Here is a 72,089-nt window from a genome sequence, read left to right on the forward strand (position 1 = left end):
GGGACAGTCGGGATTTCGGAAACTCGGTAGAAACGGCGCCTGGATGGAGGATTTTTCCCTACTGCTGTACATTTACTAAACGACTATTTGACTGAAGATTGATCTAAAATTTGAATAAAACTTTAGTGAACATAAAAACTGTCTTTGCAATGACTTTTGCAGTGACATATTGTGTTTTTGCTATTAATAAATAGGTTTGTCATTGTTTATGTCATTAACGGAAACCCGAGAACAGAAAAATGCAGAGAAGTGAGTGATTATTTTATAGGCTACATAAATTATCATGTAGGCATCATCAATCAGCAGACTGTACAACAATCAAAGAAAGCATATCATTTTCCTATCTTCCAATGATGTAGGTCTGCATCAGTCTAAAAAAAATACCTTGGAAAACTTTTTTTAACCACTTCTCACCTATACAGCGTCATGTCCTGTATTGATGTGTCATAGCCTTTGTTACTGTATGTGCCCGTTTGTGTGGAGTGTATTTTGGGACTTGTCCAGGTAATCAAGGGCAGTGGTTCTCAGTTGACTGGTTAAGTAAGTAAAAAAGTGCAACCCTTTTCATGGAATATCATAATGATAGATGATTGAAAAAAGCCAGTGATAGCAAATAATGCAAATAATTACCAAAAGAAATGTTTCTATTATTTCGCAACAATGAACAGACACTTCAGATCAAACTATGAAATCTGTTAGCAGTAGGTCAGGCAAAAAAAGTAAAAAATAAAACCTATTATTTCAGTCACAGTCACAATTCTGGCTTTGGAGGTGATAAGTTGCGGTTTTCCAAGTTGTGGCAGGCCTGTGCATTCTGTGCAGTTGTTCTCATTTGGGATCAAGTGTTTTGGAAAGTCACTTTTTGACTTTAGAAGATCGGGAGGCAGATCAGCAGGGATTTTCTTCCGGAAAATGTACCTGACCATTTTGGTCAACACTGGATCCTCAGGTGGATACTGCGCTTGTTCCTGTGCCAGTTGTTCCACATCCTTGGTAGAATTTTCTCTTGATTCATTGGCTTCAACATCAATATCAGGGATATTTTTAAAAAGGTCTGGGGTTATTTGAAACAAATGCCACTTGGCAATGCATTTATGGGTGCATGTCTGCCTTGACTTTGCACATGGGCAGCACCATTCAACTTTGTTGCTGTCATATGACACCATCACACGTCCTAATCTACTATAGTAAGAAATGCGTGGCTCATATACAGAAATGAAAATTTTGCTGCGTGGTCCTCCAATATCAACCAGACACGACAGAGGCACGCCCTTATTGTTTGCTTCCGTTTGTAATTGCTGGCATGTTTGTTTTTTGGCCTCACCAAACCACTTTTCCTGCACCATTTGGTTTAAAATGTTTTACTCAAGTGCAATGGTGTCACTACCAGGTGGGCAATATGTGAGTGACCGCAGGTGATCACATTCAAATGCCAAACGATTGCTTCTTTCAGCAAACTCAGCATTGGCCTTGCACAAGTCCATTTCACACCTAACTTGTAGGTTTGTGCCAGATGTTTTTTTGATGACATGAATTGGATTGCTTGGACCAGTGAATGTTTTTTTAACAGCAAAAATACCATTTTGGGGGTCAATACACTGACAGCTTAAATGGCGTTCAGCGGTGATGTCTTTTTTCCCAGAGTGTTTCCGCTTAATATGCACCCTCAAATTGCGTCTGTTGAGTTTAAGGCCACAGTGTACACACTTGATCTTAACCTGCTGGCATCTACGCACATGCATTTGTGGCTGAGCAACGGGGGCTGGGGCTGCTACGGGGCTCTGAGTAACAGTGGCTGCTAAGGGGCTCTCAGTAACAGTGGCTGCTAAGGGGCTCTCAGTAACAGTGGCTGCTACGGGGCTCTCAGTAACGGTGGCTGCTTCATCGGTGATGTCTTTTTTCCCAGAGTGTTTCCGCTTAATATGCACCCTCAAATTGCATCTGTTGAGTGTAAGGCCACAGTGTACACACTTAGGGCCCTAGTTTCGTAGACCAGGCGCAGTCAGCTTTCAGCGCACCTGCGCCGCGCCGACGGGGTGTGTCCGCCTGGACTTTGCAAGTTTCGTGCACCGCGCAGGCTCGTGCAGGCACACCTCCCGTCTCGCCCACCGGCGCAAGTGGGAAAGAGGGAGGAGAAGAAGGCGTGAGTGGGAGAGGAGGAGGAGACGAGGCGTGGACTGGGATTAATACAGCCGATTCAGATCTTCACCAATCAAATGAGCTCCTCTCCTCTCCTTTAATGCGTTAGGGGAGGTTCAGTGCAAGTTCCGTCACTTGACAACCCGATGACAGAAGCAGCGCCGGCGCTCCCACAACGCGCATCACGCGCTGTGCGTGCGTATCATAATAATAACAATGCCGATATTATAAAAAACAGGAGAGAGATGTTTTGGTCCGAAAGGCTGAGTTTCCGTTACGCATGCCATCCACCTTTGATCTGACGTCAGATGTGACGGGACAATCTATATAGATATAAATTCACGTGTTGATTCAATTAGTTGCATTAAATAGTGTTTGTTGTGATTATTTATTGCATTTAAATGTGCCTGGAACTGTGGAAACCTGCCTGTGAGGTCTCGGTGACGTGTGCGCACTGCGCGCCGTCAGCTAAACTTCCACTCCGCCAGCTGTGATTCGCATTGAATGAATGGACTTTATTTACGCCTTGCGCCGAGAGTAGACCAGGTCGGAGCTGGCGAGCTTTCAGCGCAGTCTCGGCAAGGCTTTTTGCCACGAAACTTCCACTACGCCAAGCTGAATCTGTGACGCCTCCCCCTGCTGCGCCGCCACACCCATCTTGGCGCAGGCAATCCACCAAACTGCCAAACTGACGGTGCGCAAGGCTGCGCGGGTCGAAACTTGCATTGCGCCGGCTCCGCCACCCTGCGCTGCCCTGCGCTGCGCCACGAAACTAGGGCCCTTAATCTTAACCTGCTGTTGTCTATGCACATGCATTTGTGGCTGAGCAGCGGGGGCTGGGGCTGCTACGGGGATCTGAGTAACAGTGGCTGAGCTCTGAGTAACACTGGCTGAGCTCTGAGTAACACTGGCTGAGCTCTGAGTGACAGTGGCTGCTACAGGGCTCCGGGTGACAGATCTTATAGTACAGACTTTTAAGTGAGAAATGAAATGATTTCTCCTTATGATGGTACTGTCACAGGTGAGGCAGTGGAAATGGTGAGCATCTCTGCACTTGAAGCTGCATTTGCAGATACGGTATTCTGCAAGACAAAATATTTATTACATTAGAGTTATTGACAGCCTCACACAAGTACAGTATGTGCTTCTGTAGACCACATAAATAGTGACCATACCTTCATGGCGGACTGCCGCATCTAAATGGTTTCTCAGATGGTATACAATAGTGTGACGTTGTCTTGTCCGAAAGGGACAACAAGGACAGTCATATGCCTCTGCTGAGGGAAAAACTGGCTCCTCGCTGGCCGGGAAATAGGTGAGATGCTGAACAAAAACAGAAGAACAATTGACCATTAGATTCAAGATACACAAGGCCTATTAGCATTAATATTATTTTACATTCATGTTAATTCATTCAACATTTCAATGTTAGATAATTTTCTATTGTTTTTGCTATCTCATAAGACTTTGCCACGTTTGTCACTTTCGATATATAACCTTACATACACACACACACGCACGCACACACACACACACACACACACACAAACAGCTAAATTATCACACATGCTGAACTAAACTGCCAAAATACCCAAAATACCCAAACGTTACAACAATATAACTTTTCCTATTATTTTTGCTACCTCATAAGACTATGTGACGTTCGATATAACGTTATACAGCGCGCACACACACACACACACCTCAACTCGGCGTGAAACGTGATGTTTTAAACAGCTAGAGGTCATATTTATTTTTTTTCTCATGGCACAATTCAATCGGATCACGAAATAAAACTTTGACTCCTGTTCACTTACATGGAGACTTTTTCCGAACGCTACGGTCGCCAAAGATATACCAGTAAACCGTCTTTGCCGTCGCGTAGGATATCACACACACACACACACACACACACACACACACAGGGAAGAGTATATACATGCATGCACAACGCTAATGCTAACGCTACCGTTGCGTAGGACATCACAATGAATGAATGACCATTAAAATGCCAAAATACCCAAACGTTAAACAACAATATACACCAACAAAAGCGCCGTGAGATGTGAATAAAGTTTTTCATTTATTGCATTTATTGTAGCAACGTAATTTCACTCACCGACAACATTTTCCAACAGGATTTCTCCTTTCTCCAGTTTCGCCGAAAGGGAAGGAGCAGGAAGGGGTGGACTACTTGGGGGGTGGTTCCGTGAGGGCGGGGCTTGACCGTCCAGCCGGTCTAGCCCCGCCTCCCGCCGCAGACGTTGGCATTAAGGCCGGCCGCAGCCGTTACCCACTCCAGTTATGGGCAATGCGGTATAATGAAATATGTATATGATTAAAAACTATTTATATGTGACGTAAGTGTGTTTGTGTACATGTGTGGGAACTGTGTGTGTCTCCCTAACATGCTGTATAAATATTGCTGTACCTTCAGTATACAGTGTGTGTGTGTGTGTGTGTGTATGGTTGATAACACCGTTGCACCACACCACAATGCCACACATGTCTCAGGCAGCCAATCAAGTCAAGCAAGGTTTTCCAACTAAGGCAACTCAAGGCACTTTAGACTACATTCGGTATAAATTCACACACATTCATATATGGCAGAGGAGTCGCCTGCCCATCAGGAGCTAATTTAATCAAACTAATTTGCACACATTCATACAGATTCACACGCCGATGGCACAGCCTCCTTGAAATCAGAGATGCCAATGATTTCTCTATTTATTTGTGGAGCTTTTGTATCATACACATACATGCATGTTCAATGTATGTGCACCTAAAGAAAGGTTTATTTTATAATTCTAACTCATGATTCATCCATGCAGATTCACCAGTCTGCTTGGAGTGTCTGTGTAAAGCCCAATATGAATGACACATATCTGGCACTTAACCTGTCTTTAGGGGGACTCATCCTCATCTATTTTCTAGTCCTGGATATGTGAAAATGCACTACATGCATGAGCAGTCCGTCTGAGCATAACTGTTGCAGCTTGCAGCAGTATTTGCTCACAGGAGTGTGAAATATTGCCAGACAGATGAACACCAAGGGCATAGTTTCCTAAAAAAGGTTGACTTGCACACACACACACACACACACACACACACACATAATGACATGGTGAATGACACACTGACACTGACACAGCCTGACATAGCTTTAGAAAATAAGAGACTAGGATGAGGACAGCAGCAAGCCAAACCTGTCTTAGAGCAGAGGATGTCATACAAGACTAGAAACTGATACTGTGGGACTCACACTGGTCACAGTTTCACAATTTTGCAGAATCGTCGAAGCAATGTGACACAACTCATGATATTTTTGGTGCATGCTCGGTGTACCTGAAAAGGCCTGCGTCAGACCCATTCAGAGCATTTGGGCCTAATGTCCGAGGGTGCTGCAGTCACAGGATGTCAAACCTTGCCTTGTATACAAACACTCACATATCTAATCATAATATAGTAAAGAACTCCACAGTTTAATATGTTGTCTGTAGAAAGTTCCCAGCCACCTCAAAGTAATTTCCATCCTGTATTCATTGCAGAGGCTGCCCTCATGAGAACGTGTTAGTTCTCTACACACTGTTAGGTTTTGGAAAGTCACAGACAGTAAACATACATTGAATGAAATGTAAAACATATGTTATGTGTAGAAATAACAAAAACCCAGCTTCTGCTGCCATTTGCATCTATCATCTATCTTGTTTTTAACCTTCATTCATCAAGGTGAAGGTCTTCTGGAAGCATGTTTGCTCTTTTTCAGGAGCACTCTACTTCATGATCTTACTGATCCTCTGCTTAAAGGGATAGTTCAGAATTTTGGACATAAGACCTATTTTCCAAGTGAGCCGGTGTGTTCGAGACGTCTGGAGACGTTTTCAAGAAATTTAATTCAGTTCTTCTAGTTGCCGAGTTCGCTTATGCTATGGCTAGCGCAAGTCAATCGTTCTTAGCTAGCATGGCATTAAAAACAGTTTTGCCCACTCCACAGTGCACCCGAGGCAAATCCATTGTAACGGCAGACTATCGATGTACATATGTGTTGATATAATGTTTGAAATAAAACCAACCTTGCATTTTTAAGGATTTATGTCTCAGCAGCAGCAGCAGCATGTCATACTTCCTAGTAGGCTATGGCAGCGGCGGAGTGATATCACCTAGCACTTATAAGTTACCGGTTCTATAATAGTTTGTTTACCTGCTGTGATTGCTACAGACGCAGAGTAGCCTGCAGTGCTAGTTTCTTCAATCTCACAGAAATGGACACTTTTGGAGAATATACTGAAACTTTTGAAGACTCTGATGAGGAGTTTTTTTCCACCCAAACCCAACCGTACCTGTACGAGCCTGAATTTACAGAGGAAGAATTGCGCAAGAGGGATGCTCAAAGGGCAGAATGTGAACGAGCATCTGTGGAGACCGAGATAGCCCCCGCTGGAGCTGAGAACCGGGACCGAACAAACGGAGACTGGTGGTGCCAGGAGGGAATCCCCCGCAACGCGTCCGAGGGTTTACGGTTCTCCGGACGGAGCAGTGGTCCGGGTTCGCGTTGCGTAATTGTGGCTTTGTGTGGCCGTGGGCTGCCCGGTGTTTGAGTGAGCTCCGAGGGCTGTTCAGACAGCCTTGGGGGTATAAATGCCGACAGTTTGGCCCGGTTCGATTGCCTTCGCGGCGCGTCTTAGAGTTTTGAGTCAGACGGAGCAAAGTAAAGTTCCGCTGCTGCTGAGAAACTATGCAAGGTTTTGTTTCAAATATTCTATCAACACAGATATGTACATCGACAGTCTAGTGTTTTAATTGATTTGCCTCGGGTGCACTGTGGAGTGGGCAAGACTGTTTTAATGCCTGTCTAGCTAAGAATCGTTGACTTGCGCTAGCCATAGCATAAGCGAACTCGGCAACTAGAAGAACTGAATTAAATTTCTTGAAAACATCTCCAAACGTCTCGAACACACCGGCTGACTTGGAAGATAGGTCTTATGTCCAAAATTCCGAACTATCCCTTTAATATATGCAGGCATAGTGATGAGTCTCCATTCAACTGACAGCACTCAAACGAAGATGATAACGGAGAAAGTATTCTTTAAAAAATCTTGATAACTAATAGCATTAATCATCCGGAGAGGATGGATCCTTATGTTTTGGTTGGCCCTGCTTTCCTCAAGAACAACCTTCAGGAGAACAATACTTCAGTGAAAGCAAAGCTCGTGGCAATTTTGTCAGAAAAACGTCCATTATTATTCCAAATATCTCAAACTCTATGAATATTTTATGAGTGCATTGCTGCTGCAAAAAATCTCCAGTGTTATCAGTCCTCAGAATCTATATGATTGGGTGACATTACTCAGCTAAGACGGCAGACAGATTATTAAGATGTAATGTCACATCTACTGTCTTATATGGGTTCAGTGCTCTCAGAGGATCTTACAATAGTCCATTTGGAGGTCCTAGGGTTCTTTTAGGTTTTGTCGCTGTCATCATTATGATTCAGAAGGTCTTTTAACACATTGACACCTAACAAACATCTCCATGTTTTTTACTCAGATGGTCTGCAGTTTATGAAAGATGGCGACTGTTTTTGTTACATCTCCCACAACCGCTACAGAATCAATCACTGCCCTTCTAACCTGCTACCCCTCCTGAGTGGCTCTCTCCTCTGCTTAATTCCCTTCAGATGTGCCGAGTCAGGGTAGAGCCATACCAGCTGCACCTCATCCACAATCAAGCTCCCCCAAATACTCAGCCCCCCCACCCCCATGCACTCTGCCATATCATAGACTCTCAGACCAGTTAGTGATCACAATGCTTCCAGCCTTTTCTGCATGAGCCCAGTTTTTTGATTTTTTAAATTTGTTCCTGTTGTCTTTTTCACCCGAGTTTCAGCCTGCCCTCCATTTCCTCACAGTCCTGCTCTGACTCCGGTCCCTGCCAATCAAGCAGCAGGGGTTGTAGCCGATTACGTGGTCTGTCCAGGGACCATGGTCTCTGGCACGGCCAGTGGTCACAACCACTAGGGGCGCTAAAGACACTGGTCCCGACCAGCTCCTCAGTGGTCGCGACCAGTAGCTCTGTGGCACGGACCAGCGGGTCTCTGGCACGGCCAGTGGTCACAACCACTAGGGGCGCTAAAGACACTGGTCCCGACCAGCTCATCAGTGGTCGCAACCAGTAGCTCTGTGGCACGGACCAGCTGGTCTCTGGCACGGACCAGTGGTCACAACCACTAGGGGCGCTAAAGATACTGGTCCCGACCAGCTCCTCAGTGATCTGCCCTGTGGTACCTGTGGTCTGTGAAGCAGCTTTAGTATTTTCTCCCCTTTACACTCGTTTTGGCAGCACTGTCAGCTGGATAAATGTCAGATATCATAATCTTTTGTCTATAAAATACACTTTATCAGAATTATTATGATTAATATTGTTATTATTATTGATTATGAAGATCCATGTGGTCGGGACCAGCTGGTTTCTGGCACGGCCGGTGGTCACAACGACTAGGGGCGCTAAAGACACTGGTCCCGACCAGCTCCTCAGTGGTCGGGACCAGTAGCTCTGTGGCACGGACCAGCTGGTCTCTGGCACGGCCAGTGGTCACAACCACTAGGGGCGCTAAAGATACTGGTCCCGACCAGCTCCTCAGTGATCTGCCCTGTGGTCCCTGTGGTCTGTGAAGCAGCTTTAGTATTTTCTCCCCTTTACACTCGTTTTGGCAGCACTGTTAGCTGGATAAATGTCAGAGATCATAATCTTTTGTCTATAAAATAGAATTATTATGATTAATATTGTTATTATTATTGATTATGAAGATCGGTGTGGTCGGGACCAGCTGGTCTCTGGCACGGCCAGTGGTCACAACCACTAGGGGCGCTAAAGACACTGGTCTGTCTTGTGGTCCTTGTCATCTGCCTGTTGTCTTACCGAGTGGTCTTTGGAGTAGTTGTACATTTAATACACCTTCTCCCTATAATAAGGGAATTATTTTGTCTGACAAATATTTTTACTATCAATAGAAATCATAAGCCCTGTGATAGACTGGCGACCTGTCCAGGGTGTACCCTGCCTTCGCCCAATGACAGCTGGGATCGGCTCCAGCCCCCCCGCGACCCTGAATACAGGATAAGCGGTAGACAATGGATGGATGGATGGATGGATAGAAATCATACTGACTGAAGTTATCATTTTTCCTGACTTCAACCAAGCTGTTGAACAACTAAACTGTTCAAATGTATTGTGTTCCATATTTTGAGATGTTTTTATAATTGTTTTTTGTGTTGTTTCTGTGAAGCAACAAATATAGCACTGTGCCGAAGGCAAATTTCCCCTCGGGGACAAAGTTATTTCTATTCCGTTATGATTTCTATTGATAGTAAAAAATATTTGTCAGACAAAATAATTATTTTTACATTGATTCAGCACAGTGTTGCCAACACAATGAGAAAAGGGAGAAGGTGTATTAAATGTACAACTACTCCAAAGACCACTCGGTAAGACAACAGGCAGATGACAAGGACCACAAGACAGACCAGTGTCTTTAGCGCCCCTAGTGGTTGTGACCACTGGCCGTGCCAGAGACCAGCTGGTCCCGACCACACCGATCTTCATTATCAATAATAATAACAATATTAATCATAATAATTCTATTTTATAGACAAAAGATTATGATCTCTGACATTTATCCAGCTAACAGTGCTACCAAAACGAGTGTAAAAGGGAGAAAATACTAAAGCTGCTTCACAGACCACAGGGACCACAGGGCAGATCACTGAGGAGCTGGTCGGGACCAGTGTCTTTAGCGCCCCTAGTGGTTGTGACCACCGGCCGTGCCAGAGACCAGCTGGTCCCGACCACATGGATCTTCATAATCAATAATAATAACAATATTAATCATAATAATTCTGATAAAGTGTATTTTATAGACAAAAGATTATGATATCTGACATTTATCCAGCTGACAGTGCTGCCAAAACGAGTGTAAAGGGGAGAAAATACTAAAGCTGCTTCACAGACCACAGGGACCACAGGGCAGATCACTGAGGAGCTGGTCGGGACCAGTATCTTTAGCGCCCCTAGTGGTTGTGACCACTGGCCGTGCCAGAGACCAGCTGGTCCGTGCCAGAGAGCTACTGGTCGCGACCACTGAGGAGCTGGTCGGGACCAGTGTCTTTAGCGCCCCTAGTGGTTGTGACCACCGGCCGTGCCAGAGACCAGCTGGTCCCGACCACATGGATCTTCATAATCAATAATAATAACAATATTAATCATTATAATTCTGATAAAGTGTATTTTATAGACAAAAGATTATGATATCTGACATTTATCCAGCTGACAGTGCTGCCAAAATGAGTGTAAAGGGGAGAAAATACTAAAGCTGCTTCACAGACCACAGGGACCACAGGGCAGATCACTGAGGAGCTGGTCGGGACCAGTGTCTTTAGCGCCCCTAGTGGTTGTGACCACTGGTCCGTGCCAGAGACCAGCTGGTCCGTGCCACAGAGCTACTGGTCGCGACCACTGAGGAGCTGGTCGGGACCAGTGTCTTTAGCGCCCCTAGTGGTTGTGACCACTGGTCCGTGCCAGAGACCATGGTCCCTGGACAGACCACGGAATCGGCTACAACCCCTTCTCCAATCAAGTCTGCTGCCTTGCCTCACCCTGAGCCCCCCCTCTGCCCTGGCTCCAACCTCAGTCCTTGGCTCTGCAGCTCAATCCATCCATATTTACTATTAAAACCCATTAAACCCTATCCCTGTCTTCACCTCTGTGTCTGGGCATCTGGGTTCACCTGTCTTATAGCCCTGAAACAGTTTTGTTTGCCTTAAAAAAAGGAGAAATGGGTTTAAATCCAAAACTCCTCTGTTACCGAATCTGCTTCTGAAACGGATTTCCCAGAACATTATGTGAGAGCTAGACCAGCTATTAATCAATTCAGAGAATAATGACTCCATAATCCAAACTATTTTCATGTCCCAACTGGCTAATATTTAAATAATAAGGTAAGTAATTGGGAACATAAAACAAAACCATTTTTCCTACAACCAGAACTGAACCACCATCTTTCAGGGGAAAACCAGGTATTGTGACTGCTAGTGCATCAATGACTCAAAAGTGCAAAAAATCCATAATACAGTATGAACAACAATTTAGCTATCTCCATGACAACTGATGAAACGTTGCTGTCTGTTAGATGCATCTGATGCTGAAGAAAAACCTACACCTCATGTTAAAGGTTTCTCTAACTGTATCCAAGAGCAACATTAACGCTCGCCTCTAGCACACTGTGTGAAGACCTGAAAAGACATTCACTGACAAAGATGTGTTCCTACCACACAAGGTACTAATGGTGAGTATATATGTATATTGATTATATTTTCCATTTTCCCCCCTCAACAATATACACTCCTGGCAAAGGAAGTGGGATTTAAAGATGACCCAAAGTATCAGACAAGACACGTCTCCAAATTCCATGCCGTTATTTTTCTCTGCATTATATGAGCATCACACTAATTTTAGTGGAACTTAATGTTGCCAACATTCCAAATGATTTTTTTATAGGAGATTGGGCTGTACTGTCAGGTCCTTTGAATTCATGTGCATGTGTGGATAATAGAAAATAATTTAGTTTGGCTACTGCAGTTTGCAATTTAGTTTCTCATCCTTCTTTGCTTGGGATAAAGGGACATTTTTGCTGAGTGGAGATAGCAGCACCAACGCTGCCTCTGTCTCTTTTCTACTCTATTATTACTTTACCATTTCATGATTTTTCCATCACTACATTCTGCTTTCTATTTACTGATATACATATATACATACATACACTGAACAAAAATATAAACGCAACACTTTTGTTTTTGCTCCCATTTTTCATGAGATGGACTTAAAGATCTAAAATTCATTCCAGATACACAATATTACCATTTCTCTCAAACATTGTTCACAAATCTGTCTAAATGTGTGATAGTGAGCACTTCTGCTTTGCTGAGATAATCCATCCCACCTCACAGGTGTGCCACATCAAGATGCTGATCTGACATCATGATTAGTGCACAGGTGTGCCTTAGACTGTCCACAATAAAAGGCCACCCTGAAATGTGCATTTTTTTGCTTTATTGGGGGTCTGGGGACTCAGAACCAGTCAGTATCTGACCACCATTTGCCTCATGCAGTGCAACACATCTTCGCATAGAGTTTATCAGATTGTCAATTGTGGCCTGTGGAATGTTGGTCCACTCCTCTTCAATGGCTGTGCGAAGTTGCTGGATATTAGTGGGAACTGGTACACGCTGTCGTATACGCCGGTCAAGCACATCCCAAACATGCTCAATGGGTGACATGTCCGGTGAGTATGCTGGCCATGCAAGAACTGGGACATTTTCAGCTTCCAAGAATTGTGTACAGATCCTTGCAACATGGGGCCGTGCATTATCTTGCTGAAACATGAGGTGATGTTCATGGATGTATGGCACAACAATGGGCCTCAGGATCTCATCACGGTATCTCTGTGCATTCAAAATGCCATCAATAAAATGCACCTGTGTTCTTCGTCCATAACAGATGCCTGCCCATACCATAACCCCACCACCACCATGGGCCACTCGATCCACAACATTGACATCAGCAAAGCGGCTGAGTGGCTGGTCTCAGACGATCTTGGAGGTGAACCTGCTGGATGTGGAGGTCCTGGGCTGGTGTGGTTACACGTGGTCTGCGGTTGTGAGGCCGGTTGGATGTACTGCCATATTCTCTGAAACGCCTTTGGAGACGGCTTATGGTGGAGAAATGAACATTCAATGCACGAGCAACAGATCTGGTTGACATTCCTGCTGTCAGCATGCCAATTGCACGCTCCCTCAATGCTTGTGGCATCTGTGGCATTTTGCTGTGAGACAAAACTGCACATTTCAGAGTGGCCTTTTATTGTGGGCAGTATAAGGCACACCTGTGCACTAATCATGATGTCAGATCAGCATCTTGATGTGGCACGCCTGTGAGGTGGGATGGATTATCTCAGCAAAGCAGAAGTGCTCACTATCACACATTTAGACAGATTTGTGAACAATGTTTGAGAGAAATGGTAATATTGTGTATCTGGAATGAATTTTAGATCTTTAAGTCCATCTCATGAAAAATGGGAGCAAAAACAAAAGTGTTGCGTTTATATTTTTGTTGAGTGTATTTTCCACCACAGTTCTGTCTGAGTTTCTCTCCTCTTCAGTGGCATCGGGGTAAAGGTCCATTCAGTCCCTTGTCTTGACTTGGAGGAGCAGATGTGCCACTGCACTGAGCTAACTTGGCGATGCAGAGAGAGTATATGTGTTGTCAAGTTGGCCAGAAAAAGTGTACGAGTCGGCCTCTGACTGAGCAATAATGGACAATGACGTCGCATTTTACACATGCATGTTAATTGTTTATTGCAGTAACAACCACTAGAAAACAGCTGTTTTGGGGCGGCCGGTGGCCGGTGGTCCCGGGTTTGACTCCCGGCCCGGGATCAGTTTCCTACATATCTTCTCCCTCTCTCTCTCCCTGTTTCCACACTGTCTGAATAAAAAAATAAAAAGCCTTAAACAGCGCTCTAGCTAATCTTAAAAAAGAAAAGAAAAGAAAACAGCTATTTCAAGAAAGTACTATGCAGAATTATGGTCCCCAGAGGATGAATGCACTTTTTTTGATAACTCAGCAATACATTTTTGGTAATGGAATCAGATTTAATAATATTTCATAGTTAAAAATGTGTTTCTGTGAAATCCTGTTTCAACATAGGGCTATATACTACGATATACAATATAACCAATATCACCATGGCAACTAACAGTAAGATCAGTTTTATGAGAGAGATTTATTATTTTCTTGTGTGCCTTAATCTTTGATATGTAATAGGTATATATACAGTTTTAAAAATAGTAGATCATGATGTCATCATCGCAAAGCACATTTTCTATCGACACACCTGAGGGGTATTCCATCAAACTAGCTAAGCGCAAAGCCGGGCTAATTTCGATAAGCCTCGCTACCTTTAGCGAGAGTTGCGTTCCATCAACGTGACTTGAGGCACTCTCCGCTAAGTAACCATGGGAATTTATCCGACCAAACTAGCCTGCTCCGGGGCAGGCTAACCATCAGGCTTACTTTAGCGGGGGTTTCAGAGAAGTCCGTCTGTCGGAAACAACTGTACCAGCAGAAGGTTCCGCCAAGCCTAGTCCTCGTGATTTCGTCATGTGAAAGTTACATATATGAAGTACAAACAGACTATATTTTCATCAAGCGTCTAAAAATACATGCTTGCAATTAAAAAATATGAATAAATCGTTTATCGTTTGTTTATAACACCGACTGGCCATAACATTACTTAAAGCCCCCAGTTGGGTGAGTGGTCATGCACCTGCCCTCGGATGTGGGCATCGCAGGTTCATATCCCGGCGAGGACATCTCATGTGTGTTTTCTTTTTTTTTTTGCCTGTATAATTGATTTTAGATCAGAGAATTAGACCAACATTTGACCTTAACCCTCCTGTTATGTTACGGGTCAGATTGACCCGTTTTAAAGTTTGAGGATCTAGGAAAAATAGTTAAAAGTATTTTTTCAGTATGAAACTTCTTCTGCTTGCCTTAATTAGTGTAATCAACATATAATATGAAAATGGTTCATCTCACATATTTGCAACCACCCCCTGTATGTTTATATCACATAGATATAAAGACAAACTTAAGTTTTTTTGTGTGAATTTTTTTATTATTGTTAAAGTTGTTTGTGAGTATATATACAACCTATATAGAATACAATAGAATAGAGTGAACTAGATATAAATAAAATATGATGGGTAACAGCCATTCGTGTTGCGGCTGGAACACGGAAGCTGAGTAGACGGGAGATAGAAAGTCGAACAGGAAAAGCAAGAGGAGGTAGATAGAAAGAAAAAATTAGAACAGGAGAGGCAGGAGGAGGAAGATAGGATTAAGAAAGTCGAACAGGAAAAGCAAGAGGAAGAAGATAGAAAGAAAAAATTATAACAGGAAAAGCAGGAAAAGGAAGACAGGAATAAAAAACTAGAGCAGGAGAGAAAAGAAAAAGAAGCACACAAACAGACAAGTTCTAATCTTTGTCTTAGACGCCTTGTTAAGCCTAGAACAGAAACCGTTTGTTACATTAAAAGTAAACAATTGCAAAATAAAATTCCTGTGCGATACCGGTGCATGCAAATCAGTTGTGCGGGAGGAAGATGCTGGGGGTCTAATTAAATCAAGGTCAGATGGACTCAGAGTTAAATCAGCCACAGGGCATGTGATGATCCAACCAATGTGCGACCCAGTGTGGATCGAGGATCCTAACACCAAAAGAAAAGTACACACATCGATGGCCATCTCAAAACTATGCCCAGTTAACTTATTGGGGAGTTAGCTTTTTACCCAAATTGGAGATTTATATCATGCAGCTAAATTGGGTAACAAAACGGTACAAAGGCTGTTCCTCTAAAAGGGGGGAACAAACAAAACGTGGCAGAATGATACCAGTTAACTGAAGAAGAAGAACATCAGTTAACAGGTGTTCCACTAATATTATGGGCGGGAGGGATTTGGGAGCTGTTGTGTACACTTTAAGTGTATGTTTTGTGTTGTGTATATGTGACTGTATTGTATTGTATTGTATTGTATTGTCTGATTGTTTTGATGTATAGGACCCCCTGGAAGACGAGATGATGCATCTCAAGGGGTTATCCCTTAATAAATTTGAAATTTATGGTCAACTGGGTCTGGAGATGTGGGTAAAATAAAAGATATAGAACCGATAAAAATTACACCAAAAGGATCATTCAGACCCTATCAACGTCAGTATCCACTAAAACCAGAGGCCGAAGCAAGCAGAGAACCAATCATAAAAGATCTGGCTAAAGCAGGGATCATCATAGAATGTCCTGATTCACCCTGTAACACACCTCTGTTTCCAGTCAAAAAGGCAGCACCATCTACAGGATGGCGCATGGTTCAAGACTTGCAGGCTGTCAACAGAGCTGTGATACCAAGGGCGCTCCTAGTGCCAGATCCACATACTGCTAAATGAGTTAAGTCCACAGGCCAAATTCTTCTCAGTTATTGATCTAGCGAATGCTTTCTTCTCTATTCCAGTGCACCCAGACTCACAGTTTTGGTTTGCATTTCAATACAGAGGAAAAAAAGTACACTTACACAAGGATCCCTCAGGGATATTGTGAAAGTCCTACCATTTTCTCGCAGGCAATGTCATCCGATCTAGCCAAATTTAACCCACCAAAACAAAGTCAAATTCTGTTGTATGTTGATGATATTTTGATAGCTTCAAAAACTCAAGCTGACTGTAAAACAGACACTCTGGCGCTGCTTTAGTTTTTAGTTGAACAAGGTCACAAAGCAAGTAGAAACAAACTCCAGTTGTGGAAACAAACTCCAGTTGTGGAAACAAACGGTGAAGTATTTGGGTTTCAAAATATCTCAGGAAGGAAAACATCTCGATGACAAACGTAAAGAAGCTATTCTGCAAGCTCCAAAAACAAAAAAAGCAAATGATGTCATTCTTAGGCATGACAGGCTTTTGCAGGCAATGGATTGCTAATTACGCTGAATTGGCACAACCACTGCAGGGTGTAATCTATGATCAACCTATGGCAGCCGGGGATAATATTATTTGGACACAGGAGGCAGAACAATCCTTCAAACAACTAAAACAGGTTTTAGTGAGCACATCAGTATTAGCACTCCCAGACTACAAAAAAACCTTTCATCCAAACATGTGACGCTGTGACGGTTTTTTTCAGTGTGACTGGTTTGGTTAATGCTGGGGTGCCAGTCAGGTGTCTATGTCCTGACAAAAGTCTGTGTCACACAATATTTTAACCCCCACAAAGGATATGTACCTAATAATACATTTGTGATAAGTACATACCCCTTATTTAAAACACATTTATCAAACTGAACCCAGCACAAAGAACAAAGAAACAGAATACAACCAAGGCTTTTTCGTTTTCTTTTCAAAAGTGTATTTAAATGATCCATAAATAATAAACAATATTCTTTAATGAGTCCATATCTCAGTTCTTTTAAACAAAAATCCGATCTTGAGGCCAACAAAAATAAGTAACAAGAAAAATCCCAAAATAGGCAGGAACAAAAAAAGGAAAAACAATAGTAATCCAACAAAACACAATCGGTCGGTACTCACACACGCCAGGGGGGGGGGGCCTTCAACCGGTCAAACGTATCCGTCAGTCAGTAGGCAGTCAAAAGTCGGAACTCGTTGAAGGCCGACGATCACAGGCGGCCAAATGTGGCGGACGAGCTGGGTCCACTGATGATCGCGAAACCCCGGCGGCCAAACGTGGCGGACGAGCTGGGTTCACTGATGATCGCGGAATCCCCGGCGGCCAAACGTGGCGGACGAGCTGGGTCCACTGATGATCGCGGAATCCCCGGCGGCCAAACGTGGTGCTGAAATCCTCACCTTTGCCATCGCATTTCTCAGCACAGGCAGCAGAGATAGTAGCTTTGACGGAGGTACAGTATGTAGATTGGGGGAAGGGAAAGCTATCACAGTCTACACAGATAGCTGGTATGCGTTCTCCACACTGCCTTTTTTCGCACAACAGTGGAAAAACAGAGGCATGGTAACATCTACAGGCAAAGCTATTCAACACAAATATTTGATACTAACTTTATTGGATGCTATTCTCCTACCAAAAGCAATTGCAGTCTGTAAATGTGCAGCACACACTACCGGGACTGATCCAGTTTCACGAGGAAATCGCAAAGCAGACGAAGAAGCTAAACGCGCAGCAACAAAGGGACAGGGTTCAGATTACATTTTTGTAGCTGATAGCCCATCAATCCTAAAAAAACTCTATAGATTTGCGGCTATTTTGAGCCATGGAATTACCCATGTCTCAACAGGAGGGATGGTGGCAATGATAGGTAAATGTTTTACAACATATGGATTGCAAAATTACTCTAAAAATGTTTTGTGCATCCTGTTTGATTTGCTCCAAGCACAACTTGCAAGGGAGGATGATACCTAAAAGAGGAGCATTCCCGAAAGCTGAATATCCATTCCAAACAATATGCATGGACTTCATCGAACTAAACAAATCAGAGGGGAAGAAATACTGTCTGGTAATAGTAGATATGTTTTCAAAATGGGTTGAAATCACACCAACAGCAACAAACGACGCTATAGTGGTAGCAAAAATCTTTGCTACTATTATTGCACCAAGATTCGGATTCCCAGAAACAATTTACTGTGAAAACGGTCCACATTTCAGAAACCAAGTCATGGCTAAATTATCAGAAATGTTTAACATCCAACTAAAAGTTTCATTGCAGTTATCATTGGTATCACTGGTCATCTCCTCGCTGGGAAGGTCCATATCAGGTTCTGCTATCTACACCGACAGCAGTCCACATCGCTGAGGACGGGGGTGGGTTCATCTGACACACTGTAAGAGAGCATACAGCACTCCGGAGGGGACAGATAAGTAAAAACACCACACCATGGCAGATAGACCGTGGCAGCCATACCGAAGGACGGGATGCGGTATGAGAGGAACATTGTGTCTAATCAGTCTGGTAGCAGTGATAGTGGTAGTTTCGATACTCTGGGTACACGAACTTCATTCTCAACAATCGAATGGCAACAACAATCGCACCGCAGCTGAATCACTGATTGTAAATTCGACACTAGCCAATACAACGCTAGCTAATTCAACACCAGCCAAATTAAGAGCTAAAAGAGAAATTGGACCGCAAATTGTATAACTTTGTGTCTCTACCCGCTGACAGGAACTGCACCACTGTACACCACGTGTTTCCCCCTGTGCCAACTCACACGCGGCCACCCTGGTTTGAGCCATATGACGGCAACTACACCTGTCTGTCTAGAGAAGAAGGTACGGTTGGTGTAGGAACTTTGGCTCCCTGTAATCTAACCCTGAAGTTATCAGCAGGAGACTGGGGTGTGCAAGATGTGTGGGTGAAAAGACAACTTGTTACCAGGGCGGACATCTGGTGGTTCTGCAGTGGTAAGACACTTAGACCAACATTAACAATTGATTGGATTAACTATTTGTATTATAACCAAAAGAGGTTCATCAATTACACCAGAGACGGCATCAGGGGTTATCTATACAATTAGATAGGACTAGTCTCATGGCATGGCAGAAACAGCTGGCACTGGACATGCTGCTGGCCGAGAAGGGAGGCGTGTATAAGATGTTTGGGGATATGTGTTGCACTTTCATTCCCAATAACACCGCCCCTGACAGCAGTGTGACCAGGGCGCTGGCAGGTTTGACATCATTATCCGAGGAGTTCGCGGAAAACTCAGGTATTGATGAACACCCTTACTTTTCATGGATGGAGAGCATGTTCGGGAGGTGGTCAGGGCTCATACAATCAGTTCTGATAACCATAAATATAATGACCATAATTATGACTACGTTGTGTTGTTGTGTTCCATTCCCGAGAGACTTAGTTCAGAGGCTGATTGACGTTACACCAGAGTGCCGGATGAGGGAGATAAAGGTGATGCAACATCATATCTATCAGATTACAGTGACGATGAAATAACCCCTGTGAAGTGTGCTTCCCGATTCCTAGGTGAGCAGAAATTTCCAGGTGATCTGGAAGCTGAGGACATGTGCGGGGACTTGGAGGATTTCTATGGTGACACTGGAGTTTAAATAAAAACATCAATTCCACAGCACAATGATGTATTTACAGAAAAACCCAAGAAGAAGATGTAAAAACTGATAAGCATTACGAGTGTAGCCTAAGAGAAGGATGTTATCTCCACTATATATATATATATATATATATATATATATGTTAATCACATGATGGAAGGAAGTGTTTAATGTTTTATTGTTTTCCACGAGTTTAGGGTGAGATTTCCTAGGCAGGGTCAGGTTCAACTAACGGGATCGATGGGTTGACCAGCTTTGTTTGATTTCTATTCTTCCTTCCTATTAAACTTTAAAGGTATTAGAGGTTAGTTTTACTGGATGTGCTATGTATAACTCTGTTTTGAATCACTGTATTTTCCCAATTGTACTGGAGTACCATAGGGCGGTCGCCTGTAGGCAGAGGGGCAGTGAGAGAGTTTCCCTGCCCGAATGTAAAGATGGATACTGAAGTTGCTAAGAAGCTGCCTGACAGGGTTTTCGCTCTCACACTCCACAAAATTTAACTAATGATTATGCTTGAGATAAGCATAAACAGGAGGGAATGTTATAAGAATTTTGTATAACCTCATGTCTTAAAGTTTTCTTTGTTCAGGTCACAGCTTTATGTGTTGAACTGTTTATTACTTTAGTATCCCCATGGCTGACCTAAATGTTATCAGAGGCCTGGTAGTCATGATGTCTTGTTCTACATGAAGGTTAACTGTCAGTGACGCGTTATCTCCTGTGCCTTTAAAAGACTCAAGTCACAACACTGATTTGAGCACTTCCTCCGTAGCATCCTCACACGTTGTTGCATTGTAACTGCTCCTCTTGTACAAGATTAAAGTCAGACGTCGACTTTACTTATGTCTCCGATCTCCTCCTTGGGTGAATTTATTCGTTTACGGGAAAATTCAACAGCTGCTCTGGATTTCCTAAACAAATATCTTTGCTTTGTTCTTTAAAAAAATTGTGTTTTTACATTTTTATATATCCAATTTGCACACTTTCACCTTCCCTGGATTCATCCACTCTTCCCTGTTCCAATTTCTCATTTGCTCTGTCTCTTTCTTTTTCATCCTACTGTTCTCTCCTGCTGCCTCTCTTCCACCCCACTTCCTCATTCTGGGAAAAACGGTGATTCGCATTGATCTTATAGACAAAGAGGGAGACATGTTCGTGTGTTAACATCTCCTACTTTGTGCACTATATGTGCATGAAATGTAGCGTGTGCACGTGCGTGTCTGTACATGGGCTTATTACGTTGGCACATCTGTGTATTTAATTGCAGCCACTTTTGACTGGTGTTTTGTCTCAAGGGAGTCATGCTGCTTCATCCTGGAAACCATCAACACAACAACACGCGCTCCAGCCTGCACTCTGCAGCTTTAACGATCATTTCTACACAACAGACCGGTTCTCTGATGAAGCTATGTGTGAGTTCAGTCAAATTAGATGTTTTTCGGTGCTGCTGCTGCTGCGTACTGTATGTTGTGTACTTGTTCTGAAAGCATTGTGCTCACATGGCATGGTACTCGTGCTTTGAGGCAGTTGAAGAAACTAGATTTCGAGATATTTCAGGATATAGAATAGAATATAGAATATATCTTTATTGTCATTGTTTGGACATTGAAATACCATTTAGCAGCACTCAGTTTTGGCAATATATACAACCAACCACCGCCTTCAGCATGTTGCGGTGAACCTGCTTGACCTTGGTCGGGTCATCTACTGGTACAATGGTACAAACAGAGCCAGCTTCTCTAGGTGGTCTCGCCACTTGATACGTTACAGAGCTCCACTGATCCCGGGGCTTATGGGGGCCCCTTGCACTGAACAGTTCCACTAACAGGACTCTCAACTCTACCCAACAGGAAGTCCACTGGCAGCCTAGATTCCTGGCCAAACGTTAGGAAAAAGGGGGACTCTCCAGTAGCCTGATGGGGAGTGGTGTTAAAACAATACAGTACCTGGGGCAAACATGCGTTCCAGTCCTGCTTTCGAGACACAGGCAGTGTACGCAGCAGATTGTGGAGGGTTCTGTTGAACCGCTCACACTGACCATTCCCAGCTGGATGGTAGGGGGTAGTGCAGGTTTTTACAACACCGTACAAGCTGCAAAGGTGTTGGATAAGAGAGCTTTCAAAATTACGGCCCTGTTCGGAATGTAACCAAGCTGGGACGAACTTGTAAAACCATTCTGTCACCAGGACCCTAGCCACAGTGGGGGCACGTTGATCTCGGGTGGGGACAGCTATGGTGTACTTACTAAAAACATCTGACATCACCAAGATGTTTTCCACACCATTCTGAGTAGGCTCTAGAGTGGTGTAATCAATAGCAAGGACTTCGTTGGGGCGCAACACCAACAGGTGCCCCATGTAGCTACGAGCTGCTGGGTGAACATCTTTAGCAACTTGACACCTCTCACATGTCTGACACCATTGGGCCACATCAGAAGACATGCCAGGCCAGTAGCACAGAGACCGAAGGAGCGCCAATGTCCACTCTACTCCCTGATGCCCATGCTCTTAGTGGACTTGGGTCAAAACCTTGCTAATCAGTGCACCAGGCAGCAACAGCTGAAGCACAGCCTTGAACAGGGTCAACCTGTTGAAAGGCACAAATCTCTGGGGAGGTGTGTTGTGGCAAAGCTGCAATGGCAGCTTGGGTTACCTCAACCTTCCTCAACCCCAAAACTTGCTGCAAAGACTTGGGAATTGCAGTACTAGGGAGCATCACTTCCACATCCTGAGGACCAGGTGGGTGCTGACGAGAGAGGGCATCAGCATTTTTGTTACTCCTCCCTGACCGATACTTACTTTCAAAGTCAAACGAGGCAAGCTGGGCGGCCCGACCACAGTAAAGAAGTGTGTTGTCTTTATTGTCAGTAAAGACAACTCACTTATTACCCAACAAGTACTCTCCGAATTTCTCAGTCATGGCCCACTTAAGGGCCAAAAACTCAAGCTTCATGGAACTGTAATTCACCATGTTTCTTTCTGTGGGCCTCAAGCCTTGACTAGCGTAAGCTATCGGTCTCACCGTTCCTGCTTGCTCTTGAGAGAGCACTGCTCCCAAACCACCATGGCTCCAGAATGAAAGGGAGGGAAAAATCTGCATATGCTAGCACGGTGTAGTGTTGAGCCTAGTTTTCAGTGCATGAAAGCTCTGTTGGCACTCATCAGTCCAACACTTGATAACCCCATGCTCAGACTTCTTACCAGTCTGAGCACGACCAAACTCAGCCACAACCTTGTGCAGAGGTGCTGCCAGCTTAGCAAAGCCTTCCACAAAACGCCGTGCTGTGTCAGTGAAAGCATGCACGAAGGAGGGCCATACTTAAATACTGCTGCCCTAGTGGCCAGAGGACGCAATTAAATGCAGCAAGGACCCTATTTCTATGCTGCTACAGTTGGAAAAAGTAACATGTAACAATGTGCAGAGTTCCTCTTTTAACAAAGTTTTATTATTCCAGCAGTGTCTTACTATCTGGTGTCATGATCTTGGTTTTTGGTACAATGATTCCCATTATTTTGTCATTTCTGTGTTTTGTCTTTTCCTCTCTTATTGTGTAGTCTTTTTGACATGTTGTTATGCTTTACTTTTGTTGCTTCAGTTTCCCTCCTTTTTTATGTGTATCAGCACATCAATGCACACTGTGACAAGAAGGTTTGCTGTGTCCCCCTGCAAAGTGTCAAGAGCATGTAGGAGATTTCAGGAGACAGGCCAGTACACCAGGAGACATGGAGGGGGCAGAAGAAGTACAATAATCCAACAGCAGGACCGATAACTGATCCTTTGTGTACGGAGGAACAGGAGGAGCACTGCCAGAGCCCTACAGAATGACCTCCAGTAGGCCACTGATGTTCAAGTTTCAACTCAAACGGTCCAAAATCAACTCCATGAGGGTGGTTTTGAGGGACCGACATCCACTGTGCTTACAACCCAACACCGTGCAATGTGATTAGCATTGGCTAGAGATCACAGAGATCGGCAGATTCGCCATTGGCGCCCTGTGCTCTTCACGGATGAGAGCAGGATCGCCCTGAGCACATGTGACCGACGTGACAGGGTCTGGCGATGCCGCGGAGAACATTCTGCTGCCTGCAACATCCTCCAGCATGACCGGTTTGGCGGTGGGTCAGTTATGGTCTGGGGAGGCATTTCTTTGGAAGGTCGCACAGCCCTCCATGTGCTTGCCGGAGGTACCCTGACTGCCATTAGGTACCGGGATGAGATCCTCAGACCCATTGTGAGACCATATGCTGGTGCGGTTGGCCCTAGGTACCTTCATGACAATGCTAGGCCTCATGTGGCTGGAGTGTGTCAGCAGTTCCTGCATGATGAAGGCATTGATGTCATGGACTGGCCTGCCCGTTCCCCAGACCTGAATCCTATTGAGCACATCTGGGACATCATGTCTTGTTCCATCCATCAACGCCATATCGCACCACAGACTGTCCAGGAGTTGACTGCTGCTCTTGTCCAGGTCTGGGAGGAGATCCCTCAGGAGACCATCCGTCGTCTCATCAGGAGCATGCCCAGGCGTTGTAGGGAGTGCATACAGGCACGTGGAGGCCACACGCACTACTGAGGATCATTTTGACATGTCTTGAAAAATCTCCACAAAAGTTGGATCAGCCTGCGATCTGATTTTCCACTTTGATTTTCGGTATGATTCTGAATCGAGACCTCCATAAAATGAGGATTTTAATGACTAATAATCCTTATTTCGTTTTGTTGTCAACACATTGCACTTTGTAATGAATAAAGATTTCCAACTGGAATATGTTATTCATTGAGAACAAACATGTGGTGTTTAGATCCCTTTATTTATTTTTTTGAGCAGTTTATATTCAAACATCCAAAAAGCAATTTGTTAATAAAAGTATTTTAACCGGCGGAGCTATCAGCACAGCCTGAGCACATCAGCACCCACACAGAGAATAATTAGATCTGGGACAGTATTGACAAAGTATCCTATCTTACCACTTGGAGTTCTCCTTAATGACACTAAGTTATTAGCTACATGTCCTCGTAAGACCTCTTCAAAAAACTTCTGAGAGCAACTTTACTGAGGGATGACTGACATTGTGTTTCAGTGAAGGTGTGACTCACTGGTGATGTTCTAAAAAAATAAAAAGAAGTATATTGCTCGTCAAACACCATCTGAACGTTGATCATGTGAAATGTCTTCTTCTGTTATAACAAACAAAACACATATTTGGTGGCTTCATTATACGGTTGGCACCAAATTGATCAGCTACTTCAGCAATGGCAGTGATATTTGCTTTATATGTTGTAGTTGATAATTAGATGGGCTGGAAGCATGGATATTTATATAAAGTCCAAGTTGCGGCGAGTTCCTCAAAACATCATCTCTTAAGTTGTTATTTTTTTGTATTTTTTTGTATTTTAAGTGATGCAATACAGGACAAGGTGACCAAGACCGACATGTGAGAGACAAGACATTGAGAATACACAAGTGAGACTATAATTATAGAAATACCACTACTAATAACAATGATAATAAACTGAGAAGGGGGAAAAAGCAGTAACAATAACGATAAACTCCTAAAAAGTTCATTAAACTATTGGTGTAAATAAAAATAATAGACTATAATAATAGTAATTATAATAATAATGTAAATTCAGAAGGGCAGCTTTGCTTTTAACTTTATTTATCCTATTTATTTCAACCACAATGTCCCTTGAGATGGAAATCTCTTTTTATTTGTTACTCTGGACTACCATTATCTTTTCTCTGTCCTAAGAGATGGATTTCTGTCTTAAAATGCTTTTTGATCTACTCTTAACCAAAATCTGACAGCATTTATTTTTTAGACATCTCTCCAAATTCAGCTTGGAGCATCTTCTAGTTTAAGAATGTTTTGTGAATCATCTCAACCCCCCATGGACTTCAGATAATAACATCAGCTGCATCAGAACGTTAATACAAATCATGATATCAACAATGCCATCTGAATCTCTTCATTATCACACTGGAAATATTAAAATGTACAAAGTAGAAATTTGCACATCTGTGCACATCTGTGCCGGGTAAGTATCTGTCACTGAATTAAATGAGCAGCCTTGAATGGGCATTCAGTGTTTATTAGTCTATACACTTGGGAACACAAAGTGATTGAAGCCATAAAATAAGCAAAGCTTCTTTCAGCCACAAAAAGGCTCAGAGCAGCCCAGAATACAAATGATGTATCAGCAAGGGAATACTCACCTTCATTGGAAACAGTACATTCAATTCCACAAAGGCACTGAAGTTGTTAATGATCATATTAGGCTGTTTACAAACACTGGTGGCAAAGAAGTGAGGGCCAACCATATGCCTGCCAGAAGCTGTGTTGGGTTAACTGTTAGCAGAGGCAACGTTTTAAGTCAAACTACAAACTTCTCTGTAATTACCCCCAATGACTTTGCTATCTGTCTTCAAAGTGTTTGAAATGGAGGAGGAATCTAGTTCTCGTGGGTGTACTAGAAGGATCGATGCAATATCCTTCGAAGGCGGGTTCCGGAACTCAAGGCTGCCTATTTTATGATTAAAATTGGTTATGGAATTTATGAAGTACAGCTCCCTCACCACCCACTAGATCCAAATCTGCCCAGGCTTACAGAGGGTCAAATCCTGCCTGATTTTTCTCCCCATACACTCAATATATAAATATATAAATAGGTGAAATAAAGAAGAATAAAGGAGTTCAGTAATACTGTTTGACCTTTCTCAAGGCTGTCTGTTTGGTGGAGTGCTTATGGGTCATATGTCGAGTAAACAAACCAGATTAAAGTGGGGTGGTTGCGTTCTAGAGGTTTGAGTAACATGCATTTTTGCCTGGGAATCATTGGCAGGAGTTGACAGAAACTCATGAAATCTGATTCAATGCTATATAAGTTTTTTTCGTTGTTGCAGACATGGAATATATTGTTCATAGTGTCACAACATGCATCAAACAATCTCAACAAACATTATGTTCTACATTTTGTTTGATTAATAATTACTCAATTAGTAATTTTGTGTAGTTAGGAACAGAAATGTAGCCTAATTGGTGTCAATATCTATATTTCTGAATGCAAATGACCCCAAATGTGCACGAGCAAATGGTGGAGCATGGCATTTGTACTTAGGCATATTCCACATTTGTTTTTATCATTTCACTTTAAACAAAGTAAATTTATCAGTGGCTTTTTCAACTTGTAGTAGCTTTGACCCCCAACAGAATGCTGCTTCCAACTTCTCCGGCACCCACCTCCATTTTGAATTGTTGAGAGAAATCTGGAGCAGCAAGCACAGGCGATCTGGACAGGAGAGCTTTGGCATAATTAAAGGTATGTTGACATTCATCTGTCCAGATGACGACTACACAGACTAGTTAGGGAAGAGATCACTTTTTCTACAGAAACACCTGTACTAACTAACCATCCCCAAGAACCGGCACAATTCGCTCCTCATAGTAGGTAGGATAACCGACAATTGCAGTAATCTTTGTATCAATAGGGCACACTTGTCCTCGTCCTACCTCCTTGCCAAGGTAAGTGACAGTAGAGAGATTACAGTCTGCAGATTGTCAACGTACTGAGAACCAGCTTTTTGGCTCTCGTGTTAGAGGAGATTCAAGGCAGCCATCTTAGGGCGTTTTCACACCTGTGGTTCGTTTGCTCTGGTCCGAATCAGGGACCAACTTGTTACAATGTTGCAAATTGCCTCGAGTTCGGTTCGCGTTCACACGGCAGCATTCACAAGCGGACCAAAATGTTTGATGCGCGGGGAAACTGCTCTCTAATTGGTCGGAATTTCCTCGCGGGGAAACTCCCAGAAGTAAACAAAGAAGAACAGCCTCCAGAGCGCTACTTTTCAATTTAACAATGGAGGGAAAGCTACGCGGGTTGCTTTTGGCCCTGGTCGTCGTGTATTACGTCTTTTGCACTTATCAGTATAGGCAAACGTTACTGTTTGAAAATGAGGCAAGGCTGAGGCTGGAAAACAATGTCATGATGCACTGGAGTCGCCGACGATGCATATCAAGACGCTTCAGGCGGAGGCGCGCATTAATCCTCCTGAACGGTGACATGCTCATCAGCGGAAAAATATTTCCGCAGATCCATCAGGTATGCCAGTGGTCTTCAACCCAGCCTTCACCTGATAAGCACTGATTTGAATAGAGACAGAAAGTGTGTGCTCTTTTGTTGAGTCTGCTTTTAAAGGCTGAGTTTCTCCAACGCATTAGCATGAAATTACAAATGTGTAAAATTACAAAAAGGCAATTAATTGTTAGGTATTATCTCTTTTTGTGGGTAGCAAGAAGAGAAGAGACATGCTGTTTTATATCTGCCCAGATTACATTTATGTTTATATTAGGGTATTTAGTACTTTTATCCAAAGTGACAAGCCTTATTAAAAATGTAGATTCTCAAAAACAGCAAAAATGACATTGGCCTAATTCATTCAACAATATTAATAATAGCAGTTTGCCTATGATAATAATCAATATTTTACCAAATATATCTTTATGTTACTCAGGAGCATATGGACATATCCACGTAGCGATAGTTGGTGGCTCTGCATTAACAATACCTGGACGGACCAGGAATGGCTGAACATTTTCAGAATGCAAAGAGGCAGCTTCAACCTACTGTGCGACACTCTCCGGCCCTGGCTGACACGCCAGAACACTAAATACAGGCAGGCAGTGCCTGTAGATGTTCGTGTGGCAATTTGTATTTGGAGGTTAGCCACGAACCTAGAGTACAGGTCTATCTCACACCTGTTTGGTGTTGGCTTATCAACATGTTGCTCTATAACTCAAGAGGTTGTGACTGCTATAAATGCTGTGATGAAGCCTCAGTACATTAAGCATCCCTCTGCAGCAGAGTTCAGTCTGATTGTACAAGGTTTTCGAGACAGATGGAGATTCCCTCAAGTGGCAGGAGCAATAGATGGAACCCATCTTAAGATTAGAGCTCCACCTGACAACTCATCTTGTTACTACAATCGAAAGGGAGACTATTCAATTATTTTGCAGGGTGTGGTGGACCATAGGATGAGATTTTGGGACATTAATATTGGGCGACCAGGCAAGATACATGATGCTCGTGTGTTCACCCTCTCGTCACTGTATGAACTTGGCAGTGCAGGCACTCTTTTACCACACTGGACTGAAACATTTGAGGGGGTCAACGTGCCTCTTTGTCTGTTGGGTGATTCGGCCTACCCTCTACTAACTTGGCTCATGAAACCTTACCCAGAGGGAGGAGGAGTAACACTACAGCAGCTCAACTTCAACCACAGATTAAGTCAAGCCCGTATGACAGTTGAATGTGCCTTTGGGCGCTGGCGTTGCCTCATAAAAGAATGTGATGCCCACGTAACTTTTGTAAGCCGCATTGCGTCTGCTTGTTGTGTGCTGCATAATTACTGTGAGGTACATAATGAAGACTATCTTGAGAGGGATTACGGAAGAGTTACAGAGGAGGAAGAGGGTGAGGGACATCATGAGCAGGGGTATGCACAACAGCAACACAATAACATCAGAAATGCACTGTGTAGCTACTTTTCTACAATGTGAATGTTGAAAAAATTCTCAATACAGGTCAGTGTGAGCTTCCCAAAGGGTGAATGTTAAAAGAATGTTAAAAATGTAGTTATGGGATGTTATTGGAGTTATGAGCTGTTATCTTCCTTGATTAATTAATTTGTACTTATTCATGTGTGCTAGTGTAAGTGCTACCATATTCTGAAGGCTGGGAACCTGTTTTGTGTGATTCAAAGTGGATGAAGTGGAAACACTTTTGCTTTTAAATACTGTTTATTGCCTGTTTAACTTGTGACAAATGTAACGTTGCCACATCAGTACAAACATTTTGTTTCCATTTAGAAAATAAACTCCTGTTTTCAACAGTGTTTTTTGGTAGATTGCTTGAAATTACAGTAAAAAAAAATTCTGCTTTAAGCTTGAAATAACAATAAAAATGTCTTGTGCAAATCCAAACCTAAACCCTCTTTTAATTTCAATCACAAATACTCAAGAGTGCTTCTCTTTATAGGATATTCACCTCATGTGAAGCCCAGGAGCTTGAAAACAACAAACCTTGAAAATTAGGTAGCATGTTGCTTAGAAATGTAAACACACACAGAAGCCATACTTCTTCATAACAAATCTGTCTATTCTTTATAACACTAAACCAAAAACAGAACCTTCTGCATAGCAAGAAGAAACTCAAACTCTGAATTGTGATATTAACAATATCAATGAGGTAATAATACAAATATATATTTTCTCCATAACTGAATAAACAAGCTGTCAGAGGAAAAACTTTTTCAAAAATCTTTTTCAAAAACGTGAAACAAACAAAGCCAAAAAAAAAAGTCACGTGACTTCTCAGAACTCCAAAAAAGAGAAAATGAAAGTAAAAACTACTGCTGGCGTCCCTGACAACAATCTACATGTTGTAGTAGTCCTGCTTACTATTTATCTCATGTAGAATGGACGCGGTATTGGGATGCTCATTTTGGGAGGATGGAGACTGTGCCTGGTGGTGATGTGGAGTGAGTATAGGCAGCAGAACAGTAGGCTGTGTTGGCTGATACAGCTGTGGCATGGACCAGGCACTAGGTGTTGGTGTTGATGGGGGTGCCCAGGGTGGTATTGTTGAGGATTGAGGTTGACCGGGATGCAAAGCACTTGCGAGAGTGCCCATTATTTGCATAAACATCTGGTTGGTAGCCTGTTGCTGTGCCTGCATAGACCGGAATCTTATCTCCTCAGCCTCCTGTTGTGCCTGAAGTATCTTCTCAAAAGCAGCAGCCTCTTGAGCCATCTGGCTCTGTTCAGCTCTGTGTAAATCCTCCATCATCCTTCTACTGTCAGCCATGTGTGAACGAAAATCATCATCAGATCGGCATGATTTAGCCTTTCTTTTTCGAGCCTGAGCTCCAGGAATGGCCAGTCTCCTTCCTCTGGTGCACTCCTCACTGTCCCTGCTCTCCGTGCTCTGGGCATCTGACACGTCTGCATCAGCAGGGGTGTTTATGGCAGAATCAGTATCACAGGATACATTGCTTGAATCTCCCCCTGTTTATTGAAAGAAACAATTTCTCTGTTACTCATGTCATAATACTGCAGGAAGAATAAAAATAATGCATTGTGCCTTGTACACAATACAGTGTGGATGTGTTGTAATGTCCTAATGCCAACATTAAGGTAAATATATATTATCGAATAATTGCAAAGTATACTACTGTCTATACTTTCAACATAACTTCTGTAACTTGGATGGTATTGGCACTCTATATAACTATGTATACCTGAAGCACATTCAGTCTGCCTTGTGCATGAAATGCGCTTTATAAATAAAGTTGAATTGAATTGAATTGAATTGAATAAAGTTTAATAAACTCACCATCAACATCTGTGTCAGATGCGGGAGCCAGGCTAGCTGTGCTAGCATCATTAGCATCAGTGGAAGCGGGCGATGTTGTTGAACTCTCATGGGACTCCACAACATCCACCGGATCAACGACCGGTTTTGTCCCAAGTATGTTGTCCAGGCTGTCGAACCAAGGCAATTTGTCTTTCTCTTTACCAGAACTTCCTGTTTTTTTTAGTGCATCACGCACTTTGATGTACTCCTGACGAAGTTTTTTTGCTTTGATGTGGCACTGAGCAGCAGACCTCCGGAACCCCCTTTCCCCGAGCCGTTTGCTGAAGAGTGAGTAGATTTCTGTGTTTTTATGTGTTGTCGAATGTTGTGAGTTTATATAGTCATCCGACCAAATCTCTATGAGGCACTGCACCTCCTCGCGAGTCCACGTCTGTCCACGATTACTCGGATTCATCTCGACCATCTTCTACCCATAATGCACAGCGCAGCTGGCTACGGGAGGTGGTTTAGCCCAAAACAGGCTCAATGCGCCCGCAGTTGGGTCGGATCGAGGTTGGATCATGTTCTCACCACAATCGAACCGCACCAGAGTTCGTTTAGAACTGGACAGAGACCAGCCCTTCCAGGAGGTCTCGGTGCGGTTGTTTTGGTCCGCACCCGAGTGCAATTGATGTGTTCACACCTTCCCAAACGAACCGCACCAAGGGGGGAAACGCTCCAGGATTCGATTCAACCGAACTAAACAAGGCAGGTGTGAAAATGCCCTTAGATGCTTACTCATCACGAGTTGAATTTGGCACAGCACAGCCAGGGCCATTCAACCATGTCCTCCTCATCACCAGCCAGAACCGATCCCAACATTGTGTCACTCAGGTCCAGTTCCTACTGCATCGGACGAGACAGCTCTGGTAAGCACACTTGAAGAGAAAACAGCTGAACAGATCTCAACCAGTTCATCCACTTGAGACTCGGGCACATCTATCATCTCAGGCACAGGTGTCACTTTTCCCCCAGCAATGTCATTTATCATAATGAAATCTATCTCTTTTATGGGGAAAGAAGGGTGCGCAGCCACAGCAAAAACATCTCTAAGCAACTTTGACATTACATGCACCTGAGGCAAAGGAGCTGGCACATTGCAACACCCTGAACCAGGATGCTGGCATGACAGGACTCTCCATTCAGGGGGCAGAACGCCTGACAAGATCAATAACCGAGACCCCCCAGTGTCTCTTGTGCTCACCGGCCGCTCACCCTCGGTTTTCCTGTAAAAGAGACGGTACCATTAAATATGAAGGGGTCAGGTTTTTCTTTCCCAATACTTAGAGGCTGGACTGTGTTGATCAATCCCATCCCTTTGGTTTTATTCCTTCAGCTGACTTGCGTTTCAGTGCTCTGCATTCAGCAACAGCATATCCAGGCTTATGACAATAAAAACATTCCCACTCAGCCTTTGGAACAGATGACCGTGGTTTTGACTGTGCAGTTCAAGAATAATTTTTTTTAAAGGACCATTGAGAAAAGTGACCTAGAAATGGTCCTCTTGCAGCAGCAAATTGAATTGTCATTTGGAGGTGGGTGCATGGTCAAAATTGAATGATGTAAATAGTTATAAAATATAATATAAAATATACAAATATAAATTGTTACATTTGTATTTTTAGGAAATGAAGAACGAATGATATGTGAATTATTTGTTTTTGTTTGCTGGGGGTGGTGGTAGCTTAGTGAGTGAAATGATTGTGGCAAATGATGTCTCAGATAGCTCTTCCATCTGGGACATCAGCAGGGTGGATGGTATGGTCTTCAGGATTATACATCTGTACAGCAGGGTGTTGCTCTCCTTTACTTGTGGTACCATGTGGAGAACACATGCCACATTAATGTTGCATGCCCTCGCTGGGGTTACCCTGAGTCTAGGTAGACATTGGAACCGGGATTTGAGCATGCCTAATGTCATCTCCACCCAGGCTCTAGTCCTGCAGTGGGCCACACTGAATCCTTGGGGGCCCAGCTCAGGATCAGGGTAAGGGGTCATCAGGGAGGACTGGCATGGGTACACTAGGTCACCCAGCAGGTGGCCATCAAGCTCTCCTATAATTGTATGGTACCTGCACAACAATGCTGTGGAACGATTTCTAATAACAGTCTCCATTAACAGAAGGGCCATTGATGGGATGTGCATTCCATCAATGAAGGTAATGATCCCAGTCTGTGATCGCATCACCGAATATAATGCGAATGAAATATAATTTCAAATCTCATCATTAAATGAATGATTGCTACATCAGTCACCTACAATCCAGTGGAATTCCTCCTTGATGGTTCTTGGAGGTTTGTGGCCAAGGAAGACAACACACATGGGCAAGGCTCACCTTCCTGACAGCCATGCACACTGTAGCTTTGCCGGTGTTCTGCATCACCTACGATGTAGAGAAAACTCTTTGCAAAAAACATCTAAGGTCTATGCAAAGAATTTTGTCTGGTCCGAGAGCATGACCGCAATATGAAATGTTGGAAATGCAAGGCCGGAGAATATATTAATAGGGCGACTGTGGCTCAGTTGGTAGAGTGGGTTGGCCAATGTTCGGAGGGTCGGCTGTTCAATCCCTGCCCTTGTCACTGTGTCATGGTCGTTGTGTCCTTGGGTGACTTGTATGACTGCTGTATGTTTGAGGTTGTGGTTGGAGGGGCTGTAGGCACAGAATGGCAGCCATGCTTCTGTCAGTCTGCCCCAGGGCAGCTGTGGCTACTATCGTAGTTTACCACCACCGGTGTGAATGAATGGAACCTGGAACCCTGTCAGAGCGCTTTGAGTGTCCTGGAAAAAAGCCCAATACAAATCCAATCCATTATTATTATTATTATTAATAATGGGAAAACGGGAACATTCTCCTAAGCACATGGGGCTCAAAATCCTCTCCTGACACAAGGCTACTCGAATCAATGTGATTCCATATCGACAGGGTTGACAAGGAAAGAACACCCTATTTTTCGAAAGTTGACCATGAAAATATCAGATGACTTGCAACTGCAACAATCAGCTGACGCTACTCACGTGAGCTGCCTCTGCACACCTCCCTGTCCAGCAGCCAGATGCTGCACCACTCCCACCCCCACGTGTCAAGCACATTGAAGGTCCGGTCCCCTCGGTGGATTATAATGAGTCCTGCTGTGTGCACAGAAGTACTGAGACCGAGCTGATAGCAGTACACAACAACTGCCAGGGAGAAAAATCAAGAGCAAAATGCAGCTCAATTGGACGAATGAAAAAATCTAGAAGTAAAATGCAGGTAATAACCTTGCTTGCTTATGAATAGACTTCATGGAGGTGTCATAATGTAAGGTTGACTATTCATGGAGGTGCTAAGATTGAGTACAGTGCTGGAAAATGAAAGATGAAATTGCTTTACACGATTCAGTCACCTATTATTTCATTATTTGTTCATTGAAACCAAGGTGTGTGGACCTGAAGTACATTTTAGAGAGCTTTAGCAGTCAGTTACATTAAGTCTGCTTGTATTCCACTATATAAAGGGGCTGGCCAAGGCTATGGATGGCTGATTGTTTCTATTGCAAAAGTCCTCCCATGACTTCAGTTACACTGAAAGTGATTGAATTGTTTCTGTGATGGTTTTACACTTGGATTTGAATGTATTGTATCTGGCAACTTTAACAAACTTTTATTTAGGGCCAATTGCCCTCAACAATTGTCCCTAAATATAATATGAAGACCTCCTGGTGTCCACAATATTCCTGTTTAATGCTTTTTCAGATATTTAAAAACTTGACATTTCTAATTGCAAGCCCTTTTTATAATTAGGTTATACTGATGCTATCAACTGTTATTTGTTGACCACAGAGTTATTCAATATAATCCCAAAAGAAGACTAAATACTTTGACCATACTCTGCTTCTCAGATAGCCACTAAGGCTGTTGCAGTATAAGAGGGTGTATATGTGAATTTTGAGGATTTATTATTCTTTCTTTCTTTGATGTTTTTTTACTCCTCCAGTTTGAGTTCAGCAGAATTTCAATACAATACATATTTATTGCTCCAGACTCAGAATCAACAAGGTTGGCATTAACAGACAGAAAATGCAGGTCTCATTGAGTAATTTGCCATGTTGAGTTTTCTATCTGCCATAGCTGATATTAGAAATTGGTGCAGAGATTAATGCAGGTTCAACTCCTGGCATTCATTTTGGCTGCATTCTGTTTGGGTCTTCAAAGTCTGCTATCAGAAACGTCTGATAGCAAAACGTTTGCCCTTACTGCCTCTACATGTCAGCCCTGTGATAGACTGGTTACCTTTCTGTCTCTACATGTCAGCCCTGTGACAGACTGGTTACCTGTCTGTCTCTACATGTCACCCCTTTGACAGACTGGTTACCTGTCTGTCTCTACATGTCAGCCCTGTGATAGACTGGCGTCCTGCCCAGGGTGAACCCTGCCTTCGCCCAATGTCAGCTAGGATCGGCTCCAGCCCCCCCGCGACCCTGAATACAGGATAAGTGGTAGACGATGGATGGATGGATGGATGGATATATTAGGTGAAAATTAAGATAACAAAAGGCAAAAATAAATAAATACTTACAAGTATACTCAAATATAATTGCCATGGAAAATGATCCAGAGGAGTGAAAAAAAAAACAATGTTCACTCAGGAGGACAGGGGGAAAACAACTCCCGGTTAAAATAATAACCAGTAACCCAGCAGGAAACAGAAAACAGAGCGGTATCAAAGTAGCAAATAAGCCGGAACAAATAGCGAGCACTCGCCATAGGGGCCCATTGGTGGTGAACACAGTAGGCGATGGCTCCAATGCGTGTCCAGAAGAGCAACAGTGTGTGTGGGTATCAGCGGTAGACGATAGCTAGCAGCGAGCTGTTGTCCTGCTAGCCGATGGCGCCAGGGGAAACTGCTCCCCTTGTAGTTACTTTTATCCTTTGTTACTTTTTTATCCATTTTTAAGCTCATATTTAAACACGCTTTTTTTTACTGGTCTATTTTAAGCACATTTGTTATCCGGCTTGCATATTTTGATGATCAGACGTCAGGATCTCTACCGAGAACCGTACTCTCGTGCTGCTGCTGGGGAAGCCGAGGCCCTGGCAACCATGCCTGCCATGCCATGTGAAGACAGTGAGCTTCTAAAAAAGGCAAATAAAACGATATCAGACCTTAAGGAGGACATCCGTCAACTCTCTGACGAACTGCAGAAAAAGGGCTCACTGCTGACTAGTTTCTCCTCCCATCTCCCCGTACTGACCAGTTATTTAGCAGCCGACCAGTCCAAAAAACAACGAAGCACAACCCTGCAGGATACAGTAGTGTGGGATCCATCCCCCGGTTGGCGGCCCTCCTGCTCAACCCCAAATCATGGGTCAACCTGGGCTGAGGTGGCAGTCCAGGGATGTAAGAGAGGCTTGGCTGGGTCTGTCTCTCCACCTCCCATTAACCTCTCCAACCACTACACTGCTCTGGCCGATGACGGCCCGCAAGATTCTGAAAGAGGCTGTGCTCCGCTGCTCCGGACCCGGCGGGGAATCATTCTCCCACCACTGATGCCGCTGGCTGCCAGGGGAGCCAGAAACCATCACCCCCCTGTCCCCTTTGCTCCCCAACCACACTAATAATTGGTGACTCAATCACAAAAAACATATGCTCCCTTAATGCCGCAACGCATTGTTTTCCTGGGGCCACTGTCCCCGGCATCATGGATAAACTTCCAGCGCTACTGAACTCTCTCGGGCTCTCCATCCAACGTTTCATAGTGCATGTTGGATCAAATGATACAAGTAGAAAGCAGTCCGAGCTGACCAAAAATTATTTTAAAGATCTTTTTAGGTTTTTAACAATCTGTGGAAAGTCCGTCTTCATTTCCGGTCCTATTCCAACTCGAGCCCGCGGGGCAGAACGTTTTAGCAGAATCCTCTGCCTCAGTACCTGGCTTCAGTCCTCCTGCTCTGCCCACAATTTAGGTTTTATCGACAATCTGTTCTGGAATTGTTCCTCCCTTTTTAGAGCTGACGGGGTTCATCCGAGCTGGCTAGGTAGCAGCATGCTTACAGACAATATCCTCCACACTGTCCAATCTGCCACACATGCCAGACTGTTGACCTGCCATGCCCCCCTGGTCCCTGACAAGTCTTCTTCGTCGCTCAATACTCCGCGATCACTCACTACAGAATCTCCCTCTTCTTCTCCAGTAGCTCCTCAGGCCATTGTTCACAGTGTTAACCCCCCCTACTGTCCCTCCATAGCAGTGTCAATTTTTGGCTGCTATTTTAGATTTAAGGGGTGTCCACACCGGAAGAACTGCCCGACTCACGTCAGTAAATGAAGTTGGGCTACTTAATATTCCCGACTCGAACAACGACATGGGCGGTTCACACCTACGGAATTACAGCCGACGCCATACGTTCCGCGCTTGCGCGAGATGTAATGTCTCCACAACAACAGGCGGCGCTAATCTGTATTGTGGGCCAAAAAACACGAAAACCGGAAGTAGCCGGTCCTCTCTAGACCATAAACACAGAGCACGCTGTCCTCACCAGTCACTGTTGTCAGCAGAGTGAGGTTGTAGACTGTACTCGCCTTAAGACTAAAGGCGAGTCCAAAATCGGCGTCTTTGAGAGAGTCGGCGTCCGTGACATGAGTCTACTTGGTGTGGTCGCTCGAATCGGCCCACGTCGGCGTTCATTTCAGCCGATTCAAATGTATAATCCGCCATTCGAGTCGGTCATTCTTTTACCATTCTGATTGGTGGAGGCTAGCAGCTTGACTAGCGAATCAGTGAAGCCCGGAAGTGATGATGGTAAACATACCAGATAAACAGTGGAATCGAATAAGAATTCCACTTCCATAAGAATAAGTGCGAGAGCTGACAAGGCCGGTGTCTCCGTATCGACATCATCCAACATTTTAGATTTTTCCGTTCAGAGAGTAATCACAACTACAGTCTACAACCTCACTCTGCTGACAACAGTGACTGGTGAGGACAGCGTGCTCTGTGTTATGGTCTAGAGAGGACCGGCTACTTCCGGTTTTCGTGTTTTTTGGCCCACAATACAGATTAGCGCCGCCTGTTGTTTTGGAGACATTACATCTCGCGCTAGCGCGGAACGTATGGCGTCGGCTGTAATTCCGTAGGTGTGAACCGCCCATGTCGTTGTTCGAGTCGGCCATATTAAGTAGCCCGACTTCATTTACCGATGCGAGTCAGGCAGTTCTTCCGGTGTGGACTCGCCTTTAGTCTTTAGACGAAAATGCTTATTAGTTTTAGTCACATTTTAGTCATTGTTTACCTTCATAGTTTTAGTCTAGTTTTAGTCTATGAAAAGTAAAAACATTTAAGTCAACTTTTAGTCAACTTTTAGTCATTACTTTTAGTCACATTTTAGCACTGCTGCCCCCATGCGTCTGCTTTAAGCTGCCGGTCCATAACTTGGCCTATGTTGAATCTGTTGTCTCATTCTTTTCCTATGGGCTGCATGTGGCGAGCTATTACAACAGGACAATTCTATTCCATCAAGCTTCTAGCTGCTTCTGTCTATGAAATATGGATATTATTTTGGGTAGTGTCCATGGGCGGTTTTGTTGCCAGGAATGGTCCTTTCCACTCCCTGCCCTAAATATGTGTGTATATAGTGTACTTCTTCTGTGCCATTTATGTATTTAACTACAATAACTCTTTGACCGTCATTTGCTCTGCTGTGAACTCCTCCGTGTCTCCCGTTTGGGCAAACACAACGACCCACGGCCAAGCGTAAATCAGGCTTTCCGATTGGCTGTAAAAGCCGCTACGGGAGCCAATAAGAGCGTCCGATGCATAAACGTAACTCTATACGTTACTAGCAAGATGGCGGATGAAAATAATGATCGATATACATAAACAAAATAAGGAAATGCGCCACGGAGACGAGGAGACATCTAGTCACATCTTTACAACTTTACGCATTCGTTTTGTTGTCAGAAATAAATCACTCACATGGGCAAGCAGGGTACCGTTGTTTAGCCCCATTTCTCTAGTTTAAGAGGGAAAAAAAGGTCCCGTCCCGTCTTGTTAACGAAAACGAAGCAGACATCTCGTCATAGTTTTTATCATCAAGGATCTATTTTTAGCTCGTCATCGTCTTGTCTTAGTCATAGAAAAAATGCTTTTGACGAACATATTTCGTCATAGTTTTCGTTAACGAAATTAACACTGCTCCAAAGCAACAACACCACCATTTTCCCATACAGACCGTTTTAACTGTAAGGCCTCCCCCGTGGAAACGCTCCACTGTATGCAGTGTCAATGCAGCTCATCTCCTTCTGACAACCCATCTCCACCGGGGTCGTGGCGGCCCGCGTTTAAATGAACTATGTCCTGTGGACTCCTCCGTCATTGGATGTCCTTGGTTGTCAGGCTGCAGTGGAGGTGGCATGGACAAATCTATTTCATCTCCCTGCCTACAGATGGCACTCTTTAATGTTAGATCACTCCCCAAGAAGACATTTATTGTTAATGACAATATCACATCCCACAAATTGAACTGTATGTTTCGCACTGAAACATGGCTGGATGCCTCAGGCAATTCCGAACTTCTTGAAGCATCACCACCTGACTTTTCCTTTTCACACTGCTTTCGCTCCAATCAGAAAGGTGGCGGCATGGCAGCTCTTTTTTCCAATTTGTTAGCCTTTTAAGGATGCTTCTCTTGGTACTTACTCCACCTTTGAATACCTAGCCATTGCTATGAAGCCACCAAACTCTTGTCTAATGGTCACAATTTACCACCCACCGCCGAACAGAGTAGGTTTCATCTCTGAGTTTGGTGAGTTTCTATCTGATATTGTGACAAACTACGACTGTATACTCATTTGTGGTGGTTTTAATATTCACATTGATAACACTGCAGACTGTTATGCTATGCAATTTACTGATCTGTTGTCTGTGTTTAAGCTTACACAACACATTTATGTACCCACTCACACTCATGGTCACACTTTAGACCTTGTTATTTCTAAAGGCCTAGACATCTCCTGAACAAATACCTTTGATGTTGGGATCTCTGATCATCTTTGTATCCTCTTCAATGTTGCTTGGTCAACTAAACGTTCATCTGGCATAAAGACAATTTTTAGGCGCAACATTGGGGAAGACACTCCAGAGGCTTTTATTACTGCTTATTTCTCTACTGATTTTATTTGTGATAGTTTAGGCCTATCCTCAGACTGATTAATTAGTCAAGTGTTTTAATGCTTCTGTTCCACAAATTATGGATAGCATTGCACCAATGCAACTTAAGTCTGTCTCAAAAAAACAAAAGCCACCTTGAAGGGCATCTAAGAGAATAAGCACTTTTAAAAGAACCTGACGCAAATATGAACGTAAATGGCGCAAGACTAAATCACAGGTTGACTTCATGAACTATAAGAGTCACATTCTTATGTACAACTGTGAAATGAAAAAAGCTTGACAACAGTACTTCTCTCAGATTATATCAGATAGTTCAAATAATTCTAAAGTGCTGTTAAATACCATTGACAGACTAATCAACCCTCCGCGTTTGATACGCTATGAGCTCCACACTAAAGAGAAGTACAATCTGCTTGCTACATTGTTCAGTGAAAAAACTTCAACTATCAGGAGCAGTATCACATCATCCTCCACTAATGGCTTCAATTCTCAATCTCTTAGCCCACCTCTGCCCGATAGTACGGTTACTCTCCACAATTTCGCTCAAATCCATCTGAATGAGCTGGTAGAAGTCATCCAAAAATTAGGCTCAGCTACTTGCTCCCTCCCTGTATGTCAGCTGCTTGGCTGCTGACATACTTCATATTGTCATTACCTCCCTGTTTGTCATGGTTCGGCCGTGACAGCCTGAGGGCTATTGCACGAAATCTAGATAAGGGATTAAGCCAGGATATTCCGGTTATCCTGGCTTACTTTATCCATGATCCGGTTGCACGAAAGCACAGGCACCTAAGTTACCATGGAGATTTATTCTGTGCTGTTAGCCTGGTCTAACAGCCAGGCTTGATTAATCCTGCTGCTTTATCTGTTCAGTCAGCTGTCACTCCAATCGGAATATAAACATGTTTCATAATTATTCTCAGATTATTATTATTTATGATTGTTTTAAACCTAGTTCATTTTTTATTCGCCTGCATGAAAGTTCCAGGAATAAATTGTCCGTTAAATAGACTTTTAATACATTTAATTTAACAGAACCATTTAGGCAGCCTCATTAGAATCATTCATGTGATAGTTTGCTCATATTGCTGTCAGAAGTTTGATAAAAAGCTAGGTCTAGACTTTGATTTATTTCATTGTCTAGGCAGAATACAGAATATAACAGAACATATGAAGTTGTAAAAATGACCGATTAAGTTGCAAATGTGTTTTCAATTAAGTCAAAGATGAGAGCAATCGGCATATAAGGGTCCCATTGACATGTGATCCGTCTTTCACAATGGCCTGTCCATTTCTGAATGACGTGATCGACGATGAGGCGCTTATCCTCAGGAGGGCTTTCCGGCGTGAGAGAGTGTTCCGGGACAGGTTTGATCCACTGGCCTTACCTGACGAAGTCCTATATGAGCGTTATCGCTTTTCAGGCGATGGGATCCATTACATTTGCCGACTGCTGGGTCCTAAAGTCCAACACAGCACAGCTCGGAGCCAAGCCCTCACCATACCCCAAATGATATGTGTAACACTGCCTTTCCTCGCAAGTGGCACATTTTTATACACCATAGGGGATGCTGAAAATTTGAATAAAGGGACTATTTGCCGCACTATCAGAACAGTGTACCTGGCATTGAAGTCCATTTCAAACATATTCATCACCTTCCCTGGCCACAGAAGAATTTGTTACATCAAAGAGGAAGATTGCTGGTATGTATTAAATATTACAAAAAGTGTCCTATCATAACAGAGACGGATAACACATTATTTTGTGCTACAGCGTTCCCTAATGTCATCGGTGCGCTGGACTGCACACATGTGCGCATCAAACGGCCCTCAGGGGAACATGAGGGGGATTTTGTGAACAGAAAATCCTTCCATAGCATCAATGTTCAGGTGAGAAAGACTTATGGATAGCCTACTGTCAACTAAATAAATTAATTCTGATTATATGTATATATATTATATGATTAACAGGCATTATAATGTATGGTTTCAGGTTATCTGTGATGCCTACAACATCATTTCTAATATAGAGGCAAAGTGGCCCTGCTCGGTCCACGACTCTCAAATCTTTCGGGCCAGTAATGTCTACCAGAGATTATCACAAGGTAAGAGACAAATTATTTGTTCTTTGGGTTTTATTGAAAACGACCTTAAAAACATCAGTGTCAAAAGGTATACAATGCTATAGTTTTAACGATAACATTTTATATTCACAGGTGAAATATCAGGTGTGTTGCTGGGAGACAAGGGCTATGCATGCCAGACGTTCTTACTTACTCCCCTTGCGGACCCACAGACAGCAGAACAGCAGGCCTATATCCGGGCACATGCTAGAACACGGGCCCGAATTGAAATGACATTCGGCCTCCTGAAGTCCCGTTTTCAGTGCCTGCACCACCTCAGGGTCACACCAGACAGGGCATGTGACATAATGGTTGCCTGCACTGTTCTGCACAACATTGCCTGTCTCAGGAAGGAAAGGGCCCCCACAGTGCAAGCAGAAGTGGACTGGGACAACGCTGGACTGCATGATGATGACATCAATGAGAGGCTGGTCAGGGAACAGTACATTCAAAATTATTTTAGTTGATTTTGTTTGTGGATGAAGCCCATTCTTTTGGCCATTTGATTTTCCCTTTGAACACTGAAATAAATACACAGGACAACTTACAATTGTGTTTGCATTCTGTAGTCAATCACCCAGCTTGGGAGAGAGAGATAAGAGAGAGAAAAAAAGTGATTAGTACATTGTGATACAGTCATGCTTAAAGTGTGATCTGAAATAGCTTACGTCTCTTTCTAGTTTAAGGATTTCAAGATCCAGTTTCTGTAGTGTCCTCCTTTTTATTTCAATGTCCAGATCGACTTCCTGTAGCTTTTGTCTTTGTACATTGATTTTGAGATCTGCCAGCTCTATCTGCCTTTTCAGGTGAGTAGCATAAAGCTGCCTGACAGTGTGTGAATTCTGTAAAACATCCATCAATTTTCAAAGCAGGAATTAGCATAGCACAAATTGTGCATAATTTGGTTTTTCCCTTAGTCAATACTCACAATGTTGGCAGACTGGCTCTCACGATGTACATCTTCTGGGTCCTGTTGGAAATAACCCCCAGCACTACATCACTGACACCTTGGTTCTTATGGACTAAATTAGTATTCCCACAAGATTGACATGATACCTCAAGCCTTCTGGAGTCCACCGACAGGGTCTCCTCATCATCTGCTGCAGCAGAAGTGCCTTCCCCCTGCCACACACACATAAATTAGAACTTGTAGGCTATTTAGAGAATATGCCAAGCCTATGCTTCTGGTGAATAATACTCACTGGATTATCATCTGGTGGCTCCAGCAGGGTGACAGTGTTGCCAGACACTGCAAGGTAAGCCAGTTTGTAGAGTTCACAAACCCTATTAAATGGTCGATTGTGTTCCATATACACACACAGTGTAATAACGTACCTTGTATGAAGGAGGCAATTGCTGAAGGACAGAGTCTGTGGCTGTCCCCCCTATGATCCCTTCCATCACAGGCCTCCCTTGGTTAAGGTCTAGGGCGAGCTCCTCAGCTGGCGTTAGGTCCGTGGTTGGTGGGCCACCCCCCGTACCTGATAAATGAGCCTTTTTCTTGAACGCTAAAAATCAATACACAGTAAAATATGTAAGCAGACAGCTTCTAACTAATTTCTGTAACTCATGTGTACATTGGTATAAAAATCATTGCACTTACCACCCTGCAAAATGTTCTTGTATTTGACCTTCACTTGGTGCCAAGTCCTCTTTGGTCCAGTCATGTTTGTTCTGAATATGTGCAGAGAGCGAGATATTTGAACATATGGATGTCGTGTACATTGTGGATAAGTGTTTACAATTAGCCTGGCAAATTTACAGAGTAACATTAACTTCGAGTGATCATTTTCAACATGTTAATTTGTAAAAATGAGTGCCACTTACGCATTCAGTCGGTCCGCTATTGCCTGCCAGCCCTTTTCTCGTTCTTTAATAATAGCCGCCGTGTTTCCTTTTCTGCATATCATACTCTTCACTTCCTCATAAGTTTCCATTATAAGCCTCTGCTCCGCGGCAGAGAAGAAAGCCGCACGCGTCTTTTCCATGTCTGCATCAGTGAATCTGTGCTCGACCTTGCGGTCCTCCTTTGAAATCCGTGAACGCTCACTCAACAGAATTACTTGCACCTGGCTTGACTTAGACGCCGCTTCTCATCCTGGCTTGGTGTACGTGCAACTAATTAAGCCAGGATGATCAGAGGGGTATTCCACCAAACTCGCTAATTAAAGCGGCGCTTACCTGGTCAAGCCTGGTTAGAACTAACGCCAACTTCCACTTGCAGCTAAACCCATTCCATTAACGCATTTCAGCTGCGCCTTGTTGAGGCTAATTCAAGCCAGGTTAACGTTGTCGTGTGTTACGCCGTTCACGGGATATGAAGCCAGACCAGAACCGTGAATGTCGAATCATCGAGAAAATGGCAGAAAAGACCAGAGCAAAAATTATTGATGGAACTGTACGAGGAGTACAAACCCATCATAACCAAAAAAGGGAATACTGTAGTGATAAATAAAAATTGTGAGGCTGCTTGGGCAAGAATTGCCGAGCGATTAAATATGGAAGTACCGTTAAGAGTAACATGTTCTAATATAACACTGACTACAAATTCTCAAACGTGAGGATAGCGTAGAGGTAATGCGCCGGCTTTGCATGCGGTAGACCACGGTTCAATTCATGACTATGGAACATTGTGAAACATCTTTCTTTGGCCGGAACTCTCTCTCTCTTTCTCTCTTTTTTTTTAGATAGGCCTAGTAAATGCATCTACATTGACCAACTCATTTATCTCAACAATTTAATGAATACATTCAATGAACCTATTAATGAACTCACCTGAAAATTGCATGCAGCAATGCCTTTGTCATTGGGATCTATAACATGCTATTAATAATTCAATTCAAATTCAGCTGTTCCCCTGGAAAATGTCCCTTCCATCAGAACTGTCCGGGGTGAAACTCTAGATTTGGTCACCAGTTATAAGTATCTGGGATTCATTATTGATGATGCACTTTCATTCAAATTGCACATTCAAAATTTGATCTCTAAATTAAGGGTAAAGCTCGGTTTCTTCTACAGAAACAAATCATGTTTTTCACTCAGAGCTCGGACGTTTCTGATGTCAGCAACCTTCATGTCTGTCCTTGATTATGGTGATGTGGTGTATATGGCAGCTTCATCCAGCTGCCTCAAATCCTTAACTCCGGTCTATCACTGTGCGCTGAGGTTTATTACTGGCTGTAGTCGCCTCACCCACCACTGTGAATTATACGCAAAAGCTGGCATGCCTTCCCTCAATGTAAGACGCCATACACATTGGCTGACCGTAGTTTTTAAGGCACTTCTTGGCCTGGCTCCGATATATTTATGCATGTTCCTTCAGAGAACTGGAAGCCGCTATGCCTTAAGGTCAAATGACATTCTGCACTTCACTGTTCCTCGAGCTCGGACTGAATCGGGAAAAAAAGCATTCAGTTTCGCTGCCCCTTCTGCTTGGAATGCTCTCCAATCTGAACTGAGATTATCAGAACTTGTTTCATTGGAAGCATTCCACTCTATTTTAAGAAAACGTCAAAGGAAAACTTTTGAACAGTGCCTATGTTCTTAATTTGTTACTGTATCTATATCTTCTGCACTTTATTTGCCTATCGACTTGCACTTTAGTATTTGCTTATTCACTCGCACTTTAGTACTTAATATTTTAATGTTTTCATGTTTGTGATTTGCTGCTTGTTTGTTGTTGTCTGTCTGTCCTGATTGTCATGACGTGTGCTGCTGCCTTTCTTGGCCAGGGGTCCGTTTCACAAAGCAGGTTTAGTGAAAACCTTGAGTTAGTTAACCCTGAGATGAGGGAAACTCTGGTTTTTCGGTTTCACAAAGCCAGTTCAGCATAAATCTGAGTCAGTTACCCGGGTAACATACTCTGTGAACATAACCTGCTCGCTAGCAGGTTTGCTTCAACAAACCCTGAGTTTCTCCCTACATGTCTCCGCCTTTTTCCGGAATCTGAACCAACTCTGAAAAAATGTGCCGTCCTTTCATCGTCAACCTAATCGATATGGAAATAAAAGTGATTCTAGCAGCTTTGCGTCGGGAGAGGATTTTGATTACCTTTCCTTCCAATCACATTAGTAATTGTCTGCCACGCCAACTATCGCTACTTTGCTGCAGTTACGTTGCTCCGCTTTCTCAGGATGAGCTCGTTTTCTACATAAACACTCTAAATATCTAATGACGCTCTCCCCGTTGCCATGGTGAATCGTAGTATCGGAGCTCCATTGATGATGGCTTTATAGAGTCGGCAGGCACGCGCGTAACTCAGAGTTTACATACTCAGAGTTGACTGAACTAATTCAAAACCGCTGTTCTGAAACTGAAAACTCAGAGTTGCCCATCTCAGAGTTGGTCAACTCAGAGTTCAGTGTTAGGTTCAGAGTTTGTTGAACCTGCTTTGTGAAACGGGCCCCAGGTCACCCTTGTGAAAGAGGTCTTGATCTCAATGGGTTTTTTATCTGGTTAAATAAAGGTTAAGAATAATAACATCTTTATATCTATCATGTTTTTGAAAGTTATATTTGGGTTCGGGGGAAATTGTATGACATATTTATCATAGTTAAGGTAAAATGTTGGTCTAATTCTCTGATCTAAAGACAATTGTACAGGCAAAAAAAAAAAGAAAACACACATGAGATGTTCTCGCCGGGGTGTGAACCTGCAATGCCCACATCCGAGGGCAGGTGCATCACCACTCACCCAACTGGGGGCTTTAAGTTATGATATGGCCAGTCAGTGTTAAACAAAATAAATTATTTATTCATATTTTTTAATTGCAAGCATGTATTTTCGACGCTTGATGAAAATATAGTCTGTTTGTACTTCATATATGTAATTTTGGTCATTTTTGGTCTTTCACGTGACGAAATCACGAGGACTAGGCTTGGCGGAACCTTCTGCCGGTACAGTTGTTTCCGACAGACGGACTTCTCTGAAACCCCCGCTAAAGTAAGCCTGATGGTTAGCCTGCCCCGGGGCAGGCTAGTTTGGTCGGATAAATTCCCATAGTTACTTAGCGGAGACTGCCTCAAGTCACGTTGATGGAACGCAACTATCGCTAAAGGTAGCGGGGCTTATCGAAATTAGCCCGGCTTTGCGCTTAGCGAGTTTGATGGAATACCCCTCAGACCAGACTAGTTCAAGGCTGGCTTTTTCATTTAGATGTCTTAATTCTGCCTTTGTGCAATAGCCCTCTGGTTGTTTTGTTGTGTGTTGTGTTTTCCCTGTCTGTTTTTCCCCCTCCTTCCTCTCCCTCGCCGGCTCCTCCTCAGGGTGTGTCCGGTGGGCGTGTTGGCGGCTGCAGCAGAGTGGCGCACCTGCCCCCCATCAGCTCATCAACTCCCAGCCTACATAAACCAGGGGTGCAGTCGAATAGTCTATTTTGCTTAGGAAGGTTCCTAACTGAAGAAGTGACCCGGAAGTAAACAAGTGGCCGCCATGATAAGAGCCGTTCGAATTCTCTAAATGCAAAGGAAAGGAGCTCCAATGCTTCCTTTCAGAGCTCCTTTAGCATAGGATGCAACAGACCTTCCTATACGAAAGGAAAGGAGATTACACCGACCCACAATTCTTTGCGAGAGCAACATTTAAAGTGCCGCACACCTCGGCCGTTCATGAAAACAAACAATATGCCTATTTGCATATTTAACAATTACTTTCAAGCAGACATAGTAATTGGAATAGTGATGATAAATGTGTGTGGACAGTGATAATAATTGAATGGTATTTTTTTTATTTATTATTTCAATCATGTTACAAACTTGACAAAAACGAAACTAAAACCACAAATGAAACGTAAATAAAGCAACCGGTCAATCAGGAAGGAGGAGCTGCTGGACCTGAAGCCGGTCAGTGAACCAGCTGTTTATAAAACCAACATGTGGAGAAGTGGACGATGCGCTTTTTGTAGTCCATTATTGTAGTTTATCCAGCGCAGACGCACGTCAATCGCCGGTGCCGATCATCAGCTGTCAATCATCAGCGGCCGCGTTTTAATGACGTAGCTTAGTGAAAGTTCGGTCGGATTCTCTGAGCACCGCGGTCGACATTTCCTAAATCCTTTTGAGTTCTCCTATCGCCTTTCCTTAACCCTGTGACATTTTCCCCAGAGGTCAAGGAATAGGAGTTAGGAATAGGAGGACCTTATTTTTTGACTATTCGACTGCACCCCTGGTCTCTCCACCACTTTGGGGCCAGATTCTTCCATCCCTAAGGTGATGTTGTTACGCTCCGTATCATTTGCCTTCGCAAGACCTGACGTGCTTCTTGGTACCTTTGTCCCTTCGCTAACGCCTGTCCTTTGGCTTCACCCTCCAGAAAACCTCTGGCACCCCTCCGTTTGGATTTCCGCCTGCCTGCCTGCTCGTCACCTCGCCTGCCTACTGCCGACCTGCCCGTCTGGCCACGTCATCCGCACCAGCTCTCAGCATAATTACCTGTTCAAATAAACTCTTTTGTCTGCCTTCCAGTCTCTGGTCTCTAAATCCGGGTCCACTGTTATCTGGAACATTCCCTGGTTCCCTGAAACATGCCATTGCTACACCACTTCTAAAGAAACCTACGCTTGACCCCTTGGCTTGTGAGAGTTATAGGCCCATCTCCAACTTGCCTTTCTTAAGCAAAATTTTAGAGAAGGTTGTTTATAAGCAATTTTTCTCAAAATTCCATCTTTGATGCCTATCAATCAGGGTTTAGAGTAAATCACAGCACAGAGACTTCTCTAGTCAGAGTTGTAAATGACCTTCGAATTGCAACTGACAACCAAAAAATATCGATTCTCGTTCTTCTCGATTTAAGTGCTGCATTTGATACAGTCGATCATGCTATTCTTCTTCAATGTCTTTAGCACTCAGTTGGCCTCCAGGGTACAGCTCTTGATTGGATCTCATCCTATTTAAGGGAGATCACTTTCTGTTTCTATCTACAGCCTCTCTTTTGATGTAAAGCCCATTTTATATGGGGGTCCCCAGAGGTCAAGTCTTGGTCCTTTGCTTTTTAATTTGTACATGTTACCACTTGGGTCTATCATTCGACAACACAACATTTCCAATTCAATTCTGACCTCCCCCTTGGCAAAACCATGTGAGAATGTTAAAAACGTAGGAGTGACTCTTGTTGCAGATCTAAATTTTCAAATACACATCTAACATTACTTAGACAGCCTTTTACCACCTCAGAAATATTTGTAATGTCCGTGGCTTCCTGTCTTTACAGGATTCTGAAAAGTTAGTACATGCTTTTATCTCCAGTCGGTTAGATTACTGCAACGCACTCTATGCTGGTCTAACAAAACAATTCTTAAACAAACTTCAACTTCAGCAGCCGCTAGAATAGTCACTAGAATCTCAAATTTTAATCATATCACCACCGCATTTCCATACTGAACTATGTTCTGCCCTGATCTTAGACGAGGTGATACATACCTCCCTCTTCTCTGTGCGTGCACTCAATGGCTCTTGCGCGCACTCCACGCAGCGCTAATTTGCTAGCATGTAGCTTGGCCCAGTATATTCCTTAGGATCCAAAGGGGGGTGAAGTTAGAAGCGACCAAGCACTTCCACATTGTCCCTATTTAAATACGGTTACGTGAGTAGTTACATGACCCAAGTTTGGTTACACAAAATGAAACATGCCAATTTTTCTAAGCGGATAACAAGGATAACTAAATAATGTATGGCGGAATAACAACTGGAAGCACTTCGACGTCGGCGCAGTAATATCATCACTCCCCTCCCCCTCTTACTTCCGTCAATAGAACCTACGTGACCTGCACGCCGTTGCCTGCACTACCTGTAGTAGTTTGTGCACAGTTGAGGAAGCATCAGGTTGTAGTAAGATAGTTTGTGAACAATCAAACATCATGGTTATAACGTGCATCGTACAGGGTTGTGAAAACAAGCAGAAGGTATATAGTCCCGTCATGTTTTGAGTGATGATATTACTGCGCCGATGTCGAAGTGTTTCCAGTTGTTATTCCGCCATACATTATATAGTTATCCTTGTTATCCGCTTAGAAAAATTGGCATGTTTCATTTTGTGTAACCAAACTTGGGTCGTGTAACTACTCACGTAACCGTATTTAAATAGGGACAACGTGGAAGTGCTTGGTCGCTTCTAACTTCACCCCCCTTTGGATCCTAAGGAATATACTGGGCCAAGCTACATGCTAGCAAATTAGCGCTGCGTGGAGTGCGCGCAAGAGCCATTGAGTGCACGCACAGAGGAGAGGGAGGTATGTATCACCTCGTCTAAGATCAGGGCAGAACATACTTCAGTATGGAAACGCGGTGGTGTTTTCCTTTAAATCACTCCACTGGCTCACAGTAAAACAGAGAATTGAGTTCAAAATACTCCTTCTTGTTTTTAAATCATTTAACGGCCTTGCCCCACCCTATATTTCCGATTTGATTTATTTTTATGATCCAGCGCGTTACCTAAAGTCCTCCAGTAAAAAAATTATCTCGACCCCACGAATCAACACCAATGCCACACATGGTGCCTTTAGCTACTGTGCCCCAAAACTCTGGAATAGCCTACCCCTGGAGTTAAGGTCACTGCAATCAGTGTTCGCTTTTAAAAAGGGAATTAAAACTTTTTTATTTTCCTCAGCTTTTAATTCATGACTATAGTTCTTGTTTTTGAAAACACTTCTTCCTATTGTTTTTATTTTCATGTGTATGCATGTATGTGTATGCCATTTCTCTTCGCTCAAAGCGCATTGTGTCTATGTATTCATATGAAATGTGCTATATAAACAAACTTGACTTGACTTGACTTGGTGAAGGATGCCGTCTGTGAGCTAATGCTCGTAGCCATCGGTAGCACATGATGGTGGTTCTCCGGTTAAAATAACAATGGTGAACTTATAAAATATGGACAAAAAAATAAATAAATAACAATGGTGAGTTAGCCAGGAGATAAGACCGAGTCCTCCTCACAGACGATGACGAACGTGTATAAAGTCTCCCTCCACAAGACCGGTAGAGAATAGGCTACACCCAGGACGGGACCTCTCCAGCGACTCCAGACATGACTCACGCTCTCTCTCTCCTTGCTGAGGAGATGGAATGTTCTGTGCCCGCAACAGTTTTTTGTACCACAATAAACAGCATTATACCAGGTCTCTATTAACATCCTAGGGGCCTAGTTTTAGAGGTCTTTACATCTGTAAAGATGTTTCGCTGGTAAACTTTTGTCTTCTCATTGCAAGAAAAGCTTGACTGTAACAAAAAACACATGACGACTTTTGACAATTTCCTTTCCCAGTAAACCGTGCCATGCAAACCCACATGCACCAACAGTCAAAGCAATGGCTTCCACAACTAATGCTGAGTGAATGCCATAGATGAAAGTTGCTTTTAGTCATCCTCCGTGCTCATTCTCAATCAGCTTGCTTATTTTCAACTCAATTGGAGGAGGTTCTTTCAGAGGTAAAACTTACAACATTGCTATTGCAATCGACTGTAACATTCCCTTCCATGACGTTTCCTACATATTGGTTATTCAGCATTCACAGTTTTTATTGTCTGGAATGTTGTGAAGTTGTGATAAAAATAATGAGAATGGAACATAACAGTTTGAATGGAACATGTTTCTTCTTCGTCTTTTATCCTGTGCTTCTATCGTATTCATTCTCCTCCCCCGCATCAATTTTCACGAGTGTTATGGACATTTGGGAATATTTTGGTGTTGTGTTTTAATAACCCTGCTTGTCAGCATCAATCCAGATCTCATCAGACCGAATGAAAAGTGTCAGGGAGATGGATAGAACCAAGAGCTTGTTTATAGCTGTCTGGGAGCTGTCAAAAACAATCCGCTAAACTGTCCCGGGTCAGCTTTCACCTTATTGCATCTCCTCGCTCTCAGATGTTTTTTCTGTCTGTGCCTTGTTGTATGAATGCTCACTTTGCTCATTTTTAGATTTGCCAAATTGTTTCTGGTCTTCTTTCCCCTTTTCTTTTTACGGAGGAAACAGCTTATTGAGTAGATCAGAATGTGTTTTGTAGTTTTGCTTAAAAGAAGGCAAAAACCTGAGAAATTTAACAAATAAAGTGAACAATCTAATTTGATTTTGACTACCATACATGTAGAGAGACCCAATTGAATACAGCACAAAGTGTCTGTCTGTCTGTCTGTCTGTCTGTCTGTCTGTCTGTCTGTCTGTCTATCATTGTCATTTATAGTACCTCTACCTCTAATCAACTAACTATTAGTATCTGAGGTAAATAACACAGCAGAGGTCAAATTAAGTTCAGGGGGACATTTTGTTGGGGACATTTTACCAAAACAACAAATGGCCTGGTAGGAGGGTGCGCAGGACAGCCATCGCTGATTGATTAAAAACACAACAGCACAACCGCTACAACTTAATCACTTCAGTCATAGGCATAGGCAACCAGTGTTGGGAGTAACGCGTTACAAAAGTAATGCATTACTGTAATGCATTACGTTTTGCTGTAACGCGGTAATGTAAGGCATTACAAAAAAAAAAAACTGGTAATATTTTACTCGGTACAAATCTCAGTAACGCACGTTACAATGCATTTTAAACCCGAAATCAATTGACTCTACATTTGCGATCGCGAGATGGGCATACGCTCCACTTTTGGAAAAGTGTGAAAGCCGGTCCGTGTCCGGTCCGTGTAACTCTACACTATGTTAATTAGGCGCTGTTGTTGGCAGGCTCCATGAGCTGGACACCGACTCACGGAGCGGCTCTCGGTGGGTCAGAGCGCAGCTGACCCCGGCACACCGAGGATCAACAGCTGAGGGGCGGCGGGCGAGGCGGAGGCGGTTTTGGACCGCTTTTATGTCCGCGTCGTAGCTCTTTTGGTGCGTGTTTAAAACAGTCGGTTTACTTCAAAACGCGAGCATCAGACGCTGTCAGAGCGTTTATGAACAGTGTTTTAGAGCTCCCCCTAAATGTCTCAGGTAGGCTTTCAGGTAATTTCGCAGCATAACACAACGCCTTCCGGGTCATTAAAAAAGACGTACGGCAAATCTGGAATGAAAAATGGCACTGTTATTTCATCCCCGAATCCCATTCATGAACACAATATCTAATATCAGTTAACGAGTCGTTTTCTGTTCCTCGTTTTCCGTTTTTACGAATAACGGGATATGAGTCATTTTCCGTTTTTCGTTCTTTTATTTTGAAGCGAAAAACATCACATCCTGCTGTGTAATTAGCTGCATTGAACACAAGAAGATCTATTGAGAACAAAAAATCCATATTTCCTTTTATTTTGGCGAAAAGTAATGCAAAAGTAATGTAAAAGTAGTGTAATGCCTTACAATTATACAAGACAGTAATATTGTAATGTAACTAATTACTTTGAAATGACAGTAACAAGTAATAAATAATGCATTACACTTTTGAAGTAACTTGCCCAACACTGTAGGCAACATAGGCCATCGCCTAGGGTGCAGAATGTCAGGTGGTGCCCTCTTGTGGCTACAACATATAAACACACCTATTCTTCTCTGGTGCAGCAAATATACCAATAGTATAATTGCATTAATTATAGTAACACCATTGTCAACTAAATATTTCAAGCAATAATAAACATATTGCGACCCTTGAACTGTCAGTCGCAAATTGACGACATGATGTGGACTAAACTGCTGAAAGTAGGGGATGATGGGTAGGCTACTGTTTGATGTGTCACTCAGTTGGAAGGACATTAGCTCACATTGTTTCCGAATGTAAAGATGCACAAGGACGTCAATCGGAGAAAAGCGGAGGGAAAGAAAGCTTGATATAGAGGTATGTCGTCGTATGTTTACATTATGGAACGGGGCTGCTGTTGCCAGGTGGGCAATTAGCATGTCTCACTGTGACACAGGAAGCTGTTGTAACTTTACATTGTCCAGTTTGGCATCACAAGGGGACATGTGGTGGGTGGCATCTACAGTCCACAAAGAGGATTTCAACAGACAATTGTGTTCTGGGAAAGGTAGAAATGTTCCTGAATGTGGCGTGTGGATGTAATTATTAGAGAGCATAATAAGCACTCAAGGCAGTATTGTGTGACTTAATGGCTGGTGATTGGGATGCATATTTCTTTTAGCATGAAAGGAAGAGATCATAGGCTAAGCCAGACAGTATCGTCTGCCTGACATTTCTTTCTAACACTTGGTCCGCCACTATCTATTCCTTTGGGTATTGTACTACAATATAAAAAGCATATCTATACATATCAATTTATTTATATTTTATTTTCAGAATGCCACCAGCAAGGAAAGAGCTGCAATACAGTGTGCAGGATGTCAGGGGATGTTTCCTCTACACATTCAGAAGGTCAGAACTCGAAGATCTATGCAGACAACTACTTCCTGACTCATTTTCATACATCAGCAAACTAATTTGCCTAAATTTCACAGGTCTTTAAGACATTATGGAAATGCAGACAATGCAGATGTGCTGAAGGAACCGTTACGTAAAAAGTCGTCCTCAGATTAAAATGACCAGGAATGTCTGGGTTAATCTGAGGAGCTAAAGCAACACCTATAAATTTCAATTCACAGTCAGTCCTCAACTTCCCATGTGACTCATGCATCTTCTATGTGGAGATTCTTCTCACCAGAAAAAGATATTTCATTGCAACTGTTAAAATGCTTAGAAGGAAATGACAGGTAAACATTATTTTATGGTAGTGATCAGGGTGTGACATTGCAAACCTTATAATACATCTTGTGTCATAACGACAGTTGAGATATGACTTTAGCAAGTCTATAAACACAAACTCTAGAAAAATGTTTTTATTCAAGCTTGTATTATCTCGCTCATGCTGCTCCCTCATCCTTATAGATCAATGCTCTCATCCACAAACATATTCCAGTGGTTGCACTTATCAGGGATCAGATGGTTTTTATGTTGTTTGTTTTGTGCCAGGCAGAACAACAGCTAATGACAGAGTAACTTTTGCTGCCATTGCAACAGAATCCTATCTGGGTTTTTTCAGCATAAAAACTGTTTTCTATTTTTGCCTTCTATACATTGGATTTAATTGCTTTTACAGTCTGACTCTTGGGAGCAACAAAACACACCAACCTCTCTGTCTCCTTTTGAAAATAATTCCATTTGAGTTGCAGTAAAAACAAGAAGCTCTCCTGTTTTCCTCTCCTTTTCTGATTCCCTCTTCATCATCCACCGTGCTTGAATTGCAGCAGCAATAAAATGGTCTCCTAATTTACTCCCTCTGTCGCAGAGAAGTGATTTTTGACCCATTTTCCACTGCAGCACTATGTTTTCTTCCTGAAGAGCAAACTACTCCTTTATCTTTAATAGTCGCTTTTCCTGTCAACGATACCAAAATGTGCAAGTACTTTTTTTTGTGTACAAAATAATGAAGCACACAATAGACAAGGCAAGTCTGTTTATATTGCACCATACATACACAAAGCAATTCAAGGTAATTTAGAGAAGTACATAACAAATAACCCTTTCATGCACAGGGGTCACTACAGTGTACACCTTTCCAAAAGCTGTTTTCTTGTATATGTGTGGCGGAATCCAGAGTGGGTTTTTCAAAAATGTATATAAGGGGGGGAAATAAAGATAACTTAGGGGTCAACGACACCACCTAGGGACTTGCATCCCAGGATATGGAAACCAATTTTACTCAAGGACACAGATTCGAGACTGATGAGGCAGAGATGGGGTAAATAAAATAAATGTTTTTATTTTATTAATAATATTGTAAAGGAAACCAAAAAAAAGGAAAACTAAAAGGGATTTCAAATAGTACAAGAAAATATATTTTATTAACAAACGCAATTAAACCAAAGCCAACTATAATACTAAAACATAAATTAAATTAAAGATAATAAACTAAAATCAGGGGGGCTGAGGCCTCAATGGAGCAGACTACGGAGAGAAACCCACCACTTCACTACTCTGGGGACAACACTACAAACACTACAACAACACATGCACTAAAAGAGCCCCAGCACCAACTTGCATGCAATAGGTTCCACAACGACTGGCTAGCCTCCCACCTGAGGGGTATTCCATCAAACTCGCTAAGCGCAAAGCTGGGCTAATTTTGATAAGCCTCGCTACCTTTAGCGAGAGTTGCATACCATCAACGTGACTTGAGGCCCTCTCCGCTAACTAACCATGGGAATTTATCCGACCAAACTAGCCTGCCCCGGGGCAGGCTAACCATCAGGCTTACTTTAGCGGGGGTTTCAGATGTGGTGGGCTCCCCATGAAGCCCACCACATCCCTCCCCTCTACGCCTCGAACTCTCACCAGCCGCCGCAACCTGAAATCCCTCACTCCCTCCGCTCTCTCCTCAACTGTTATTTCCTCACTACCATCCTCAGAACAGTTCTCCTTAATGCCTACTAAGGAAGCCTCCTCCATCCTTATGTCCTCACTCTCCTCTTCTTTGGACACTCTCTGTCCCCCAATCTCACGACCTGCGCGATCATCTCCCTCCCCTCCCTGGCTGTCCGAACCTCTGCGAACCAACAGATCATTGTTGCGAGGGTCGGAGAGAAAATGGAAGAAATCTGGCCAGCACGAGGACCTTGCTCACTAACAACCCCCCCATCTCTGACTTCACCTCAACTGTTTCGGCAGCTAAATCTGCCTTGTACCTGGCAAAGATCAACTCTTCTGCCTCCAACCCCAGGAAACTCTTCTCCATGTTCTCCTCCCTCCTCACCCCTCCTACCCCTCCCCCCCTTCCTCCCTTACTGCCGATGACTTTGCAACTTACTTTACCAAGAAAGTACATGACATCAGCTCCTCATTCACGCCTATTCCCTCCCAGAAGACATCTCCCCCAACTCTCAACTCTGATGGTCTTACCAGCTTTAGCCCCCTCACCTCTGAAGACGTTCACGCACTTGTTACATCTAACCGTGCCACCACCTGCTCCCTTGACCCGATTCCCTCCTCTCTTCTCCAGGACATCTCACACGACATCTTGCCATTCCTCACCACCCAGATCAACTCCTCCCTCACCTCATGTGTCATTCCAGTGACTTTTAAGACAGCTACCGTGAAGCCTCTCCTTAAAAAACCCACCCTAGACGCTACTGACATCCAAAGCTACAGACCTGTATCTCTTCTTTCATTCCTCTCTAAAACCTTGGAACGTGCCGCCTACAACCAACTGTCATCCTATCTCTTGCAGAACAACCTCCTTGACCCTAATCAATCAGGATTCAGGACTGCTCACTCCACTGAGACGGCCCTCCTCACAGTGACCGAGTCCCTGCGAGACGCCAGTGCCCCATCCCACTCCTCCGTTCTCATTCTCCTCGACCTATCTGCTGCATTCGACACAGTCAACCACCAAATCCTCCTCTCCACTCTGGCAGAACTTGGCATAACTGACTCTGCTCTAACCTGGTTCACATCATACCTGACGAATCGCTCCTTTCAGGTCACATGGAATGGCTCTATGTCCAAACCATGTTCTCTGGACACGGGTGTCCCTCAAGGCTCAGTATTAGGACCGCTTCTGTTCTCACTATACACCAGATCCCTAGGTTCTGTTATCACATCGCATGGATTCTCCTACCACTGCTACGCAGATGACACCCAGCTGTTCCTCTCTTTTCCCCCAACCTCTGACACTCACATTGCAACTCGCATCTCGGACTGTCTGGCTGACATCTCTGTCTGGACAACTGCACATCATCTCAAGCTTAACCTGAATAAAACCGAACTCCTCTTCATCCTAGGGAAAGACTGCCCTCGCATGGACCTGTCGGTCACTGTCGAGGGCATCACAGTATTGCTGTCGTCAACTGCGAGGAACCTGGGTGTAATCCTTGATGACCAACTATCCTGCACCCCCAACATCACTGCTGTGGCCCGATCCTGCAGATTTGCCCTCTACAATATCCGCAGGATTCGGACCTTCCTCACAAAGGATGCAACGCAACTCCTGGTCCAAGTACTGGTCATCTCCCGCCATGACTACTGCAACTCTCTCCTGGCCGGACTCCCGGCCTCTGTGATTAAACCATTGCAGCGTATCCAGAACGCTGCAGCACGCCTTATCTTCAATCTACCCAAATTCTCCCATGTGACCCCCCTCCTCCGTGACCTCCACTGGCTCCCTGTTGCAGCACGCATCCAATTCAAGACGATGGCACTGGCCTTCAGGGCCATCAATGGAACGGCAACCATCTACCTTCAAACACTGGTCAAACCTCATGCCCCGAAGTGAGCACTTCGCTCCTCTACTTCAGCTGGCCGGCTGGTACCACCATCGCTGAAATCAAACAAATGTTGCTCAGCAAAGTCCAGACTCTTCTCCGTTCTGGCGCTGGCGCCTCGTGGTGGAACGAACTCCCGACCAATGTCAGGACAGCAGAGTCATTTGCCATCTTCCGAAAAAGGCTCAAGACTCACCTGTTCAGACTTCACCTCGACTCTACATAGCATGACCCACTAACACCCCCCCCCCCCAAAAAAAAAAAAAACAACAACCAACCCTTACCTATATGTAATGGTGTCATTTTATTTGTATTCCAGCTAACTTTAAATCAATGCACAATGATTTATTTAGCACCGTCTTAAGGGGGCATGTACCGCTGGCCAACAATAGGAGGGGAGTAGCGTTTTATAGTATTTTTGTAATCTCGTTTTTTATATTATTTTATACATTGTTTTTAGTCATTCCTTACATTGCTGTATGATTGTTTCAGCAACTGAACAAATGACTAATATTTTATGTACATTAATTTTAATCAGAAGTATTTTGGTCTGAGAACTCCCCTCTGTGGCGCTGTGGTGCATGCGCACTGGAGATTCTCTTTCAGTCTGCGTTCACGGCTGAATGAGACAGGTGAGGTTATGGACGGTTCATCAAATATATGAATATGTGTGTGAATATGTTCCGAGAGCAATATGGGAGGGTTATAATGCGTAGAGGTTCGTTTATTTTAATGTAAGGTGTTCTTTTGAAAGTTGTATCGTTTTGTGCTCAGCAACATTCCTTTGTAGTGCCGCTACTCGCGCGTCTGGCGACTTTTAGTAGGCTGCGGCATTATGGGGGATGTAGTCCTTTGTGGGACTTGTAGAAAATGAATGTAGATTATTTTATAGTTGATTGTTTACACACGCTGTTAATGTGCGAGTTAATGTGCTACTCTGTGATGGTTGGACATGTGATACAGGGCATATTTATTATTTCCACAGTTATTTTGTATTTGTTTCTCATTATTATTATTATTATTATTACATGCATCCTTTGCAGTTGCCTGATGAGGATGATGTGAACTTATTCCTGTCCCTGTCATGTTTGTGCCATTACAGGTATGATTATAATGATTACCCACTATACGATCACTTCAATGAATGTGTTTCTTTGTTATTTCAGTCTGCGTTCACGGCTGAATGAGACAGTTGCCTGATGAGGATGATGTGAACTTATTCCTGTCCCTGTCATGTTTGTGCCATTACAGGCATACTGAATAAACAAACACAAAGAAAGCTGTGGTGTCGTGGTGAGCTTTGTGGCGTTGCAGACTCGCTACATATAGCACTCTGATCATAGCACTGTCGCTCTTAACGTACTATGTTACTCAGATGAGGACCTAACACTTGTTCTATTTTTAGCTCTTACTTTATCAGCAATGATACGTTGTGGTTTCTTTGTTTCCTTCTTTTGACAAATGTACATATTGTAAGTCGCTTTGGACAAAAATGACCTAAATGTAGGGGTGTGACGAGATCTCGTACCACGAGATCTCGCGAGATTAAAGTCGATGATATTTCCCGTTGCGTTAAAAATCCGTCTCGCGAGATTTGTGAGCTATACATAGCTGAGGTTTTACAGACAGCTGTTACTGACTGGTAGCTTAAAAAACCCAACCACGGCATCGCTTATTGTTACCGACAATGCACGTAATATGGACGGGCGGGCGGGTGAGACGTGTGACAGTGCGTGTCCACAGGCAGCGGTGTTTCCCCGCGTCCCATTCATTGTCTATGTGAAAAGCTGTGCAATGCATTCTGGTAACGTCGTGGTGAATGTCGAGAGACGGCGCGCGAGTTGGCTGCTCCTCATTTGCCTAAAGTTGAAGTCGAATCTACTTTATGCTAATCAGAGGCGCCGGGCTCGACTCGCCGCCTCGGGAACGTGTGTTGTTGTGTTGTTTAAAGGAGAGCGCCTGTCAATCATCCTCTAGTGGCAGCCCACCAAGCGTGCAATTAGTGTTGTAGTCAAGACCGCATCAACCGAGACCAAGACATTACCGAGACCAGAGAGTGCCGAGACCGAGACAAGACCAAGACTTTTAGAGGTTGAGACCGAGACAAGACCAAGACCATATAGATCAAAGGAAAAACAACAAAATGGGAGTTTTTTAAAAATAAATTTAATTTAAGTTTGCTCTTAAATAAATGCAACAACAAAAACAATCTTTGTGCTGTTGTTTTCATAGCAGCACAATGAATGAAATAAATCTCAAGTCATAGGCTGTGTCCGAAAACACTCCCTACTCCCTATATAGTGCACTATATAGGGAGTTCGCCATTTTGTAGGGGTGTCCGAATGTGTAGTGAGCATTACTATTCCCTATATAGTGCACTCAAAGTTTCCCACAATGCATCGTGAAAAGTAGTGTACAGCCGATGGTCACTAGCCGAGCAAATTTTACCATCATGCATTGCGCTGAAAGACAAATCGCGAAGGGACGAGAGGAGAGAGAGCAGGAAAAAGCGGAGGAAATATGAATAATCGTACAATAATAAATGTTAATATTTAATATATGTATTGCAGAGCAGATCAAGACGACACAAACGGCCAAAGTGTGATGTTTTCCTTTATTTACTTTAAAAAAAACGCGATATATATTAATTATTTATATATGACTTTAGGCGAGCGGCGGCGGCCGGCGCCCGGCGCCCGGCGACAGGCTGCAGGGGCCGGCGACAGTTGGCGCTGGCCGGCGGCGGTGGTGGCCGCGGCGGTGGTGGCCGCGGCGGCCGGTGATAGGCGGCGGTTGGCGGCGACAGTTGGCGGTGGCCGTGGCGGCCGGCCGGCCGGCGATAAGCTGCAGTGGCCGGCGACAGGCTGCGGTGGCTGGCCGGCCGACGAGAGGCGGCGGCGGGGTATTCGTCCGTCAAAAACCGTCACTCAAACCAAAGCGCCGTATGACAGTCTGAACACTATAAAGATGCGGAGTTGAGGGACAGATTGTGGCGAGCGATCGCCGAGGAGTTTGGGATCGGGGACGGACTGCAGCCTGTTCAGGTCTGGTGGATCGCGGAGATGTGGGGTGCCGGTAGTGCTGCAACCTGGTCCTGAAGTCCACCTGGACCCGATCGGGATCGTTGAAAATAAAAATAGCAGTGAGGACGATGTAGTGATCGTCTCATTATTGAAAATTATTTTTTTCTCAAGAAATGAGACGGCCACGGAATCCCCTTATTGCTGGAGGACTCGTTCTTTTGGTTTTGTAAATTTTCGCAACGAATATGTAGCTATTAAAAAATAATTATCCTGGTAATTTCTCTGCGTGAGCGGAATCTGACACGTATTAATTATGCGTCAGGACAGGAAAAAAACTCTTATCAGTAAAGCATGGACAAAAAGCCTATCAGCAATGGTCTCGACCGGTCTCGTTCAAAAAACCCGAGGCCGCCCGGTCCGAGACCGAGACAAGACCGAGTAAAAATGCCGTCGATACCAAGACGAGACCAAGAACCTAAAAAAATGGTCTCGAGACCGGTCTCGAGACCAAGACCGATCTCGAGTACTACAACACTACGTGCAATACTGGGAAGCGGCGTGTCCACACGCGTTTAAAATCTCCCCTGTGGACACGTACCTTGACTGCTTTTTTTCATCGTAGTTCAGCGGCTACCGCGGTGAAAATGTCCAAGCAGAAACGGCTACAATTGCCATCACACAAGTTAATCACGGGCACGTTGGATATGCTGGCTCGTTGAGTAGCAAGCTGCCATAGCAGCATCACCAGCCCAGAGATAAGACAAAACTCCCGAAGCATTGATACACTTGACAGCTGCGATGTCAGAGATGCTGAAGATGCTGTAGTTGCAGCATGTTGTTCATGACATACTTGGTCAGGCTCCGTTTGCACTATTTGCACTCTGTATTGACAAAGTAGAACTTTGATTTGGTTTTGCACATATTTACACTTGGGAAAAAGAAATATTTATTTTATTTTAACTTTTATAAATTTTAGTTTCAGTTTAAATTTGTGAAAGAAGAAGTTTATTAAAAGATCATGCTTACATCATGCATGTAAAGAGTTATAATAAAATATTTCAAAATGCATGTGCAACTCTGTTAAATTAAAGTCTGTTGGTCCAGTCATATATTTTGTCATTGTAGTTTTCTTAAAATCTTGTCTCGTCTCGTTCTCGTGAACCCAATATCGTCTCTCGTCTCGTCTCGTGAGCGGAGTGTATCGTCACACCCCTACCTAAATGTAAATGTAAGTCCGTCTGTTGGAAACAACTGTACCAGCAGAAGGTTCTGCCAAGCCTAGTCCTCGTGATTTCGTCACGTGAAAGAAGAAAAATTACCAAAATTACATATATGAAGTACAAACAGAGTATATTTTCATCAAGCGTCTAAGAATACATGCTTGCAATTAAAAAAATGTGAATAAATTGTTTATTTTGTTTAAAACCGACTGGCCTTATCATTGTCTAAAGCCCCCCTTTGGGTGAGTGGTGATGCACCTGCCCCCGAAAGTGGGCATCCCAGGTTCACATCCCGGCGAGGACATCTCATGTGTGGGTTTTTTTTTTTTTTTTTGCTTGTATAAAATTGTCTTTAGATCAGAGAATTAGACCAACATTTTACCTTAACTATGATAAATATGTCATACAATTTCCCCAGAACCCAAATATAACTTACAAAAACATGATAGGCATAAAGATGTTATTATTAATAGCATGTTATAGATCCCAATGACAAAGGCATTGCTGCATGCAATTTTCAGCCACATAAATTCCTTTCAGGTTAGTTCATAAATAGGTTCATTGAATGTGTTCATTGAATTGTTGAGATAAATGAGTTGGTCAATGTAGATGCATTTACTAGGCCTATCTAAAAAAAAAAAAAAGAGAGAGAGAGAGAGAGAGAGTGTTCCGGCCAAAGAAAGAAGTTTCACAAAGTTCTATAGTCGGGAATTGAACTGTGGCCGGCCGCGTGCAAAGCCGGCGCGTTACCTCCACACTATCCTCACGTTTGAGAAATCGTTGTCAGTGTTATATAGAACATGTTACTCTTAACGGTACTTCCGTAGTTAATCGCTCGGCAATTCTTGCCCAAGCAGCCTCGCAATTTTTATTTATCACTACAGTATTCCCTTTTTTGGTTATGATGGGTTTGTACTCCTCGTACAGTTCCATCAATAATTTTTGCTCTGGTCTTTTCTGCCATTTTCTCGATGATTCGACATTCACGGTTCTGGTCTGGCTTCATATCCCGTGAACGCGCGTAACACGCGACAACGTTAAACCGGCTTGAATTAGGCTCAAAACAAACTTAATCAGAAAGAAAAGCAAACCTAACCAAAATCAAAGTAAAACAAAACAGCAGCAGGTGAACCACCTCCAGCAATCGACCACCACCAGGAACCAGCAAGAGGCCAAATTGAGCCAGCTGAGGCCTTTTATACCACACCCTGTCAGAGGGAGGAGCTAAGGGAGGAGTTTGGCTGAACTACCAGGATGCATTCAACACCTCACTGTGCTTCACTATATGCATGAGTTTTTAAGGCATAGTACAATGGACGCTATTGCATCATCTCATGCACTTCCACCCAGTGGCAAGCCATTCTAAGTGCAAAAAAAAAAACAATATGGCTGACAGACAGCCAGAAACACCAAGTTGCTCATTTTCTTCTGCTCAAACTTATTTAAAAAGAGACATTTGCAGGTAAATATGGTGACATCAGGTAACATCTAAGGAGTCATGCACTTGCTAAATATTACAAGTATTGATTTTATATTGGGAGGAAATTGTGAAATCACATGTCTACTAAATTGTACATCATGAATAAGCTATATTTCAACTACAATTCATAGGCTACAATTAATCTATTTCTGCTGCTGTTCTTGAAAATACTTCATCCACAGTCATTTATTTTCCCTGTAAATCAACTTGTTTTTGTTGTTAGAATGTGATTTGATGTTTATGTAAATCTTTACATTTTGCAGAGCGTAATAGACAGGCCTACAGGATAGTGGAGGAATTACCACAGTCAAGTGAGGAGGGTGATGCTAATAGCAGTGAGAAGGAAGGTCTGTCAGAACAGGAAGGGTTAGCAAATGCTAGCAGTAGTAACAGTGGAGCTGAGGACACTGAATCTGGAAACGATGCTGAGGAAGATGAGGATGAGGGAGCTGAGGATGCAAATGACGGTGAGTGAGTTGAAGGCTGAGGATGCATCACCTAACAGAACTCAAGGGAAAAGGGCCGGCATTGACCTGGCTTATAAAACAGTAGAGTAGGTTTCCTTGCAGTAAAGGTAGCCATAAAAACATTGAGTGTAAGTTAGTGCTGGATGAATCGTGAGCAAGAGACTTGGAAATCTAAACAGGAGAGTGAATTCCTCAATGGTGTTTTAGTTATGCATGCATAAATGAAATAATTTTATAGTTCACATGAAAATTTCACATTTCAACACGCTTTATTATATAATTTTATTCATTTGTTTGTTAAATACATTTCTACAAAAACAAACTCTGTTCACCTGAGTGTACGAGTATTTATATCTTTATCAAATATGGGTTGAATAAAAATAAAGTTCAAACCTTGTGTTTCATGCCTAAAGATGAATAAAAACACTTAGTAAAAAAATCCTGACTGAGGTTATCATAATTAATGCATGAAAGGGTTCAAATTCTAAAAAAGTATAGAATTAAATTAGAATAACAACAGTAATACAGTTAAAGTGCAATTTAAAAACAATAAAACAAGCAGGACAAACAGATACATTTATGAGAAAGCTGCTGTAAACAATGTTTTCCATCCTGTTTTAAATGACCTGAGGTGTTAATAGCAAAACAGCTCTCACCTGTTTTCTCCCATCAATTTTGTTCACTGTTTTGTTGTTGAAGTCTTTTTTTCATCTTCTTCTTCCATGAAATGTGTTATATGGCCAGAAAAAAGACAGAATGAGATGTAAGGATAATAACATATCTTTCCAATATTTCTCCCCTTTTCTGTCAACACCCATCTAAAGAAGAGGTTTTCACTTCACAGACAAAATGGACCAAGGAACTGCAATGAGTTCCCACACAACAAGGCTCTCACTTTTTCTCTCTATTTACACTGAGTTTGGACAAGGTAGGAAGCATTTTCTGCCTCCAAAACAGCTTAAATGGTAAAGATTCACATGGAGATTCGATGAGCTGGTTCAGGGTCTGAATCCGTCAAACATTCCTGTCCTTGATGATGACTATGTTTGCTTAAACGAAGCTAGTCCTCCCAGCCATATTAATACTCATATCTCGAGGGAGCAGACGTGGAGGAGGAGTTGCAGCCATTTTTGATTCAAGCCTGTCAATCAATCCGAAACCAAAACTAAATTATAACTCATTCGAGAGCCTGATTCTCAGCCTTTCGCACCCAAATTGGAAAACAACGCAGCCAATTCTGTTTGTTATTGTGTATCGTGCTCCTGGTCCATACTCTGAATTCCTATCTGAATTCTTTGAGTTGCTATCAAGTTTAGTCCTCAAATCAGATAAAGTTATTATTTTGGGGGATTTTAATGTCCATGTGGACGTTGTAAATGACAGCCTCAGTGTAGCATTTACGTCATTAATAGATTCTATTGGCTTCAGTCAGAGTGTAAATAAACCTACTCACTGTCATAGCCACACTCTTGACCTCGTTTTATCTTATGGCGTGTAAATCGAAAACGTAATATTCTTTCCTCAAAATTCTTTGTCTGACCATAACTTAATAACCTTTGACTTATTGCTGCTGGACTTCGCTCCTCTAGGAAATAGCTACTACTCTCAGTGTCTATCGGATAGAGCAGTAGCTAAGTTTAAGGAAGTAATTCCGCCAGTCTTGAGTTCACTTCCATGTCTTAATGAAACAGAGGACTTCTATGTTAATCTAAGTCCCTCCCAGATCGATTCTCTTGTCTGTGATGAGTCTGGAAGCCTACTGCGAACGACCCTCGACTCTGTTGCTCCACTAAAACAGAAAACTATAAAGCATAGGATGTTAGCTCCCTGGTATAACTCCCAAACTCGTAAATTGAAACAAAAATTGCGTAAACTTGAAACCATCTGGCGCTCCACCAAAGTGGAAGAATCCCGCCTAGTCTGGCAAGACAGTCTTAAAACATACAAGAAGGCTCTCTGTAATACCAGAGCAGCCTACTACTCATCTCTCATAGAGGAAAATAAAAACAACCCTAGATTTCTTTTCAGTACTGTAGCCAGGCTGACAAAGAGTCACAGCTCTACTGAGCCATGCATTCCTAGAGATCTTAGTAGTAACGACTTTATGAACTTTTTTAACAATAAAATTCTAGCAATCCGGGACAAAATTACTTGCATCTTGCCTTCAATTGGAACCACGTTATCCTCAAACTCAGGAGTTTTAGAACTAGCAATAAGACCTGATATATATTTAGACTGCTTTTCTCCAATCAACCTTAACCAACTAACGTCTATGATCTCTTCTTCTAAACCTTCAACCTGTCTCCTAGACCTGATACCAACCAGGCTACTGAAAGAAGTCTTACCCTTAGTTAGCGCGTCGCTATTAGATATGATCAATGTGTCTTTATTAACAGGCTATGTGCCACAGTCTTTTAAAGTAGCTGTAATTAAACCTCTTCTTAAGAAGCCTACTCTAGATCCAGGGGTTTTAGCAAACTACAGACCAATATCAAATCTTCCTTTTCTCTCTAAGATCCTTGAGAAAGTAGTCGCCAATCAGCTGTGTGACTTTCTCAACAATAACAGTCTACTTGAGGACTTCCAGTCAGGATTTAGAGTACATCATAGTACAGAGAGAGCTCTGGGGCCTCATTTATAAAGCTTGCGTAAGACAAAACGGGGCTGGAAACGTGCGTACGCCACTTTCCACGCAAATGTTGTGATCTATAAAAACCAAACTTGACGGGAAAGTGTGCGTACCCGTAAGCAAACTCTGAGGCATGCGTACCGGTACGTACATTCTGGAGACTGGAAGGGAATCAGCAGTAAACTAAATATTTTTGATGACTCGCACACATTTAATTACACGCCATATCATACGTTAGATCTGCGTTATCATGATGAACTCCAGCAATGTTTTTGACGCTTTTAATGAGTGATAGTTTTTTTTTCATGTTAACACCTTCTTTTAAAATCTGACTTGTATCTTAAATCAAAATCATTTTGAAATGTTGAATCAGCGCTGTCACCGCAGGAGGAGGAGACGGCCCAAATGCATGTAATACAGTATACAATAAACACCTTCCATTAGATCACTGCAGAACACAGCGGGAATAACTAAATATTCTCCTTATTTATGTGCATATATCATCAACGCACATACATACAGCCATTAAGCCATCGTATAATTGTTACACTTATCCTTGTTTTTAAACCACCAGAGCGCAGAGGAAATGCGCTATAATGAGTACCACACTCGTGCGCGCTCAGTCGTGGAGCGTGGAGAGCGCAAATTTACCGAACTTCAGGAGGCAGACTCTACCACCCGGTAAAGGTGGTAGAGTCCCCAGCATGATGAGCCTCGGCCCCCTGCCCAACTGGAGGGGTATCAACAGGGCGCAAGAATCCGTGAGGAAGTCATGCTGCGTTTGTAATATAAGGAAGACAACTATCAATGTTCATTGTAAACGTATTATTTTAATAATCACAGTGCGCGTTTGTCGTAGCTCATCTGCAACGTTGTTGATGGCGGTGATTGTGTCTCGCTGAAGTTGCAGGATGGCATCAGTGAGCACCCGACCGCTTGATGTGCCATACGTCCGGGGTGTGCTGCTGCTTTGCGCAGGACCCGGACGCTGTGCCAAGGGCCCGTCACCCTCCTCACATCACCCTCCTCACATCACCCTCCTCACCGTCACCCTCCTCTACGCAACACGCTGCAGACTCTGGAAGGACAAAAACTATTTAACGTTTTGTTTTATATACAATAAAAGTTTAAAATCTGTTCACCCTTATCCCTCTGGTCTCAGTCGTGTCTGTATCAAACTTCCTCAAATACTCTAGCAATACATTAAATCCATGTTAGGAGTGGAAAGATGTCATTTACCTTCAGATCACCGTCCGCTCTGTCCCACTGATGCTGTTGACTGCAGCAGCAATGTGTTGCCACTCGCACTGCTTCTTTTTATTCGTGATCTTGCTGCTGTGACCACTAAATTAAATTATTTTCCGGGCCTCCACCTCCCAAACAAGTGTCTCTTTCTCCGTTTCTGAAAAGTTACATTTCTTTGCTTTTTTCTGACCTGTCGCCGTGATTCAACACACGGAAACGATTGCATGCCGGCTCATTAATATAGTAAAATGTGGGCGTGTACAGGGCGGGATTCAGGTACGCACACTTGTAGGTGATCCTGTGATTTATAAAGGGAACATTGGGAACATTGCGTGCAAACTTTGGCTTTTTGGCGTACGTACACTTTTAGTAAGGATCCTACGCACAGTTTTATAAATGAGGGCCCTGGTGAATTGCTTCTGACAAAGGACTGGTTTCTGTACTGCTAGATCTTAGTGCTGCTTTCGACACCATTAACCATGAGATTCTAATATGTAGACTGGAAAAATGAATTGGCATCAAAGGAACCGCTTTAAGCTGGTTTAAGTCCTACTTATCCAATCGATCTCAGTTTGTGCATGTCAATGAAAAATCCTCCAGGCACACTGAAGTTAAATACGGTGTTCCTCAAGGTTCTGTGCTCGGACCAATTCTTGTCAACTTATATATGCTTCCTTTAGGCAACATTATTAGAGGACACTCTATAAACTTCCATTGTTATGCTGATGATACACAATTATGTCTATCGATCAAGCCTGAAGAAACCAATCAGCTAGTTAAACTCCAGGCTTGTGTTGATGACATAAAATCCTGGATGACCTGCAATTTCCTGATGTTAAACGCCGATAAAACGGAAGTTATTCTACTTGGGCCTAAACTCCTCCAAAGCTCGCTGTCTAAAGATATAGCAACTATTGATGGGATTGCCATCACCTCAAATGCTACTGTAAGAAACCTTGGAGTTATCTTTGATCAGGACCTGTCCTTTGACTCGCATATTAAACAAACGACAAGGACAGCCTACTTTCACCTGCGTAACATTACTAAAATTAGGCCAATGCTGTCTCAAAAAGATGCAGAAAAACTCATCCATGCATTTGTTACCTCAAGGCTATTGACTATTGTAATTCCTTATTATCAGGCTGTTCTAATAAATCTCTTAAATCTCTCCAGCTGGTCCAGAATGCTGCAGCGCGTGTTCTGACTAAAACTAGAAGAAGGGATCACATTTCTCCTGTATTAGCTTCTCTGCACTGGCTCCCAGTAAAATCCAGAATATAATTTAAAATCCTTCTCCTCACTTACAAGGCTCTTAAAGGAGAAATCTGGTCATTTTTTACCCCATTTTCATTGTCCCCAGGGTCATCCCGACTTATTCGAAGCAAAAAATCCGACAAAAATTGATGTTGCCTAGCCCGAGATCTGTACCTGCCTGGCAGCCTTCCAGACTCGCTCCAATGGTAACCCATTGGGTCAACTTTTATCTGCTTTCCTGGGCCTCAGAAAACAATTCCAAGACCTATGCAACACAGGTTGCGTCCGTACGAGACACCACGGCGCTCGTTTAGCTCAAATAGTGTTGCAAAACGACATAAATGTGTGTTTTTGCATGGAGTTACTCACCTCAAATCACCCTGTAGACATTAGCAGTAGATAGCGGAGCGCCTGTCGTCCCTCCCAGTCACCGCAGAAATGAAAACGTTTTCCACGTAGTTTTGATTTTGTATCCATAAAGAAACGATCGAGCTGTGCAGTCGTCATGTCCGTAATAAATCCATGAAGCTGTTATGTCCATATGTATGACTATGTTACAACATAGCAACGATAGCTTCAGCTAGTAACGTGCCGGGCGCTCGTCCATCCCAGTCACTGCAGAAACGAAAACGTTTTCCTCGTAGTTTTGATTTTGTATCCATAAAGAAATGTTCGAGCAGTGCAGTCCTCATGTCTGTAATAAATCCATGAAGCCGTTATGTCCATATGTATGACTATGTTACAACATAGCAACGATAGCTTCAGCTAGTAACGTGCCGGGCGCTCGTCCATCCCAGTCTGCCGTCCATCTGCCGTCCATCCCAGTCTGCCGACGTCCTCACTCTGGAGCTGTTTTCAAGCCAATGCAGTGACAAACTTCTTTCCATCGAGCAGTGCCCTCATGTCCATATGACAGTGTAACTAGCGCTAGCCTACATAGTAAGATTGCTTAGCCTGTGTGACAGTTGAAGCTGCTACAGCCACAACAAATCTCGCCCAGTCTCAGTAGGCTAGTTGTGTTGACAGCACGAGTGGGTGTCGCGTGTCGCGTGTGCAGACTGCAGTCTCTCATCAACAGAGTGAGATCAAAGTGACCCTCGCGCGACTGTCCAAGATTTTTCACTGTACTGGCTTGAAAACAGCTCCAGAGTGAGGACGGCAGACGGGAACTTGCGCGAGACTTGCATTGTTTTGGCTCCCCGCTACTGTTTAGCTGTAAGCAGTCGTTGCTATGTTGTAACATAGTCATACATATGGACGTAACAGCTTCATGGATTTATTACGGACATGACGACTGCACTGCTCGATTGTTTCTTTATGGATACAAAATCTACGAGGAAAACGTTTTCGTTTCTGCGGTGAGTGGGACGGACGAGCGCCCGGAACGTTACTAGCTGTAAGCTATCGTTGCTATGAGTACGCATGCCTCAGAGTTTGCTTACGGGTACGCACACTTTCCCGTCAAGTTTGGTTTTTATAGATCACAACATTTGCGTGGTAAGTGGCGTACGCACGTTTCCAGCCCCGTTTTCTGCGTACGCAAGCTTTATAAATGAGGGCCCTGGGCTGCACGAGATTTCTGCCTAAAAGCCTTAAGGCAGTTTTTTCTCGCCACTGTCGCTTTGAAATTGTGTTGACTCTAGAAATGTTGAGCGTATTCTAGTCCTGCTCAATGTGTTAAGTGTCCTGAGATGACTTCTGTTGTGATTTGACACTATAAATAAAATTGAATTGAATTAAATTGAAGTAAAATAAGTATCTTTATTGCATAACTGGGCCCTAAGTACAAAAAAAAATCTGTCTTTATCAAACATGCACACCCCGATCATATGCACACTGGTATTTTTTCAGGGTTGATATATCCCACATGTTCTAAGCCACCATGCTCGTGCACATTTGGGGTCATTTGCATCCGGGAACGCCACCAATTAACCATATGGTAACAAAACATCCCTTTAAGAACCATGTGAAAATTGGTCCAAAGAGAGCAAAGAAAAGAATGCTGCATGGGACATGGTAACGAGTGCAGTTCATTCTGTAGGATATGAGGAGAGATTTTCATCAGAAAA

At 43.2% G+C, this 72,089-nt stretch overlaps 1 protein-coding gene and 1 long non-coding RNA gene across 2 annotated transcripts; one reads left to right on the forward strand and one right to left on the reverse strand.

Moving 5' to 3' along the window:
• Positions 1-41,685: 41,685 nt before the first annotated feature.
• LOC311017753 (putative nuclease HARBI1) lies at positions 41,686-43,281 on the forward strand (the record flags this gene model as incomplete). The annotated part of the gene is made up of 5 exons (XM_084016331.1): positions 41,686-41,830; positions 42,181-42,296; positions 42,400-42,511; positions 42,623-42,960; positions 43,267-43,281. The coding sequence occupies 5 exons, from the start codon at positions 41,686-41,688 to the stop codon at positions 43,279-43,281; spliced, it is 726 nt and encodes a 241-aa protein (XP_083872457.1).
• A 309-nt stretch (positions 43,282-43,590) lies between these two features.
• On the reverse strand, positions 43,591-44,431 carry LOC311017092. Its single transcript, XR_014597587.1, has 3 exons — positions 44,357-44,431; positions 44,133-44,203; positions 43,591-44,037 (listed from the first exon to the last, which is right to left on the reverse strand). It is a non-coding gene; the product is annotated as an uncharacterized lncRNA (long non-coding RNA).
• Between the last annotated feature and the right edge of the window lie 27,658 nt (positions 44,432-72,089).

The sequence above is a fragment of the Eutrigla gurnardus genome, assembly GCF_963514095.1.
Source record: "Eutrigla gurnardus genome assembly, chromosome: 8".
NCBI lineage: Eukaryota > Metazoa > Chordata > Actinopteri > Perciformes > Triglidae > Eutrigla > Eutrigla gurnardus.